General features: G+C 40.8%; 1 protein-coding gene across 1 annotated transcript; it reads left to right on the forward strand.

Annotated features, from left to right (window-relative positions):
- The first annotated feature begins 3,810 nt into the window (after nt 1-3,810).
- LOC128298018 (protein embryonic gonad) lies at nt 3,811-26,599 on the forward strand. The gene is made up of 3 exons (XM_053033745.1): nt 3,811-3,837; nt 10,262-10,339; nt 25,529-26,599. The coding sequence occupies exons 2-3, from the start codon at nt 10,262-10,264 to the stop codon at nt 26,597-26,599; spliced, it is 1,149 nt and encodes a 382-aa protein (XP_052889705.1). The 5' UTR covers nt 3,811-3,837.
- Nucleotides 26,600-72,089: the final 45,490 nt, after the last annotated feature.

The following is a 72,089-nucleotide window of genomic DNA, read 5'->3' on the forward strand; positions in this document are numbered from 1 at the left end:
AATGAAAGTCAACTAAAGTCGTACACCGTAACCTTGAGCAAGTGAATGCGTATCAATCGTCAGTCAGAGCAAAAAGCAACTTCACGCAAATCCGCGAAGGAAATATTTCCAATGATGGAAGATTTGTCTGCATGAGCATATGGACACATTGAACTGACCATGTGGTTTAAATACATTAGTCACAGGTTAACACTGTTACCATTGATCCGAACAGAGTTGCATCGGTGTTCGAAATCGGTAGAAAATATTGAATATCATAACCCGTTCCACTCATTTGCTGAGGGCAGCCTAACAGTATAGAAAACGATTTATCATCGCACGACCAGTTCGTTGCGCTTGACGCGCATCGATTTAGTTGTTTATTATTATGATATTTAATAGTACGAAAATTTGTGCGCTAAAGATGAGCCTCGCCGTGAAGTTCAGTTTTTTGGAGGTCTGTTCCTTGCTGCCCGAGGCTCTGACCGATGCAGGAAACCGGTACAATGAAAAGCCGCTCATCATCACGCCGCATTAAACCGCATCAAATCAAAAGTAGACCTGCCAGATATGTGTAAATGATTTTAAATGATCGCTACACATTCACGCAATCGTTGAGGTTTTCCTTTTGATTGTAGTTTTGAACATCATGTTTGATGCTATTTGCCTCGCATCTGTTGGTTTGCGGCAAGTTTTCAGTCGGATTTCGCTGGATGACCTCCGATGAATTTATTCTGGCACACTTACACACACACACACACACATATAAACTCTGGCACACAATCTGCTCGAAACAGAGCTTTCATTGACAGATGTATCGTACACAAAAGAAAACGTGTAAATTATTCTGCGCACGTGGACGCCACGGAGCTACGTTGACAAAGAAGCCAGATTAATCTTAAGCTGGAGCGAAAAGATAAATAACTAATTTTCCTCCCATCTGAGGCCCTTCTGCCTTTTGAAGATACCCACAAAATCAAGATAAATTACCTTCAGAGAACACCGCTATAACACCTTTGCTGCCTGTTTAGTTGTAGTGCGATTAATCTACAAAAGAATTTTACAACAAAACAATTTCATCCACTTGTTTGGTTTGTATAGTACTGGAAAATAACACGGCTGTAAGCATAAGCCGTCCCTCAATGAAGACATTTTAAAGCTGTGAAAGGCACCAAGCTCCATCATCATCCAGATGAACTCTACTTTCGGGGCATTGTCGCCCACGACGTGCTCCTACTGTAAACGCGTCCAACGCCCACAAAGGAGCAGAAGAAATGCTAGCTGAAAATAATTTGAATAATTTTATCATACTCCCATCGGTCATGTACGACCGATGTCATCCAATTGAGACCGGGATATCTGTGTCCGGTCTATGTCCACACCGCAAAAGGGTAGTTAACCTCTTCGAAACTTTGGGACACCAAGGAGACCGAAGCTTCTACACGCTGACGAAGTACTTGCACGGCTCAATCTTCGCTTGACAGGCGAGCATCTCAAGTGACTCTACTTAATTTACCTCGGGACGTTCCGGCGCAGGACGGACCTGCATTCGTGCCCGTCGCCGGTGAAACAAGTTGGCACCCGAATCCTACATGCGATGAAATTAAAGTACTCACCCGACAAGAGCAGAAGATGATCAGTGGTAGCTGCCGTCGACTGTCTCCCAAAAACGGCCAATACGGTTCGGAGAAACTTGGGATGCTCCAGTGGAAAAGAAGCACGTCCTTACATAAGTTAAGCTTAATCTAGGTCATTTCATCAGCAAACCCGAGAAAGCCAATGTGTAGTGTTGGTCAGATATGTTGAAGTTTACCTTGATTTCAGCGTGAAGTTGAGAGCACATGCGTAGCAAATTGAGTAAATGCGAATCTTACTGCTAGGTGCGTAAAGGTGGTATTATAATAAAATAGCCCAAAAAAATGTAAGCGTATACACATTCTAAAAACGCAAATTGTTTGATCACAACCACGCACAACAAACAAAACCAGATACGTATGGTACAGTAACACAATACCGCATGTCCAAAGGAGACGTTATTTTTAAAACAAAATTGAAAATAAAATGTAAACCAAGAAAAAAGTGATACGACTGAAGAGGGAGAAAAAATCTGGTTCCTGATCGCACGTTCCTCTTTTCGACGTGTTCTCCAAGCGGCAGAACTTGCTTCGAGCTTTTGCAACGGCAAATTACTCCTCGGACGTCAAAAAACCGAGGGCGTTAACCAATTAATGTTTTCAACCTACTGACTCAGTGACGAGCTTAACCAAGAAAAGGAATTCGGCTTCCATGGAGACGGGGGGATCTCCGAATGTCTTAAGGACCTAACCAAACTTCTGTGCGCGTATAAACTCGTCATCGTTGCTGGTACGTCGTGCTGATGTGGTTCCACAAAACGGGAGCCTTTTATAATATGGTTTTAATTATTTGTTATGAACCAATTCATCCCTTGTGGCCTGCACCGGTACACGAGTGTTTAAAGAAAAGACAAGGACTTATGCGGGGAAAATATGTCGGGAAGAAAGATTTCAATCAGAAAATTGGTTTTGTGTCAGTGGCAGCTGTGTGTGGCGTGAAGTATCAAGTGGCACGTGATTTAATTTTTGGCAAGTGAGTGCGAGCCGATTTCATTAAGGAGATTTGTGTATTCGAAGGACATGTTTCGTTTCTGTAAAAGATAAAAAATATTATTTTTTGAAGTTTTCAAAGAGTATGAAAATATGTGAAACATAAAACAAAATGTATGGCTTAATTTGATCGATCTGTTGAGTGTTATTTAAGTTGTTATTTTATGTTATTAGAAAGATACGATCTTCCGCGCAGTGTAAAGTTTGCAATATCATATCTATTTACAGTTCACATCATGTTCCAGATCATCATCATAATCATCAAAACCCGTAGTTTTGAATTTGACTAGTAATTTGTTTTCGAAGTGCTAATGCTATGATGGAAGGAATAAAATTGCATTTTCCAGTGTGAACATTGACGGTTGTTATGCATATATTTCCCAATAGGATAATACAAACCAATGAAGTACGCACTCGCTTTATGGCGAAAATGGGTGAACATGCTAAGCACTATTCACGCTTCGGTTTGTGATGCTGCAAGGTGTGCAATCATAACCATCATAACCACCCGAATACCTTCTTCGACAGTAGAGGTGTCTGCATATTTTCTCACAGCGTCATAGGAAAACAAACAAGCAAGGTGCAATGCAAAAGGCTACCGTGTGCCGAAGGGCTCTAATAAGAGCTGGCGTAAATCCACCGAATCAACGGGTTGCAGCATTCCTCCTTGTGATTAGCACAAAACATGGAGGGTGCTGTGTGCGGATTCGATCGGATTAGCGACTAGTTAACTGACAGCACCAATAATTGAGAATCTCAAATCGGTACTTTCGAGACTTATCATTACTATTATGTTTGTTGTTATTGATGCTGTCTGTTTGCGAATGTTACATGAATGCTTGAAGTACAAAAAGAGTTACGGAACGTCATCGAGAATGAAAGAGACAGAGTTAGTGCAAATTCAGATACACAAAGATGAAAACTGGAATTAAGGTTACACGATCAGGCAGTGACAAAATGAATTTGCGGGGTCTAATTGATTAAATGATATTAATTGTATGCTACGTTTATTACAACTGAACTATGACTTCATGCACACTGCATGAAGCACACATGTACCAATCAATGGAAACTTGGATTAGTCGGAAAGCATTCTAAAGTGAATGATTGGGGGTCCAGTGGTGTATTGGTAGCGGTTCCAGTGTTCACACGACAGGAGCGGTCCAAAATTCCCATCCGGATCAATCTCCCGTTTGCTTGACTGACTATACCGCTGCGAGTAAATAAAGTCAAAGTAATCCAGAAATGGCAGGCCTCTACGCCTCTTTAGGTTGTTGTGCCGATGAAGAAGAATTCTAAAGGCGTAAGTGACGGAACCGTAAGCTGACGTTGATGTAGTATTTTAAAAAGTAAATGAAATATGTTTTATGAATTATGAGCATTTTTGTACAACTAAATCACTAAAGAGCTTTTTGTATCCTTACCGATTAATGAAATGGATCAATATCGTTTGAGTTATTAAAAAGATTCATTTCGTTAAAAATATTCGTTAAAATATGCGTATATATACACATGAATAATTTATTTATGATTCATTTATTTATTTATTTATTTATTTGTTTATTTATTCATTTATTTATTTATTTATTGTTTTTATTTATTTATTTATTTATTTATTTATTTATTTATTTATTTATATATCTCATTAGAGAAGGAAAGATTCAAACATTGCAGGTGTTGAGAAAAAACGACTATTTTTAAATTAGGGCAAGTGTATAATGTCATCGCGCAGGTTAATGGAAAACACGAGTTTACTAATTTACGAAATAGGATAGCAAAGTGCGCAAAACCATACGTTAGCGGTTTAGTTCCAAGGGTTATTATTCGTAAAAGTTAAAAAGGATGTGAAATCACACATTTACAGCCGTGCTCACCGAGGCACTGTGAACGTTCTGCAGGAAGTAACAAAAACAGAAAACTGGAAACAAATTAACTTGGTGACATCCAATCTCTCAAAGCATCCATCGAGAATTCAGGTTCGTAAACAAACTGCGTAGAAGACACTTAAAGTTTTAGTTTGGAACTAAAATTTCTATTTCAGTAAAAAGCTTTAAAATATTTATCGAATGAAACTAGCAAATACATCAGTATCAGTTACCTGTGAATTTTCACTAATTGGTTTCAACAATGTTGTTTTTTATCTTTTTGAAAAACATGAAGCTGATAAAAGTTTTGAACACATGCGTTGACATACTTTATCTTCTGTTACCGTCACACGAAACAAGTATGATAAACTTATTTAAATCACACAATGCACACGTTTGCTGATGCAAGGACAAGTGATCCTAACAAAATGGGTAGCCCAATTCAAGCACATATTCATGGCCTTTGAAAGGAAATGTTAAAAATTTTAATAAAGCCATTTATCACGCACCGCTCGGAAGGGCATCTGAATTCGGGTCTTCCTCCGGAATGCAAGATCAGGTTGAATCGATTTCATTTCTCGCTGTCACGGGCTTTTCCGTTTCGAGTGAGTTCCGACAGCTAAAGCTCACAGTGCGTTCGAGATTTTGTCTCGCAGACTGGTGTTCAGGGTGAAGAGGTTTGCTCCACTTAAGTTTTAAATTTATGCATCATTCTTTTATTTCCTTGCCCCCACGTTCGCACCTCTCCATGGCTCAGCTGGTATGGTCATGTCGGATCAACGCCCATGTGTTCGCCCAATTCGAAATCGATAGAATTTCAATTTGTTATTGTTTGCATGAGCGTTACATCGCGAGATTTCATGGAAGCGAGAAACTCTTGCGTATTGCTTCAGTGCGGTTTTGCAGCATCGCAATTGTGCAGATTATTCGGTTGCAGAACAGTTAAGAGCCGCATCATTATTCATTTCATTTTTGTGATTGTGTCATTTTACAGTTAGTTTAGTGCACCCATAGCATGCGCGATCCATTTGGAGGTATCATATCATTGTGTTGTTGTATTACCATAGGAAGAATAACTTCATATGAAAAAGCCAGTTCGGTGTGGAAACTCCAAATTCATACAAATAGCGAGCATACGAACGGGTTGTTCTTAACTTTCACGTTGAGAGATTTCCATTGAGCAACATTTCGCCGAATGTTATTTTTAATTAAAGCTGACACTTCGCACCGATCCATTATTCATCCAGTAGGCGATGTCGATCATACTGGTTTCATCTACAGAAATCAACGGCACAATCAAAACAATCCTTGCATAATGTTTAAACCGTATTCATCTATCGTTTTAACACAGTTTACCAACTTCAGTTACTTGGAAAGCCATACATTTTCTCTTGAAAGTGATTTTCAATGAAGATTGGTGTCCATCCGCAGGTCCTTTGATATCACAGTTTCTGATGTTTTCCATTTTATGTACGATGTATTTTGTTGTGAATGAGTCGACTAATCAGTGAATGTTAGTAAAATGCTTATATCTCCACCAGGAGAGTGTTATAGCTACGTCCGCGGATGATTTGTTACTTTTGTCGTTTTCTTTACGCTTCGGTGTCATTGGTTAATTGATTTCTCACGGATCAGTGTTGACAGCTACTGTGCGCGTTCGGGTTTGGTATCGATTGGGGCATCTGCGTAGACATTCGAGTGACTGACAGCTTTAGTCGTTTATAGCTTCAGGGCTCAACAACAACCTCGCCGGATTGGGATCGTTGACGGCCTAATTAATTATAAAGACATGGTTGATGTCGAGCTGCCACTACTAGCACAAAAGATTTCCATCGGTTTGAATTAGATTTACAACTTCTTCGATCCGGATAGTCGGTGTGAATTGTACGATCGACTGCGACGGTGTTTGTTTTGTGGGAACGAGTTTTTCGTGTAGCGAGCGTCCAAGCGTTGATCATTTTCTTCGCTCGGAAAGAGTGTTAAACGCTCATAAATAGCCACCAAAATCCTTCTAAAACGCGAACAAGCTTCGAAGTAACGTTTTTGAAAGGCGTCGTTAAGTCACTGCGATCGAGAATGAATAATAATCGTATCATTAAATATCTATAACAGCAACCGACTATGGTGGTATCGGCTAAATTTGATACAATTTATTTACCACTCTGAATGTCTTCGCTGATTGGAACAAATTGGCATCATTTTCGAGAGCAGCGCTTGTCGTGGCCAATTTTTGCACTTATGTTTTGCTCAACGCGAGCGTATACGTGAGGACGCGTTCGGACGCTGTGCCTCGTACCGGTTTGACAAATTTCGAAGATGCATTCACGAACCGGGTCAGCTCATGGAGAGTACAAATTATTGAATTTTAAGCGAACGCCATATTTCTTCATTTACATCGTAATTGTATGCAAATTTGGCGTTGGCTGAAAAGCAGAAAAACACAGCATCAGCTTTTACGCTAGGTTCCTTATCGTAGTATCGGAAACGCGCAAGGTTGCGCGGGAAATTGATCGGTCATGATGGAAGCATGTTCTGCATGAAAGAACAGTGCCAAGGCGGCATGTTAATAGTGGCAAGGATGTCGCTTACAGAACATGAATAAGGTGTGACATGTGATGTTGTTGAAATTGTGACGAGATGTACTGCACACATCGATTAGTTCCAGTTCCAGTGAGCGAGGATTAAAAAACATTCAAAATTATCTCGTGATTGATTTTAGTATGGTATGCGGTCACTACTTAAGAGCCATTGGAGGAATCATTGAACCGTTTCGAGAAACTGTTGGACACTGTGGGAAATGAAACTCTTAAAACACAACCTCTCGGTGGAATGTACGAGTTTTAACGAACTTTTATTACATTCAATCACCCATTACTTAATACATCCTAGTGTACTGCAATTTTTACTTCGTATCAGACACAGCATAACAGCGGCATCGGTAGAGCTATCATAGTTGTATTATACCGACAGCAACAGCTACAACATTTAATTTGTGACACTTGACTTTATCCTATATAAAATTCAATGTTCTCTATGTTTTTTTTTCTATGTGTTGTTTCATGTAGTTTTTGGTTATCTGCTTTAAAAGGACTTACAAAAGCAAAATAGAAACCAGTTCCCGAAAGACACCGTCTTCAGGGGTCAGGTTTTCAGCTGTAATTTATTGTTCCATATTGATTCTTTGTAGGAACCTGTCTGTAGCTCTTTACTGGGTGTAGTCTATATTAGAAGCATACATTAAAATTATGTATAATAATAGTTGAAACTATTTGTTAGAAGTTCGTACCCAATTTTTGTCCTAAAATTTTGAAGTTGCTTATCTCTATTTGAGGACTAGACCTTGTTGTTTTTGCAACAAATAAAAATACAAATAAAGTAATTAGCATAATTTACGATCAATCAAATTTGTGTCAAATGGTTTTCTATGCCGTTTACTAGATGCTTGATCGTAGGTGCAATAAAAATTAAGTGGCAGACAAGTACTTGACGCCCTAAAAAAGTTTCCCACTTCGGAATGTTTCATGTAGATTGTGCGTTTTCGCAAATGTTGGGAAGAGGTTACAAAAACGATCCATGCTAGCCAAATGCCAACAGGTGACATAGTGGTTGTATACGTTTGATATCTTTGTGTATCGCTGCAGCTGGAAATTGGTTTGCAAGAAGAAGTTTAACTGCGGTAGCGCTGAGCTCTGATGCCGTTCTAGGCCATCGTCTGTCGGGTTCCATTTCCTCTGTCAGCCCTTTTATGGAGTCTTCAATACAAATTGCTTTACGATCGTGTAAGGAGAGTTTATCAAAGCGTTTGTGATCTCCTGGATGGTGTAGAGGGTTCCTATAGATGCGGCCAAGAAAACGAGACTAGACTGCAAAATGCCCGGTGCCTTAACATCCAGCTGCAGGTCGGATTTGCTCACACCAGAGTGCAGGGATAGGATTGGTCTGTAGGAGGCATCGGCATGAAAGTAGCAACTATTGTGCCGCACGCATAGACGACAGTGCAGCCCATAAATTGCATTATAAAAGTGCTAACAGATTGTCGCGAGCCCGATCGAAGAAGATCAAATTGGTAGCAGAAAAATGCGGATGTGAGTGATACAGTAAACTGAATTGGTACGGGAGCCGATTATTCTTGATTTCATGGCTACGCAGTTTGCACTGGAGAATCTATTATGTTCCGTACAAATAGCGAAGTATCAATATTGTTGCAACAAACAAGTCTTCGTTATTTATGGCATTTCGGCACAATTTTCTAGATTCAAAAGAAAAATGTAGTGGGAATAACGATTAGCGGGAACACCAAACAACATTTTATTTTGAATTTTCAGTAAAGCAAACTTGAAATTCATACGATAACTTTTAAAACGATATTAAAGCTTGGAAAACACTTAAAAACTTAAAACACTAAAAACTTTGGAAAAATTTATTTATACATGTTTATAAGAGATCCCTAGAACTTTAATTTGTTTTTAGTTATGGAAATTTAAAGACACGAGCATTTCAGAATTTGTACAAAATATATCTCATCACATGTATGACTAGCTCGCGGTGTTGCTTTCCTTTTAATAACATATATTTATTTATGCTGTAAAATTCTGCTCTGCCATATATATTATATATCACTCAAATATTAAAACTTGAAATACTTGTATATCATAACACAATGTTCGAATGTATAACACAAAATGGCGTTACTATGGTACAAGTGAATACCGTGGTTGTAGTCAATAGGTTGTTCTCTCGTGCGGTATGAGCTACCTGGAAGTGAATGTCTGAACACGGCTCATCCATAGGCAATGATGCGAAATCGTCAACATGCCATTGACAGACAGCGACCTGCTTGCGTTCCGACAATAATCTAATTTGCTACGAAGCGGAATAAAATTACATGGAAATGCTACCTCCCAGGAGGGTTCCGTCCACGCGAATGCGGTGTTACAAAAAACTGTCATAGTGTCGCATTCCAATCAATAGCTCTTCGTGCCATCAGACCGACGCATCGTTGGTTGGGCACCGACAGGCACAACGTTGCACTAGCGCGAAGGCTGACAAATGCGCATCACTGTTCACGACTGCGTGCTCTCATGAATGGTAATGAGGCTGTAATGATTCGGTCCGAGATGTAGCCAAGCGTTGACAAGCGAGCTGCGCTTGTGCTTACGCTTTCTGATAGAGTGGCGAAAGGAGTAATTATTATTCGACTGCAAAGGATAGATGAGTTGTGTTTCGAACTTGTTTATTTGTCAGCCTGCAGTGAACTGATTATTGAAGGATGCTGGAAGGATCCTTTTTTATGATCATGGTGTAAGGAATATAAATAGGACCTTTATTCCATGCTATGAAGTATATGTATTTAATGTACTAAAGTACACAGCGGACGAGTTTATGTGTATCCAAAAAGTGGTTAAACTGATTTCATTTGATCGATGTTTGCATAGCTTTCCATTAAAACACATCGTTTGCTTTAATTGCAAACTGTTTCACAAATTTAAACATGATAATGATGAGACATGAGCAGTATATTAAGTATATTAAGCTTCTTTTCAAAACTCTCATTCTGTTATTGTTTTAACATTCATCAGATCCAGCACCTATTAGGCAGGGAAAGTTAAAAAATTCTTACTTGTTGTAAAATTTATGCAACCGTTATGCCTATATATTTTAAACATATTGGAGTTACTATACAGTTGCATCAATGAGTAGAAACATCAACAATAAATTCGTATTACATATGTCGTCCCGTATATCAACAAATGAGCTCATAAAATTATTTCTTTCTGTGTTTTTTTATTATAGATGAATCAACAATGCAAAGTATGTGGTGAACCAGCAGCAGGATTTCATTTTGGAGCATTTACATGCGAAGGATGCAAGGTAAAATCAATTCACGTTAAATGATAGTTTTAGCTTGTCATCGTGATAATACCATAATAATTGTCTGTGCAAACATCTAAGATGTGTAGAACAATTCGAATCACTTACTGGATGATTAGTGCAAACAAACAAAGATATTCATTATAGCTAATTTTTTTAAAGTATAGAGAATTGGATCTGAAAAACAAACAGAATTGTTTTAGTGGAGAAACAACCATGTTGGCAATTACAATGTACTTCTGGTGACAGGATTAAATTTCTCTGCACACTATTTTGCATTGCAGTGTTCGGCCAGCTAGCAAATCAAATATGCGATCAGTCGATTCTTTTTCTCGGCTATTTGTTAGTCATTTCGAATCGCTTGCTCACGCTTCGTCATGCGTTTTTTTAACGCTTTCGGAAACATCAAACATCACGAACTGCAATGGGTGATAAAACTCGATAAGCGGCGGTATCGCTTCGGCGATGAACGTACACCATCGGGCATGATCAAGTTTTTTTTCCTTTCGCGACCAGAGGACGTATAATCAATCCCTGAAATTGGTTCAATCACGGGTAGCAATCAAAATAAAAAGACTACACGCCAAAACACAAAACACCTGCAAATAAAACGGCATACCCAAATAAGTCCCGGGCAGATCAGAATTTCGGCAAAGGCTGGTCGCAGGGTGAATTGAGCTATCGCGCGAATTGCATCGCACAAATCGCACAAAAATGGTGCCGTCGCTTCGACGCCTCGAACGAATGGGATGGCAAGAAGTAGAGAAGGAGAGACCACCGCACCAAAGAAGAACCCCGCTTTCGAAGCGCAAATCTCGTAATAAAGTTATAAATTTTTATGTTTACTCGAAAATATAACTTTATAAGGATTTATAACCTTTTTATGGCTGGAGTCCAGCGGGCACCATCGGAACCTTCGGCACTAAATGGTAGACCACTATTTAGGGTATTCAGCACTTCCACTAAAAGAACACCTTTTTCACCTTCAAGACGCCATCCGGGGTGCTCGGGCGCTTTGGGGGAAACGACTATGAACAAGATGTCCATGGTAAGAAGCAAGTCGATCATCATCATCATCATCATCGTAGACCTGCGATTGAGCGGTTCGGTCTCAGGTCAGTTGTGCTCTCGATAATCAGCATAAAGTTGATATTGGTCAGATGCACTGGTGAGAAACAAAAGACGAGTCGTTTGCAACAATATTTAGTCGCATGGGAGCAGATACCTTCTCCAGCATCTTGTTTGCAGAAAAGACGGATCAGGTCAAGTCGATGCCGAAGAGGAATCAGTGACGAGACAAACTGACAGGAAATGATAAAATGAAAATGAATCGATCACAAAAGATCACCTTAACATGCCAAGCAGGTAAAACTTTAGCAGTACAGTATTGCTGATTCACGGCAAACATAGGGGGCAAAACCAAACCAAACAGAACCAAACGATCGATATGCTCGCCAAATTACAGTGTCCAGCGATGTGACACATAAATACACGGCAGCATTGGCGGACTGTTCTCACATGCCATGCGGACGAGCGTGATGCGGAGTGCGATAATAATTTAATAAAACTCTAAAGAAAGGTTGCGAAATCAGCACCATATTGGACACACGTCAAGTGGACAGGGAGCTCATACAGGGAGCGCATTTCACGAGGGCAGTACGGGGTACTGAATACGCGAGATCAAGGGTCTCCCAGAACAGCTTCTTTGCGAAACGTGCCAGTTTAATAATAATAATGCCATCAGTTTTTATGAACAATCATTAGAGAGAGAGCGAGAGTCCTGGATCTCTTGAGGCCCTCTCGTGGTCGGTGTGAATCGATCGAAGGTGAAATAATTTTATAGTTATGGAAGACTTTCACGTGATGCTGGTTATAGGTCTAGTGGCCGCACCAGTATGGCATGGGCCGAATGTTTCAATCGGTTGGGACGCTCGTTCACGAAGCCCCATCCTCTGCAGTCTTGCGGTGGCTTGTTTCAAACTGTGATATTTTGGATTCGTTATGGTTCGATCTTCGATCTACGTGAGCTTTGGTTCGTTGTAGTCATGGTGAGCATAACTTCCGCCTCATGTATCCACCCCACGTTTGCAAGGGTTTTGGACAAATAGTGGTTTGCACGACAAGCGACACTGTGAACGGCCTGAATTCAATTCTCATGAAAAGATATGGGGTATAACACGAGGAAGAAGAAAAGGAAATTGCTTCATTTATGTGCTTTTCAAGTGCCGAATCGTGCAAGTGATTCATTTAATTTTACTACCTTTGCGATGGTTGTGAGAGATAGTGTAGGTTATTTAGGCTTAATTAAATATGCATCTGTATTGTATTTTGGAGTTGTATTTTTGGCAATGCCGAAAAGAGCGAACAGGTATGTGTATGTATGTATGCATGAAGCATTGAGTATAAATAAATCGCCCAAGATTTTTCACTAGAAACGGACAAAATTGTAGGAATTACATAGACAGCAGCGGTATGAAATATGATAGTGGAATATACATCAATTTATGCTCATTTAGCCTTATACCAAGAACTCACCAACAAATGCTTCCGGATTGACGAATGTGCTATGTGAACCGCTACAGCAACAGGTAAACATTCAACCATTCAGCAATGGATTTAATCTAATTGCTCAATTAGGCAGTCAAGGAGCGGTTTCAACAGGAAACTAGTGCGGCTCATCAGTGTTAGCGAACCTGTCAAATTTTATTGCTGTTCTAATACCGTTGTTCCGTTTGCAAAAGCATAACGAACCATTCAGTCTTACATGAAGGCAGTGAAAAAAATATATCGCGGTAATGTGGTACGGTTCCGTTTGCCATCCTCCGAGTACTTGTAACATCATCTTGACTTATTCAAGGTAAACAAATGGTCACCTTCTACTCTGCGCTGACGGACGCTAACAATAAAAAGGAAACTAGTTCGATAAACAGCAACTGTTCGCATATGAGCTGGGAGGCACGAAGGTGAAGAATTGTACACAACAGCAAGAGACCACCGAAATTGGTGGCCCTGTGTTGACCGATTTGCATAGCCTAGTGTGAGCTCATCGCCAACGTGGAAGTACGTACTGGTTCGAAACTGTTTGATTGATGATGTTTTTGATCCAATTTATGGTCGAACAAATTACACTTTGACCACGCAATTGTTGGCAGCGGGAAGAACAGTGCCGACGGACCTTTCTTCAGCATTCGCCGCACCGCGGCACGTTGCTCGCGGACATTGTGGCCCGGCAAAGGTTGCAGAGTGTTTAACCCAGGGTCGATCGGACTAAAATAGTGGTGTCTACTTAGGCTTCCGCAATGGTTGCGTGACGCAGCATACGGAATCAGCGTGAAGGTGTGCTTTTTGTAGCATTTGGTCAATTTTGTGTGAACAGTCGGGTCATTAAATCAAGCGGTGCAACCGATTGATCGACAATGGCGGTATTTCTGATACCGATGGTTTTTTTTTTCGGGAACTCGATACCTGAAGCGCAGTAGAAAGCTTGCTCGTTTGATAAGCGTGAGCATTTTTTTGGTTTATTGCTCAAGGTTTCAAGTTTTTCGTTGTAGTTTGAGTTTATATGATGCTGATTTTGAATGTTTTTTTATTTCAGAATTGCTGTAAGAAACAAGGAACCTTGTTCAAAATAATTTAATTTAACTGATACGCAGAGTGCATTAGGCAACAAATTCTACAAACTTGCATTAGTCATTTGCGCTTTTTGTTACTAGATTCGATAAATCTATTTTGCCATTTAAGTATTCAGTTCTTCTGTGTACGACACAAACCTTTCTTTTCCTAGTTTTTAGCCCACCTAGAGCGTCTAATTAGGCGTTAGACATTCCACGACTCGAAACACGATGCGATAGTACACTACAAAGCGTAGCATACGGTAGCGTTAGTATTCTGGTTTTTTTGTTTGGTTCAATGATTTATGGTCTAAACTTTCATGATCATTTGAAGCTCAGGAAGATCACGGAGCCGTGTTACGTCAAATTATCTTACGGGCTACCGTTTGAAGTGGTGTGCTTTGTAGTTCATATTCCCTTGAACGGCTTTACGAATCTGATGTTTGCTTTGGCTCATGGTGTTAATTATCGTTTTTCTTGTTGTGATTAATGACCTTTAGAAAACTCCGTTAATTTGACGGTTACATGTAGTTGCAAAAGGCTACATTTTTACCATACTTTTTAATTAAAAGAAGTGGAAGTGCGAAATAGTATTATAAATATCATTGAATAAATTACATAAAGCAATAACATTACGTATTACCGCAATACGACCTGGTCGTCTCTTCAGAATAAAAAAAAACAAACATAATACATTACATTACATTACATTAAATTACATTATATACAGTACATTACATTGCATTCACCATTACGTATATAATCTGAAACTAGAAATTTAGATTGTTTTCAGTGGTTCTCATTGCCAACCATTTATCTCAAACAGCAGTGAGTGTGACGATCTTGATGACGAGCTTGTAATTGTGAGTAACGCTACATCGCTTGAACTGAAAACTATTCCTTCGAACCGCTAGATCAATCGATCCAGTTTTGAATGGAGTAGGATGTACGATTACGGCTCCTGAACAGCGACTACTAGCGACAGAAATCTATCGATCTGCAGTGCGATTGAACGTAGTCGAGCGACCCTCGTAGAGACTTGACTCGAGCATCCAGGTCTCCACCGTGCAGGTGGAGGTGAGTTGAAGGCTCTTGAAAGGCTGAAGAGGAAATGAGAGGCTTTCATGATCTTGTTTCGTCGATCACCGTATGCTGTACGGATGCTGGTGCGATCAAATCCAAGGAGGTTAGCAGAAGTCAAATCAGAGCTTCTCCCGGTGCTGTTGCGGACCGACTGTTGTTTCGATTTAGTACTTCAGGTCGATCGCAAATTGACGTGAGAACCTTGCTCTTGAGCTGATTTACCGATCTGCCGTGTTTGTTGCGACGATGATGGTGATCTGCGCGATGGCATTGGTGGCTCAACACAAGTGTTCTGATTTCGAAAGGTTAGTGTGTTTTTATGACGTAGCCAAGTGAAGGCAGATCAGTTTGATGATTCGGAACAAGATCGTACGTTAATCGTCTTTGCCAACGTTGCCCAACATCCGTTCCCATTGTTGGTAGAGGTGTGTTTGAGGTTGGGTAATGTTAGTAACGCTTTCTTTCTTTTGCATTGCGTCGATTTGAATTGATTTCGAATGTCGATTTTTCAATGACGTATGACGCATCACAAAGTATTAGAACTTTTGAGAAGTAATGTTATATTTTTTTGACTCCAACTCTTAACGGTTGTATAACGGTAACTGCAACTCACAATTTGACGCAAGAAAAAGATAGGCTTATGGCTTATTGCTACTATAGCAATATTGTTTGCAGCAGTTTGCATTGGTCACAAGTTTCAATACTCAACGGAAATGACGAGCTAAAAATTATTTACTTATGGTAAATGTAGTAGCAAGAACGAAATCCGAAAAACTATTTATTTGAGAAAATGACCCAAAAATAGTAAATTGTTCGTGTTATTTATGGTACGGAAGTTAAACGGGAAATACATTCATTCCATATGAGCCTGTCAGACAGTTGGTTTGGTCAAATATGTGGAAAACATTCTGGATTTCTAATTTCCATCATACTGCTACGAGAGCAGACTTTGCAGTAAGACTGGTATTCCAAATTGATACAATTTGTACGCAACCGGATGCATCAATAAACCCGTTTTGCGCTCAAACAGGGCGCCAGTTTCGCTCTCGGCCCAGCTCAACCGAATCGTATCGGTAATTGTTGAATAATGGGTAAAATTAGAGTAATGATCATTATTGATGAGGTTAACGTTAATTTCACTTTTGATTGCAGCTTCCCCGGTCGCCGGCATTCATCTATTTTCTGCGGAAGATTCCACATTCCCCACATCGCCCAGATGTGGTACAAGGGCTCAGGGGTTTTTTTTGGGTAGCTTGGTCTGTAAAATTATACCCGTTTTAGTAAGTTACAACAGCAGTAGCAGCGGCCACGACAGCAGCAGTAGTAGCAACACCAATAGAAGCTGCTACTGCAAATAGCTGCGTACGGTGATTACGAACGTTTTTCTGTAGCCAAATACATTGCAGGAAAATGTCGCAACATTAGCTACCCACCATGATCCAATCGGTTGTCTCAGCGACAGATTGGCCAAAGCGCATGCCTTGGTGCTGCTTTTTTATCCACCTGCTGTCTAATGGATCCCGCCTCACTAGTGCTTCGTTACAACTAAAATGAAGCAGATCATTGAAGCGGACTCCCTCGGGGCAAGCGCATCACTTTCCAAATTCATCACAATGGTTTGTTTGAAATAAAAACACACACACTCACTCAGATTATGGCACGTCGTAGATATACTGGAGTAAAGAGTTCAGCAATACAAATTGCATTTGATTCAGTTTCATCAAAAATCAAAACAGACATAATTCATCAAAATTTGGGTTAAGACAATCTTGGATTTGCCTCCCTGGCGCATGTAAGTTGGACACTCGGGTTATAAACGGTATGTGAAACGGAATGGATATGTATGATCGGCATGAAGCTACAAATTAAATTAGATGAAAAGGCCAAACGCTCATTAATCAACGCCAGTGCATACAGTAGCAAGTAGTGCATGGAACGATGAAAAACTAAAAATCTGCTTCATATCGCTTAACCAGTCGTTTCGAATGCCCCATTCATTTGAGAGCGTCTAGTAAGCGAGAGTAAAAGTTTGGCTCTTCATGATGCCGGTAGCTTTAGTTTGCCTGAAAATGCCAGTTAACAAGTGCTTCTATAACCAAGTATGGTAAGTTTACGAGCCATTTTATGCAAGCCACTACCGTTGCAACGAACGAATTTGATTGAAAAAATATGTTCGTAGCACACCTGTATAAGTAACGTTTAGCGTACATGAGCTTAACAATTAAATACAGTTTTTGGGGCTGGATTTCGGGGCAAAATAAATTTGGGGTATTTATAATGTCTCATTTGAATTCCGCCATGAAGCTATGCATTACAATGCATGTTATCTCATTAATCGCACTTCTTTCGTGTACTTAGTAAGAATATTTTTCAAAACAGTCTGTTTCAATAGCGTATTTTGTATCGGCATAACAACTACAAGAGATCTATTCCAGCCATTGGTAACTTTCTTTGACTTTATTGTACGTACGTCACTCTTGTGCAATAGAGTCACGCGTTCCAATAGCAACAGAATTTAAAGTTCTGAATTTTTAGCAATTATTCATGAAATTTCGACTGCTTCTCAAAATGTTTTATTGTGATTACAAATTGCATGTATGATAGTTAGATTACAAAGCAGCTATTAAATTTGCTTGAATTTTTCCCATGACGAACAAAATGTTGTATACATAGTCTCGCTATAGACAAACTATACCCGTGCGATCGTCAAAGCCCAGAAGAGGAGAGGTTAATTGAATAATAAATTAATATCTCTTAACACTATCGTCCGGTTGTAATCTGTAACAGGTACATTATGTATGCTGGGAGGCGTCCTCAGTCCGCTAGATAAGTTTCAACCGCAGCACGACACCGGCACTATCCAGTGCCCAGTGCTTTGCGTGCCACGACGGTAGAAGATAGTACCAAAGTATAATCGTCGCTTTAACGCAGCGATATGGGCAGTGTAGTAGGAATGCCGAGAAATGCTAATGGAAATGCCCACGGCTCCTCTTACGAGTTGCTTGTTCATGACTCCTGGTTCCTGAATCCTGACATCAAGTCCACTGGCGGCCCACATCCACAGAGGTGTTATCTGCTGCACTTAACGAGAATAAATTGAACACAGCTGCTTCACGCTTTGCTGTGTAAATCAACTGGAGAAGAAGTTGTATGAACGCTTGTTTAAACAAATTGATAGCTGATAGCGCCAAGCGATAGCGCGAAAGTAGATCGATTCACAGCCGCGAGCTCCATTCACAGGTGTATTCCGTTACGGTGCTGTTAGTTAACAGATCAAAGATCGTGTTAAAGATTGACGCCGCTAGACAAACATTGACGTTTTGTATAAAAATAGTATTCTAATTCAGTGCCCAGTATCTTCTTTATTGTCTCATATTTTGTGTGTTCTTGCAAACGCATGTTATGTGAACCATGATGTGATACAGTGGGATCACGGTATACATAATTAAGATTCCAAAGTTTCACTATTTCATTGGCTATTTAAACTGAGGCTGAACATTAATTGAATCGAATCTCATACCTATCAGACTTGAACTCAATATTAAGTTGAAAGTTGAAAATACCTAGCATTATTTAGCAGGTGATGGCGGCACCTGCGTCAGATCAATTAACCTCTTTGCGAACTTCTTTGTCCGGGCGCAGTACGTAACGGCTTCAGTATAAGCGAGTGTGATGAAGCCATACTTACAAGGCGCAACTCCATGTTCGTGTCATGGCAGATCATAAATCACATTCGATATTCCATGGGTCAGTTAGGTTTCTAGCCAACGGATTCGGTCAGGTTTCATCCATATTCTGAGTCAGTCTTAATACAATGTGTTGTGTAGCACAAATTGGCACTATACCATTATTGCCCCCCGATCACTGGTGTACAGGGCAAGGCTGTGGGCTTCGACTCGTTGACGGTGAAGTCTAGTTTCGGATCAGAAAAGGCAGCTGCTAATCAGTGGCATGGAATAGATGTTTATAAATAATCTTTTATTGCATCGTAAAATGTGTACTTTCCAGCACATTTTATGCGTGATCTCTGGGACAAATAAAACCAATCAATGGGCACTGTTGGCTGAGCGTTTTGAGAGCAATGTCCTCCCTCCCGATAGAGACTACATACTTCACCACAACCCGAGCATCAGCAGATGGCGCTGGCTCTGCATAGGACTGTTTAAGAACTCTTTTTACGCACAGGAAAAGTAGTGAGTGCAGTTGAAAAGAACGATCGCCTGCGCTGCTTCCGTGAAGAAAATGTGACTTTTCAGGGGGTCCGACAGGTTGAAATCGCACTAAAAGTCGTTCAATGGCAACGAACGACCATTTGTTTCATCCTTAGGTCTTGATCTTCTGCGGCTCGGAAAGATTGGAACTTATGCGATGCATTGCGGTACTGTTTTAATTTTATCGATTATACCCATTTTATAGCACTTGTAACCTTCCTGTTCCGAGCGAACCGGGACTTGGTCGGAGCCGAAAGCAATAAAAGAAACTCTTAATTTAATTGATCTGCTTTGCTATACAGCACATAGATCGCCCGATCGCATCGTACAGGCCCACCGTGCGGCCAAAAGCGTCATAGCAGACACACCACTGGTAACTTACTGTTTCCTGGCAGCTTCGCAACTCGTCTGAAGCAACGGTTTTCGACATGTTGCACAAAGACCTTTCGCCAAGCCGGGTGCCAACGTGCAGAAAGCGCGAGCAGCGCGACAGGTCGATTGCTGGACTCGTCGTTGCTGTCAATGCATGTCCGTTGACAGAAAGATAATTGTTCGTGATCATCTTCACTGTGCACTCGGCGGCGAGCGCCGGAATTCCCAGGTTACTTATGCGATGACTTTTTTCTGCTTCTTAACGACGTACGACTCTGTTTTAAAATTAATAGTCTAGTTAACAAGTCGTATGTGCATTATGAACCTTTAGGTCCGGGGACATTACCGGATTTTGCGTTTGCCTTCCTGGGATGATGTTGTTTCGATAGATGGTATACTGCCAATACATCGCATTTGAGAGGCAATTTTGTAGCCGTTTGGGGAGACAGTTTATAGAGCAGATCCACATATCGGTTTAGTTTATTTTATGAACAACTTCAAGATTCTGTTACTTGTTGACTATGAGGTTATACACTAAATCCGGTTATATTATTGATAAATTTTCATTAATGATCTCATTTTGCAAATGCTGAGGAAGTCTTGAAGCTATGTCGTATTTCACAGATGTAAATTGAAATAAGGGCATTGATAACGCTTATCTTATTCCCAGAAGGTGCAGATATTTATCACACACAATGAAGTTCGCGTTACTAAGCAATCGGTTTTCTTGTGCCGGGATGTAATCGTGCTATCAACTACGCGACGCTCACTTATTGAAGCGCTCTAGCTGACCTTCGCTTATCGCCTGTGTGGTATTTTGAATTTTTACGAGCCATCATTAAGCTTAAAGATTATCGAAAATTAGTGCCCACCGCGTTATATTCTCCGGCCAAGCGAGGAAACGAACAGGAGAATGGTTTAAAATAGCAGAAAATATCGAAAGGCAAAAAAAGCCGACGATCCCTGCTTTGTGGACAAAGAAGGGTGCGTTTGCGAATGGGTTCGTGAGGAAAGTAAGTGGACGCGAAGTCACTGCTGGTGGGATTCCAAAAGACGATCCCAAAAATCGCGAAGACGACGCTCCCGAACCCCCAACAGACGGATGCTGAAATTGAAATTTTTACGATCCAATTGAGAGCACTCTTAAAAACCGATTCTCATTCACCGAAATGGGCCGCCCGGTGATCGCAATGAAACGCACGAACGTAGGCAGGTGGCAGTACCAACGCAACGTTGACGGACGCGGAGAAGCAGGAAACCACAAAATCATGCTGCTTAATTGTGCTGCCTCATGCTAATGCTTCTGTGTCGCACTTCCCTGTTTCACGATCCCGTACATACCACTAGTGATCGGATCAATCGTCAACGCTGCTGCTCTTGTGAGGTTGAAACGCACATCGACAATCTTTCGAATGGACAAGTGCGAATTTTATCTTTTGCGTGATCTGTTTTCCCACCAATTTGGCATCGGCAAACAAAAATCAACGCAAATCACCTACATCGACCCAAAACGCGTCATCAAAATGCAATCGTCATCATCGGCATATGTACGATCCAGGAAAGGCGTTCGGTCTCGAATATCCCGTAATGCACGCTTGTGCACGGTGGTTAGCAACGGAACATGAGAAATACTCAGAATGCGGTCTTTGGGTACAAATGATTCTTGGTGTGTTTTCAGCGGATACTACATTTAATATACATCTGAAAGCAAATTGCATCACTTTTGTTGATTAAATTCGTCGAATTTGTGAAAGTTTATTGGAAAACAGCAGACAACGTGTTTATGATGCTGAGGGAGTGATTAAAAAATCAATGGTCTCATAATATCGTACTGAAAAGTTTCAATTGTGGAACCTTACTAAGACGAACCATATGTTACCGAAGTGATGTTACCAATAGATCTTAGAACATTATTATCAGGCAAAGGTCAAGTTGGTTAAAATAATAATAATACGTTTCTGTTTAATAGCGTGGTAGATTATAGGGGTCAGATGAAATTGGATGATGAATTTGTGATTAAGAAGGGTTTTTATACAATAACAAATTTCTAGATAGAGCTTCAGTTAGTTGCACCCTCACTGAATGTCATGTCTTTTTCGTTTCATAGTGAGCTGGAACATGAAAAGTGTGGTAAATTTTACTGTCCAATCAAAGGTACAGCCCTGTAGCAGCGTTTGCTCGAGTTGACAACTGTGAGCGATTTCAAGCAGTTGGTGGTCGATACAACCAGATCCTGTCACCACATCCGCTGCGATTCGATTTGATTTTTTTTTTACGAAAACGTTGTCGCTAAGTTTATCTTCTCTCGGATTATCTTTGGAATCTATCACTTTCTTTGGGCACCCCTAAACTCCCTGAAAGACACAACGTGTGGTCTTGTTTCATCAGTAACCTGTTGGACGAGATCATTAGACGCGTTAGGGAGAAAGGTTTTCTAAGGTCTGCACACAGCGTGGGTATTCAGACAAGCACAGGCAAGCAAGCTTTACTTCGGATCGTTAATCTAGTGTGAAATTTGATTACATGGTATCATATGAAACGAGAAAACTTGAAGACTCATTCACAAATGAGCTTCTTAGTCAATAGGTCTACAAAATTAATTTTCTTGATACCTGCACTGTGATTTTATTCTGTTTTCATGACTTTCATGGTGATTTTGAATGAATTCTTAAATTCTGAATTCAGAAAATAATGCGACAACATGAATAGTGTTTAGCGGATTGTGATTGTATAACAACATATTATGTATCCCCGTAGCAAGAGTTGACTATCCGGCTCCGTGGTAAAAATAAGCTGATAAGGCCTTGCCGTTCTAATGAAGATTATATGAAACTACATACAATAAATATAGCCACGCATAATATTGAATATATATACACACAAAATAATGTTTTAATGTTCACTTTCATCGTGATGCAAACCCGTCAATCAACTTACTACATTCCCCAGTGAAGTTGATCGAACCGTTACCAATGCTGCCGAAAGCTGGAATGATTAAGCTTGATGAAGTTACCATCTTGGGAAAAAGGTGTAGGGCAGTGAAGAGGTCCATGAATAATATGGCTTAAAAACACTTATGAATAGCTTCTTAGAGTACGGCAAGGAAACCATTTCGGAACAGTATGTACGCAGGTGCAAAATTTCAAATAAACGCCGTCTTTCATGAATACTCTGACTGACCGTTTACAAACCGAAACCTCGAGTGGTTGCAAGCAATTGGAAATCGTGTTGATGTCGAAGATGTCTAGCTGTCACCCGTGCGCTGACGAGTTCCTTTTTGCCTCTCTACCTAAAAACGCAAACCACGCATCCCAATGACCGGTGGCTGACACTGATGATAATAAGCTGATGTTTCAATCAGTTCGCAGCTTCAACGATGATGTCTGGAACAACGAAGAAGCTTTAGATATTTTGGGGATTTTTTCTGCTCTGGCCTACTTCACTAGCTCGGGAAGATGCTTTTCTACGCCCCGGGCGATCAAGTGGTTGGCGTGTTTTCGAAAATTTCTCACGCTTCGAAAACACCCCGGCAGCGCTTGGGCAATCAAATCGGAGTGTCCACACTTTTTCTGGTACTGTTCTCTCCTTGCCCTAAGATTGTGGTGTGATGTTATGGAGTCCCTGTCCAAAATGGCAGTGTTCCGCCAATTTCGTTGTGATGAAGGCGAAAAGTAGGAACCGGTGGTAAAACCCCTCCGAGGGCCTTTGCCTTCCTTGTGTTTTATGGCCAATTTGCTAGATTTATGATTCGTGATGGAATGCCACGAATAGTGTAGCAGTCACTCGTAAAAGGAGACCAGTGCACACATCATCTGAAAAAGTGAGGTGGCGAAACATGATGAATATCCCATGTGTCCTGCCCGGTTTAGGTACTGGCAGCACGCGACATCGATGCCTAACGCGAAAAGGAACGAAAAAGTCGATACGAAAGCGAGAAGCGGCTCTTACGTCAATGTTTCAGGTGGTTTGTATGATTCGACCAACAGCGCTAGAGATAACCGCATATAAATTCAATTTCGTAGCCACCATTAGCAATTTGATGTATGACAATTGTATAAACTGTAGTAGCTGATAGGGAGACACGTTCCGCTTGCTTGATCGTTGCTGAAGCACAGTGCATCTTTATAAACGATTGCACTTCACCTTCTCGAGCATCCGGATTGCGATCATGATCTTCGGCATTTTAGTGAGAACGACTAAGCGCTAATACGAAAACAGATGACACCATCCTCAAACCGGACAATCACAATCGAATATTGCCGTGTGTTTCAGTATCCATTTTGCCCATTCTGAAGGTTGTAGTCTCAACGAGTGCACATCTTCGCAACTGAAGGTACCTAAAAGAGCACGGGTATAAATACCGTTCACCTGGCTCGTAACTAGTAGAATAATGGTCGCCAATGCCAATCAGGCCGTGAGTTCTGGGTGAATAAAAGTGTATGTAGTACCACGCGTCCTTGATATTGCCATCTTTGCCAGCAGTGGGAGAAGATCAACCAGTCGTTACAAAAGCGACAAGCATCGTCATACCGTACCTGATCGTAACTGATTAACAAGTAGGTTTTGCGGATCTCTTTGGTCGAGAACAGGAAACGCTGCATGGAATGTGCATGGTAAAACGACGGCGGCAATGTACACAATAACCTTCGTCATTATCATCATCATCGTCACCTGATGAATATGGGGATGATCTAGGTGCTGAACGCTTTATGTACCAGCTATACCATTGTTGTTACACTTTCATTCATATGAGATTCCGTCGGCGTAACTCGTGGGGGAAACGAGTTCGTCAAGCGTTTCTAAGCTGAAAGATATGTACAGCAAACGTTACGTCATTAGACGATATTTACGATCGTGTCACCAATGATAGATATGAATGAAATGTGAGGGTAAACTTATTATTAGCAGTTGGTCAATGATTGTAATAAAAGACTCTACTTTAAAATTATTTCAAACAAATAACTATGAACTGTTGGAATCACCTTATTTAAATATATATGTTGGTACGAAAAAATGGTTTTTGTTGAAATACTCAAGAATAATGTAAAGACAATGATGATTCATTTTCCTCGGAGTGGGTTTAATTGAAACATCAACTAATACTTCATTGATTATGATGACGACCTCCGGCTCCCCAGCGTGTCGAAGGTAATGAAGATGCACCGCGTTATGTAGCATACTGCTATGCATTAGGATCAATAGAAAAGGTTACAAACAACATCTGCATCTGCATATCAGTATTTAAAACTAGTTCAATGTACCAGACATGCAGAGTGAATAAAATCTCCAGCTCCTCTATCTATTCGTTGATAAAACATTGATGAAGTGTTCAATAATAGCTGGAGAATGAACTCGCGGCTGTCGCTAGTATGAAGACCGCAATTTGGACAAGATCGGAATGAAACGATGATATTGCATAAATGCAGGGAACCTTTTGACACGGGTGAGAATGCACCTGGAGCTACCAGATGGATGCAGTTGAAAGATTTATCATTTCGCCGACGTGTAGCGCAAGGACGTATCCTTGGGAACCATCAGTAGAAACCAATGGAACCCGCATGATAGCTGTCGATCTTGCTGATCGCGGCTGTAGTGTGTTGTGGCCTTCGAGATCGGGAGAATGTTACAAAGCAGCAGGATAGATAAAATAGCGCAGATAAGATTAATGTTTTGCTCAAACCACTTAATGATTTCGTCAGATCTTGACGTTTGCAGCGATACAAAGTTGATAGCGCAGGCTGTCATAGAAATGCGTTGCAAATGTTCATTTTGTACTGCAGTTCATTTTCTACTGTTTCCATCCTATGCACTAAAATAAATGTGCATGTTAACGATCATATTGCTAATGCTGTTGTAATCAATAATCGATTATCTAAAAATGATAACGTTTTCTTTAAAATCTTTTTTTCCAGTCCTTCTTCGGTCGAACGTACAACAATTTGTCATCGATATCGGAATGCAAAAACAACGGAGAATGTGTCATCAACAAGAAAAACCGAACTGCATGTAAGGCGTGCCGGTTGCGAAAGTGCCTAGTGGTCGGAATGTCGAAAAGTGGCTCTCGTTACGGCCGGCGTTCGAACTGGTTCAAAATCCATTGTTTGCTACAAGAACAACAGCAACAACAACAAAAGACTTGCCACAACAATAACAACAGTAACAACAACAATAATAATAATAATGCTACCATCAACAACACCAGCAACGAAAACAGTAGCAATAGTACCAGTTCTCCGGGGTTGTCAATCTCAAATGGATTTCTTCCGAGTAGTTTTTTTTCGAATCTTTGCAACAACAACAACAACAACAATAGCAGTGTGAACAATAACAATAATAACAACAGTACACACAAAAACAATAATACGATTAAAAAGGGCTTGAAGCGTGCAAGCACCCCTAGCGATTCGGGTGCATCATCTGCCGACCTGGATGAGGGTGGAGGAGGTGGTGGATGTGGCGATGGGAGCAGTTCGTATAAGGAGCAACTTGTTGGCGGTGGAATTGTGGAAAACGGATTTAAATCGCCGGACCATGTGGAGGTTAACTTGTCTAAGCTACCGTCGAAAATCTCCCGTACTCCACCTTCATCATCCCTCCAGTCACTTGCCGAGACGTATCGTCCTGCTCTGCTGGATCGCATGTCACCATATCTACCTGCCGTATCGTTTCGAACCGATGGATCTCCTTTCTTTCCAGTGGCTTTTTCGATCCCACCCGTATCGTTGGCCATGCTTTCCTCCGGGCATGCCGGGGTTCAGCTATGTAAGCGGGACGAGCAGAGCGAACCTATTGACCTGTCCATGAAGTCTTCTAAGTCATCATCTAGATCCTCGTCTGAATCTCCCCGACGAATACGCGATAGTTCACCACTACTGCCTGATCCCAGCGAACCGGACGACCAATCCACATCGACGGCAATCGCTATCAAGACAGTTCCTCTCGATCTTTCAACGTTTGTGCGTAGCAATAGTCTACCAGGGTGAACTGTTGTGCCGTACATGGGTGCGATGCACGTAATACTATGCAACAAAGCTGTGTTAACAATTGCGAAGATACATTTCGTAACTGTTTGAAATCCTCGCAAACAGTAAGAGAACAATATACGATGGATGTCTGCAACGTAATGTAATGTAACGCAGCACAGAAACCAATCCTAGCAACCACGTGAGAATGATTATAAGCAGTCAGTAAGGGACAATTTTGCCAGTTATGTTAACTTCTCTCTCCTAAAGGTCACTACCAACCATGTCAAATTGAAACATTCGGAAATAATATATTGGGCAAGTAAGAGAATGTTCGATATTCCGTATTATTATTTAAAGTATTAGAGCAAGTGTACATACAATTCGTATTAGGTAACAGTTAAGTCGAATTAGTTCACATGTGGTGCCAGATATCAGTGTACAAATTATTTTCATTAGATGGTATGCCCAAACCAGTTGCAAAACTGGTTCAAGCTTCGTAATTTATTGCCAAAACCCTATTGTTTTGTTGCTGACTTTTGAACAAATTCAAATAGTATTATTCACTATCAACCTTGAACGCATTGGACACAATGCATGGCACAAGAAAAGGAATTGTCGTAATAAAGGGGAGTATTACGATTCCTGTTAATCGAACTAGGGTGCTAGGTTAGCAAGAATTAATTTATGAATCTCGTGCTGTAGATAGAATCACGTTGTATAGTGAATTTTTGTTTTTTTTTATTTTAAAAGTAAGCACTATTTATAAACTGAATGCATTTGTAGTGAATAAAACGTTTGTTTGTTTGATTGTGTATGCGATGCATTGGTGTTTAATTTATATTTCTGGTTTTGTTTTGAATAGATTAAACTGAGTGCGAAAGAAAATCGGTGCGATTGTACTTGATATGTAGGTCATTTCTTTATTACTTATTTGATGATTGTTCTCTTTTTAAAATTTTCTTGTACAACGCTATCCACCTGAATGTGGTCATTCATTTGCATTTGCATCGTTTGTTGATTTGCTTAAGTCACGCCTTGTGTGTCGTTGATGTGCAGACTCATCCGCGGGTGGCCAGTGCAAAGAATCGTTACGATCGTCAGGCACATGTTAATTGATTGCGTAAAGTAAAGCCTTCGTAAAGCTTCAATCGATCTTGTGCGTGCGACGCTCTTCCAGGGTTGGAATGACTCCATACCAAATATGTCTACACTGAAGATGTCTCCTCATCAATTTCCTACAGGTGTTCTACTTATATCGAGTTTCCTTATACAGACTCCACGCTGGAGCGCCATAACCCTGCGGTCCTCGGTGGATTTGGGACCGGAATGAATCGCGTCAAAATGACAATTTATTGTGTTCGTCGACCAGTGCGATCGAAGGTGGCTTTCACGAATCGCTGTATGAAGCAAGAAAAGGAGAAAAAATAATACAATTTCTCTGAATTCGGTTTGCAGTAGTGGAATGAGAGGTTGAGCTGTATCTGTATGGAGTGATTTTCAGCTCCAATCTACCATCATCAGCCTCCCACTGTGCGGATGCTGCGGATGACTCTCGAATATGTTGTTGACTGTTCTGAATGTACAGTAAGCTTCGTTTGTTTTGCTCAATGGTTTGTAAACAAAATTTGTGATTAATTTTAGTTTTGATTGTTACAAACATCTAGAATTACAAATATTGATTGAAAAATCACAGCATTGAAATTTCCAACAACATTTGCAGTCAATGGCGCATTGGCGTTTTCACATCCAATGGCGATGATTTGATGTTGTTAAAATAATGTCTTGTTGATTTTGATGCAAATATTATACATCGGTTTTATTTTTTACGCATATAACATTAAGTGTTTTCAACCATTAAGTGAAGCCGCAGTTTCGCGTGTTTAGTACTGTTATTTTAATAACCGATTATGTAAAAAAGATTGGATTGAACTATACAAGCAGGATTCGTTTTATCTATGACAACTTTGGGAACAGGTTTCAATTGGTTTAAACTTAAACAGAGCACTAACAGATTTATGGTTTTATATAAGAGTATTACTATATTCACGGATATTACCTGCCATTTAATTTTGAAACAATAAGTATAATACAGCCACTTGGAACTCAATTCCTTTATGATGCATGTATACTTATTTGAGCAGGTGCATTCCGCAGAAAACAGAAGTAAACTGTTAATATGGGTTTGTTATAATATACATATCGGTATTTCTTTGTTGGATAAAATATTGTAGGGTTGAGAAATGCTCACAAAACGAGAAGCGGAATGTTAGCGGTATTTAAACAACCTTGTTATATCCGGTAATTTTGACCCCATTACTGGACAATATTCCAGTGAAATGTAAACAAACTGTTTAAAACATTTATTCAATGCTTTCAACTAATTTAAATAAGTCATTTTACTGAACAGCATTATTTTCCTTTGAGTCAACTATGAACTATGACATGAACTATAAATCTAGTCCTTTCTTGCCATCACATTCCCTTAAAACGCTTGGTAATTGTTGCGATAACCGCTAACTGATAGTATTATTTCCCCTTTCGTGCATCTTCCATGCTTAAAATAAATTCAAAATAGCGTTTTAGATGTTTCAATGTTCAGTCTATTGAAGGTGCTACTGTTAAAACGCGAAGAAGATGAACAGCAGTGGGCGAATTTTGAAAATAAATTTAGACCATAGTACCAAAATGTTCACAGTTTTATTTAAATTATAGGGTGGTTGCATTGATGGATCTGCATTATGAATTGAACATCTGATCGGATGCAACCTATCAATTGTGTACACCTGGGTAGTAAGACACAACGGTAACGATGGTGGACGATGGACTCCGCGGCTACTGGATTGTTCGTTGGGCAGGGTGCATTCCCATGAAGTCATTAATCGCTAGGTGACCATTTTCCATTTAACATTAAAATGGAGTACATTTCAATGCAAATTCTTTACCAGCAGATTTATCTTATGGTCAGTTTTTATAGATCCATTTTCCGATACGCTCGATTGATGGCTACTCGAGACGTAACGACATGCACATGATAGGCAACTTGAACATCCAAGTGTGCGAAACAAAACCGGTATCTTAGCTGGAGCCGTATGCCAATGTACATTCTTATTGCTTTCTAGATAATTCACAGCTACACTGCTGCGCGTGAACACACCTTATGCTGGACAAATATTTTGCCTTAAAAATGCGATATGCTATATAACTTTTTGTTAAATAATTATCTTAACACTTTCATTTCACCAAGCTGCGCATTTCTTTAAATTTACGTGTTTCAATACATGTTTCACATATTAAGGGTAAGTATTGAGCAATACTTACCTATCGCTCTATATGAATATAAAAAGAATGTGCCGTAAGCTTTTCCTTACATTTAAATATACAACAGATTATCTTTGGAGGCGGTTTCGAGTAATGTTCTTGCTAGCGTCCCGAAACCTTGCTGTCTGCAATGTGTGTTCGATGATGTTCGTCCCTGAGTGTAGCATATGGAGGGTAATTTTATTGTCGGTTTCATTGTTTAGCTTTGCATAAATTTACGTTGATCTATGGGTCTATCGACGCCACGATGTCTTTTAAACTAAGTTGAGCAATGGTATATCCAAAAGTAGCCAGGTCTCAAAGTCAATATTCCTAGCCATCTTAACTGACATCATGTTGATGGTCATTTGAATAGCCTGCATCGGAATGGAATTTATCTGATTTATCACCTGCACAAGATAGCACCTTTCTTGCATACCCATACGGAAATTGGCGATAAATATCACTGTTTGGCATACCAGTCGCCCTGAGCGAAATATGCGTTGCACCGTGCAACTGTATCTATCTGTACCATATTGACCATCACCACAAATGGAGAGAGCAGCATCCTTTGTGTTTCACTTGCCCATTTTCGAGCCCATGCTACTTTCCATTCATCTCAAGCCTTTGTTTTTGCATAATGTGAACGTTTTTGATGTTTCAACTTGAAAATGTGTTACAATATGGCACGTAAAGTTTCATGGACGAAGAAGTGTTAAATAGCGTTGGTTGTAAAGTTATTTAACCATGTCACCATGATTTGATATTGTAACCATGATTTGATATTCTAACAAATTTCCTCATTGTTATGTAACAATAATGTGTGTTTCCCAGCTAAAGAAACAGAAACATTCATACTTTGTACTGTTCAAACGACCGAAAAACGACTACAAAAACATGGCTTCAGCCAAAATAAAACATGACATCAGTATGCGCGAAGTGTCGTTGGAACGCGACAATTCCTCAAGGTGCGATCGTTAGATGATATTGTTCGAAATATGTTTCATACACTCACCGATACAACCTATCGAATCTTGAACATTGCAAGTGTTTCGGGTGACGAATGTAAGAAAAAAAACGGAATGTTCCATGGCGCGGAATGTTTGGAACAATTATTTTGTTTATTTACCGTCCAAATCACCAGTCGGGTCGCGACAGCTAGAGCGTCGGAGCACATTCCAGTCATGCCCGCTACCCGTTAGGAGGAGCGCTGGAGCAAAATCTTCTTCGACAGCTTGGCACCACAATGTCAACCTGATTTGTCCCCTTTTAGGAATGGGCGCAAAGTATTTTAATTTATGAGACATTTGTGGTTCATATTTCAAACACCATTCGGCAAGAATCGAAGTCACGGTCGGTAACAGCAGCAACGTAAGAATGCAGAATGGACGAAGGTGTTCGCAGACCGATGGGACACGGTCGTGGCAAATGCCGATCAACATTGGAACCCTGAGCACCGAACGGAATTTCGCTCTGCTCTATGACACTAACGTGACACCGTCAAGGGCGGCGAAAGAAGAAAAGAAAGAAAAATATGGCTTAGGAAACGGCAGTTCTGGAGATTCCGATGAATAATTAATGAGCAGCGAGGCTATAAGAAATGGAACATTACCTTCCTCCGACCAGCATGCGAGAGTAGACGGAGCATCCATGAAATGCGCAAGTGCAGGGAAATGCTGACCGGCTCACTGTCGCGAGATCGCAATGAAAAACGGCAGAATCTCCAGCCAGAGCGTGATCAGCTACGGTGGCCCCTCACATTCGATCAAATGCTTTCTGGTTAGCCTCTTCGTGTACGTTACCGGTGTCATGAATACTAATTCCAAAATGCTCTTAACGGACTACGCCTTATGCCTAGTTTTCTTTTGGCTCTTTTTCGGGTATCTGCGATTTCTGGATTCCGATCGAGTTTTGGAAAATGATTCGGCTTGACAAAGGCTTGAGCAGGTTAGGGTTGGATCGATACATAACGATGCTCGATTCAATTTGCTTAAAGTGGAGCAAAATCAGAAAACCTGCTGCCACCGTCAACCGAAACCGACTGAAACAACCACAACTATGATGCAGTGTTTATCAATATTTCTACTGCAAGATCATCAAAAGCGGAATAAATTTGCAATAAATTGTTCGTAATAGTCAACAGTTTTTTCTCAGCTCTACTTTGGTACAAAAACTACCCCATTGAATTTCTGATCGGAGAATTTGTTTGATTGTCAATGTATTCAGTGGACGCGACATAATAGGGAGCAATTTACAATAGTTCTTAGATTTCATATTGTAGAATTTAGACATTGGATGTGTCAGTCGGAGACTTCAGATATATCAACCGGAGCTGTTTTTCAGCGCAGGTGTTTCCATCGGTATTTCGAAAACTAAAAATCGATCTGCTCCAAACTCCTTCAAGCATTTTAAGCTCGCGTGCGTAATGTAAATCGATGCAGCACAACGAATGGCGAGAAAACGATGTGCCCAAATAGCCACCTTTGGGTGTAAAAGAGCGGCACTATTTCTTGCGCCCCGAAATGGAACCGTTTTTGTATCGAATGAAATCTCTTTTCCTTGCAGCGTGCACCGTGCGCTGTACCCAGACTTGGTTGGGCTGACAAGTCGATTTTGCCGCATAATAAGGTGGTTATTAATTTGGAGCAATTTGTCTCCATCAGTCGAAAGTGTGTACGATGCCAAGTTGTTGTCTGACCGTTTGGTATCCTGAATTGGTTCGTATCCACTGTAGCGGCACAGTCGTACTTCGTCATCGCAATTGATCCGCTTTCCTTTAGCGGAGCTGGGCTTCATTGCAGGAAGACGAACGGCCTGCCTTTATGCACATGGAACGAGTGAACAACTGTTGTTGGATAGTTTTTGCCCTACCCATCGTCCGCCACGTCGTTCGACAGGAAATCGAGCAAATGATCCGATCGATGGGACGATCGATCGAAACGATCTTCAGCCGCACCAATCAATCGTCAAGTTGTGCCGCTAAGCAAGCAGAGACAGAGACACACATTACGAAATTGCAGCAACGCGACCAACATGAAACGCGACCATTCCAGTTGTGGGACTGCCGCAGGTGCCAGTTGTATAAGTGGAAAATCATTTTTTATCAATTTAATCATGTAATTGAAATCATCTTGATGAGGGTTGTTGCGTTTGTTTCGCACCCTCGATTTTTTTGCGATTGCGAGTTTAACAGTGGCCAGTAATCAGCGAACCAACGGAGGTTTCGGGATGCACTTTTGCTTTTCCGCTGGTTTCATTTTGCCATCACCGTTTGCCGAAGATGCTCCAGAAAGCCTGGAGAACCCTGTGGCACAGTGCTTGCGTGATCCTGCCCTTTATCGTGCGTCGATATGGTCAAAACCGACTCAGTTGCTGCGCATCGGCAACGATGATAAATCGATGCACTCGTTGGGCTGCATTCCAAGACCGTGTCGAAACTGTCGAAATGCAGAGTACTGGATTCCGTTTTATGCTGGCTTCAGGTCGGCTTCCATTTTTCAGGCATCCGATTTCTCTTGCTCTTCTTCCATGTCCATCATATTCCTTCTCGTGCGTATTCGCTACATTTTTTGTGTGCGCAAAAAAAAAACTTGTACAGTGTTGTTTAATCAAACAAATGATCAACAGGCTGAAATAATTTAGTTTCGTCGTGTCCTGCGATGGGCGCAGTGTATTCGGATGCTGAAAATTAATTATATCTTTGGTGTTGAGCAGTACGGCTCGATTTTCCCATGTGTAGCCTTGTGGTTTCCCGCCCGACAGTGACAAGCTTTTCATGTTGTCGTGTAAATTTCGTGGCAGATCGAAGCAAACTGGTTTCTGGAGCTGTGAAAAGAAGTACCAAAGACAAGCCTTAAAAATGTGTGCCAAACTGGCTTGCTAAGTTGTTACAAATATGTAATTGTTAGATTTTTTGTCTGTAGTAAAAGTAGATTAATTGAAGCATAATATACAACTTATGTTGAACTATTATGCATTTTGGTACTAACCAACCAGTTCACTGCTTTTTTACGTGGGTTCATGTAACAAAAGCTTTCCAGGGAACTCGGTGCTCGTAGAAACTGACATATCTTCGAGCGGTCAGATCAGAAGCAAACGCTCAGTTTTCCGATCTGTTGAAGTAACGATAAGTGCCGCCACCATTGTTTGCACAGTAAACATACAAATTGATTTTTTATGCAAATAAAAACTGGTCCACCGGTGGTGTAAGCTTGCGTGCATCGAACGTACTAGTCGCGTTCGTGTGGCTGCAGACTCTGATTACAAGCTGGGGGACCAATTTCAGCGAGAATGCCACGGGCTATCGGCTTGAGATGGAAAATAAGACCTTCCAGTTAGTGAAATAACATGCGTATGGACGGAGATATTATTTCTCGTATAATTAATTTCTTCGCCTTTACCCAGATCGCCTTTACCGGTTCGAAATGTGACGAGTGAATACAACCTGCGATAATGATAATGAAGGGGTTATGGATGCACAGCACCCACTGTCTTAAAACAGTCGACAAGGAAATGTATTTTCTTTTGTAACAACAAATGATGGAAATAAACTGTAGCTTAAATTATTTCACGCTAAATGACAATGTTATTAGCTGTGAGTTTTCTCATCTCCTCCTCCAGTAGCCTAGTGTCAATTCGTAAAAATCCAACAGGGATAATATCTCCAGTGCGATCGCTAAATTGTTGGTTTAGTGTTATAAGGCACCCACTGTACGATATTTTACAGGATATCGTGGCTACTGAAGTGAAACCAGTGATACGCCTTTATTTCGTCCTTTGGCAATTCAGGTGCATAGCGGCAAAGAAATATATTTACATAATCGGCTTTTACAACCCGACTGCATTGTGTTTAATTTCACCACACGGCAATGAAACAGCCATGAACTCCTTAATTGAATGCATCCTGACAAAAATATATTTCCAGTTTAATCGATTTGTTACAGTTTCCAATTCCACCGGTAAGAAAACAAGCACAAATCGATCGATGCATAACCTCTGCCACAGATTTCGTGAAGCATCCCCGTTTGGGTAGTGTGGTAGCTGTTGTTGCGTGTGGGATTGGATGCACCGTTCTTTTCACGAAATTCCTCCTCAATCAAATTTATATGTTTCATTAGCGAGCACACTTTAAGCCCACAAGTAGTGTACTCCCTGCGAGGTGGGATAAATTTTTCAAATTTATTACCCAATTTAAGGCAACCACACCTTTCCGTTGCACGACGATAAACAAACCACGGGCAGCAAAAAAAAAGAAACATTTTTGAGTTTACCAAGGGGCGCTTTCATTTTGCATCGGTTTTTAGTAACGTCGAAGTGATTCAATCTTAGCAATGCTAAAATTTCGGAAAGCCGTGTAAACATTAACAACAACCATCAATTTTGGGCCCTTGGCTTTGAAGAAGCCAAGAAATTGGTTCAAAGTTTCATTGGTAGTAAGTAGAGAGCGCTGCCTGATTAAACAATACTAAAACTGCGAATTGTTTCGTGCGTTTTTTTTGTTGGTTAAATCATAGCCAATTTCGTAGAGCTTTATGATTTAAAGACGCGTACAGCTTCATGATCTAACGAAAGATCTAAAGAGCATCTAGAGACGATTCGATTAGCACGAAAAACAATACTGTGGTTGGAGGAAGCAAGATCAGTCGGAGTGACTTTATGCTAACTTATGTTTCGGAAGATCTTCTTTTCTATAGTACTTATGTAAACTTCTGCTTAGGAAAAGATATTAGAAGCTCAAAATTACCTTCAACTTAAAGAAAAACAAGTTATTTCCAATAAACAGCAAACCCGTAACTACGTTACGTTAATCTAAATTCCCAATTTTTACATTAATACCAAATGTAATTGCTCTGATTATTATTCTATTCTTCTCTTTCTCACAGCCACGAATTACGGATTTGGATAACAGGATGCAATCCGAATCAATCATTTGACATTATTTCAGTATTTCCTAAACAATCCCTTAAATATGTACTATTGAACTTACTTAGGAAATGACTTGTAAAAAAATACTCCGAAATCTAGCGTTAAAACAAATGGAACAAGGAAAAAGTAGCCTAAATAGCAGCTTACTATTGCGTGCTGATGGCAAACGTCACGTTATCGCTTCCACTCGTCGGAACGATGCACCAGAATAATCCTTACTGTTTACCAGAATACAAATGACGTATGCACCACCTTGTTTTGTGGAACGCTCGCCATTATACTGCTTTGCTGGCGTACCATCGGCATACTACAAAAGGATTCGACGCGGCGAGAAACAACCTGGGTGTCGTTCATAATTCAATCTAAACTTTCGTTCTGCGAATGAAGTAATGCGCGGTAGTTACACTGTCCCCAGGCTGCCCTTTACACGAGAGGATTCGTGCGATTGCGTTGCACGAAGCAAGTGAATAAATCAGATCCTACAGCGAGCGATCTGTCGGTGGTCACCGTGTTGCCGCTGCTGCCACTGCTACTCGTATTTTGCTGCCTGCATCGGCACAAATACGTCTTTTCGATGTCGTACGCAACACGCACACGCTGCTCCTTCATTTTCTGTATGAATTTCGAATTAGTTTGAATAATCGGAAGTAATACTGTTATTGATAGTTCTCAACACCGTCAGTACATGGTTGCAATGAGGTATGGATGAAATTACTACAGGCATTATTTTAATTTCAAAATGATTTATTTATGCGTTAAAATTATCTTCTATTATTGAATTATATTTAAGGTACTTTCTTGTACTTATGATCATGTATATTTTTATATTCCGGTTTGTTTCGAAACTAGTTGAAACTTTATATTTGATTAGAACTATTTCAAATTTTATATTTGCTTTTTCTGTTGCAAAAATCAACTTTAGTAGAGAATTATAATCCAGTCTCTCAATTGCTTATTCCTCAATAACTTAAAAGCAAAGTGAACGTAAAAGCAAGGTGCAGTCAACCGTGCTAGAATCAAACGGTTGTCCGATTGTCTGATAACGATAACATGCAACGCCCGCATCACTGGTGCAAAATCCATCCCGAAAGGGCATTAAACCATTTGCCAAGTGCATCCAGCATCAAAGTGCGGCATTAGCTAGAAAACATAGAGGCACTGTCTTCGTTCCGACCGCTGCCCATTCCGCTTACGGTTTACCGACTTGTTCGAATGTTCGAAGCAATTTGTTGCATTTTCCATAAATAGATCGACAAAAGCGCATTGCCGCAAAGATCATCCTATGGGAATTATCCGTCCATTCGGCACGCAGCAAGACCCAGGAGCAGCGCATCGTTTTCTTTAGCCCAGCATATTTGTCTTGTCGGGTGAAATTAGAACAGATGCGGTAAAGAGCTTCGCTATGCCCTGCCATGCGTACTAAAAGCAATATAGAGAGGCGTTAAAATGAGTTTCTAGCGTTTAATGGGTCTGGAATTAGACACATATCAACAGTATTTGTTGAATGAGTCGTTCGCGTTACCCTCGTTCTTGTGATCGATATTACGGCATTGCTAAATGCTTTACAATGACACATCTTATGTTACAAAGTGTGCAAAAAAAAACATACTAAACAAAATTTCCATTCGAAACTAATTTGAACTGATTTAGCATTTAGCATGAGCTTCTATGTAAAATTATGTCGTAATAAATTAGCTGCCGGCTAATGTTTCCGAAAAAGAGCACGCACTTTTCACAAATTTAGTTTGTTTCACATATCAACTATAAAGTGAGCTGAGAAGATCAAATTACATACCGGCTTTGTGCCCAGCACAATCGATTCAATCATGATGACTGAGGCGTTCGAAGGAGTGCCGTTTCAACCGATTGCGACCGATGACATCTTCAGTCGGCGGCCTTGTTCAGGCCAAACACCATCCAAAAATCCTGATCCTGAGCTTGGGTGATATAAATACCTCGCTTTAAGGTGCTATTCGTGATACACGTGATGCCTTGAAACACTGGCAATAATAAATGAAATTTTAGATTGAAGTCATTAATTAGGATAAATTAGTTTTGGATTTCCTTGCTTGCGGATCTGTTGCTGCGTCTTCTTCCAAGTGGTTTGACGATTCTTTCGTTTCCTCTTTGCTCGAAACGTTGTCCAAATTTATTTCGGACGATTTATTTTCGAGCCCATGTGCCGTGATGTGTCTGCATGAGCATACAAATCTGTTCGATACATTTTGTAATGAAAAGATCCAGTGTTATTGTTGTATGTGCTGTTCCGTATCGAAGGTTGGTGCTGCACGTTTTTCTTCATTCGTTGTGTCCTCGCGTCATTTCGCTGTACGTTGCCTTAAAACGCAATTTAATGAAAACGAAACAAAAACAAAACACTTATTGAATGCACTTCCATTCCACTGCCAACGTTTGGCGTAAGACATATTTTTACATCGCCACCAAATTGTACTTGCATTGCTTTTGGCTCAAATAAAATGCTAAAAAAAGTTCGGAGAAAATTTCGAACCTCATTTAAAAAAATGACATTAAATTGTACTGTAGAACTACGGGATCAAAATCGTAAACAGAAATTGAACATCGTTACAAATACACAATTTGGTATTCTGTTTTGGTAGACAAACTGTAAATAGTTTGCTAACAATAGTTGGAAACTGTGAATTCAATTTAATTACTATTGTTCATTGTTTATACTCATGAAAATCATGCGGCTAGTTTATGTTTTGAAATGTTACTCATTTAGTGTATGTGAGGTAATAAATTTACAATCATTACACATTCATACAATTATAGCTTCTTGCCTTTTTTTACTGTTTACTTTTTCATTCTCTATCCCATCGTAGCAATGGACCCAAACGTACCAGTCTGACCATCCGCGATGGTGGTCTGGCGCAATAAAATGTTAAACATAATATTTAAATACTTAAAAATTACATTGATGACGAAACGTTGCTACGAAACCAACTGGCCCTGCAGGCAATGGCCCGGACCTGCAGGACCTTTATTGTCCTATGCACACCACTGCGGTTGGCGTAGAAATTCACTTAACCGTTTCCTCGAAGTAAACAAGTCGAAGAAGATCAATGCGAAAAGTCGAGCAAAATTTTCATTTAAGTAAATTACACGCTTGGATGATCACGTTTAAGTGTCCGAAAGAAACCATGCTACGAACTGTGCATCTCATCGCATCTTTGTGGTGAACAGCGGGTTTTTTATGTTTTGTTTCGGGGGTTGAAGTGTTGATAAACCAGATCAGTTGGGCTGCAGCTGTTGATCGAAGCTGATCTGGACAGCGGACAAAGCTTACGCATTGCAAGCTATGCTAGCAACATCCATCCCACTGAAGGTGGTTGTGCAATAAAAGCAGTCGTGTGAAATAAAACCACGACTTTTAATTTGATAGTGATGTTCCTGCGCTCCAGCGTACGGTGATGTGAAGCGGCACGCATTGATACTATTGTGGCTTGCGGTTTACATTTTACGGTGCAACGCGATGGTGGTGCGTTCGAAGCTGGAAGTTCTTGCATGCTGCTACACGCAAATTAGGATATGAGAGGCCTGTCATCCGATGACGCATAATTGATTGTCGCTTTGGTCGGGTGTGACGATTTAATTTAAGGTTTTACTTAAAATATAAGCCTCATCAAACCCTATCCATCATTTTTTAATTCAATTTCATTCCGAAGACACGCACATTTAATGTTTACCTGTACGACGCAAATAACGTTTATTCGTGAATAAGGTCATTTAGGGAAACCTTCTTCACGCCTCCATTGCGAGTAGCTCAAAAGTGGTGATTTTATTCTTCTCATTTCTTTCGTGAAATTTTCACTTTGATTTTTGTTATGTTTATGATGGTTGACTGATCATTAGTAATCATTGAGGCAGTTCGGTGATAAATTTGGTAGCTGCACCGGTTTCGCGCGACAGAACCGGTCTAAAATCCCAACCGGATCAATCCTCCGTACGTAGGCTGACTGTTCAGCCACGAGTAAATAAAGTAAAATTGGGTAAATAAAAATATCAGAAATAGCAGACCTCAGCATGTTGTTGTGCCGATAAAACAAAATCATTAGTTAATTACAAGTGCTCAGTTATTGAAAAATTTCAACAAGATTAATGCAGAGTTCTTATTGATAAAAAAATGGTTAAAACATGAAATACTGAATCTCGACATGTCGATAACAAAAATGATGATTATGACCCAAAACCAACTAAATACTCAACTCTCATTCTCAACAATATTAGAATTTGAGGTTAACACATTGCTTTAATCTCAGAAATAAAATATCTTATATATAGTGGCTGTGGAATATAGTTGATGAAAAAATACGCTTTATTACTCTCATCTGAAATGAGATGAGTAAATGTGATGTTCTGATAAGACTGTGTTTGATCCCATTCTATATTTCCAACCTTGGAGATTAAACTATCTCTGATTAGGTAGTAAATGTTGTTAAAAATGTAGTAGTAAATAATTATAAAATGCTAAAGATAAATTAGTTCCTCTCATCCCATTTTCGAGGTGAGAGATTGTTCTCATTGTAATCATCATCATACTTAGGCTATAATGAGATATTTAAAATAAAAAAATCAATTTATGAATTTCTTCATTACCTTTTATCTTCTTTGGCAATGCTTGAGTAAATGAAAAATGAATATAGACATTTCAGCAGAAATGAAGAAATACCCTTTGCAAGATAACCAAATCAAACGCGGTTGACAACATGTTTCCTATAGCGAAGGTAACAAGCCATTGCGCATAAATTTCGCGCAATAAACATTCGCCACCAGCAAAAGTCGAAGAATTACAGTCTGTTGCTAGTTTTGCAATTCCTATGTTTCTCTGCACAGCACACATGTCGCTTGAGCTTCGTATTATCATTGCGTGAAATCCATCTCTGTTCAGTAAATGTCTAGCTAACATCAGCATTCGGTTTGATTTGTTAATGTATTCGGTTGAGGAAAATTAATTTACATTAAACACATCGACCTTAACATGCAATTTGGAAGATAAGAGCCGGTTGGCCGTTCTCAGTCGTAGTTTTCTTGCCTATGCTCTCTAAGTTTACTCCTAGCTGTGTGGGGTTCGTCTTCTGCTTACTGCAAATACCGGTCAAACTTAACCAAAGCCAATGTATTTTCCTCTTGCGCTTGTGTTACACCATTGAACGTAGCGTTTGCTAGGTCATGTATCAATTCATACCTGCTGAATGGAATCACCTTGTTATCAGATTTATTTAATTTCAATTCAAATGTCTATAATTCATGTAATGCGACTATAAATATCAATTCTTGCCGCCGCAATTCGCCACCGTATTCCACAATTGCTCTGGCATTCGTGTGCCTTCAGTTCCCGTGAATTGCCGTTGCAAATTTGCGCATCCGTAGTCCAGTGTATTCACTGCAACGGATTGCAGCAAAATATGTGCATTTCTGAGGCATACTGATCTAAACCTGTATTCCAACATCTGCTCCGAGTCCAAGATGAAGCATGACAGTGTTTTACTTCAACCAACAATCTGCCACCGGGTCGTGTTGGCTTCAAGAGCTTCGCTCGCCCAATCATTCCCATCGCGCGTATCATTGAATTCGGAAGCTTCCTAGACTGATTGTCTGCCCGGCCGCACAGAACAAGCGAGATAGCCGAGCGCCATCGAGTGATCTGAACGGAGGTCCAATTCTGGACTATTAATTTATTTTTTTGTCCATTCAACTGACAATATGTTTCAGCATTAACATTGTTGATATGGAAAAATTTATGGGATAAAAGCCGAGTCTAATTTGAGATATGAATAGATTATAATTTGATCGGCTGTTTATGTCGCAAAGACGTAGAAAGGCCCCTGGGCATATTGGAACGGTGGGTTTTTGCAAGAATTTTTCCCATAACTGCTCTGAGCGCTATCCCAGAAAGCACATGCTTCTACCGTTCCGTACCGGAATCCTTACTTGGTCTTCGCTTATCTTGTGGGCACTGTAATGCCGACAGTGGCTTTAAATTGAACAGTGTATCAATAAATATATGCCATAACATTGAACCATATATTGATAGCATGGGAAAAATCATCTGCAACGGGTTAGCATAACATTTTGATACGTTGTGGTGCTTGTGTCTATTCGTTAGAACGACAATATTTAGATTTTTCATTCGAAGTTTGTCAAAATCAAAGTATTTTATTATTTACTATAAAAAAGCATAATTCTTCTTTCTTTTGGTTAAAATTTGATTTGATGATAACATTTCTTAAAACATTTGATTTGTTATACTACATTAAGCATAACAAAGTGGCTTTCGTCTGTCACATATGAGGAGTAGATGTAAAATTAGTAGCAACAACCAGCACAATAAACGCATTTTAGTTTTAGATTTTACTTCAGCCATCGTTATGCTAGACAACTAAACGGTTCAGTCAAATAAACCAATTATTGAAATTCATTTTAAACTTTAAAGGTGCAAAAAATAATAAAATCACAGCACTCAGTTGACAAAGTAACACTTTCGCTATCATAATTGAAGCCACAGCGCTAGTGAACAATGTAATTAATAGTGCGAAACTCATATCAGATTGAATTGAAATTGAATTTAAACCTATCACTTTTTGTTTTATCGTATAACCTCTGCGTATAATTTGCCACCCAGTTGATGTACTGGAATAAATGGAATAGTTTTTGCATCCCACAAACCGGTTCATTTTCTTCTAGATTCACACAAATGTTGCAAATTATTTTCTCTGTTCGTTCATCATGGTAATTGAGCAGATAACTATTTTCATAACTCAATCCACCGTACACCATATAATAGCGAAAGCAGTGATAAAGAAAATGAAACGAATGTACAGAAGAACGCAATAAACAGCGATGCACAGGTATGTGTTTGCCAACAAATCGATTTGCTATCATGTTCAGAACAAACTCACAGCGAGTTGGTAATTTCGAACCACTTACTGTTGTGCGGTGTGGAATGGAAGAACGAACTAGACAATTAAATTGACATTCCTGTCAGGCCACCGCTTTTCGAACGGTAGGAAACTTCAAAGGAAGTGTAACATTCCGTTGCAATGAGGTAACGTTGCTTAATCTAATTACGCTATAATAATCACACTGTTATTGCTTCAATTAATGACGATTAGTGCCGGCCATCAGGAACATCCGTGAAGGATGTACGTTTAATTTTTTCGCAGAATAAGAAATTGTTTCACACTTGCGAAGGACACAATAGTTCTAAGCGTACTTCATTTTTTCCTGTTTCATTCCCACCTACCCGTGATTTTGTTGTAGAAATTGTGCCAAGCGAAATTCGTTCAGTACGATCGCTCATGCCCGATCACGTAGACGACCAAGCCGTGCTAATAGACCCTTTCCCGTAGAGTAAGCACGTGCTTAGGAAAAGCCGCAAAATGGCTGAGCAACCTCCACCTCCAAGGCGTCTTTGCGGCACACGACATTTCAACTGTGCTCCATAGTTAAGCGTGTGCGCGCTCACATTTCCTCAGCTGGAAACAGTTGGCTGCACGCATTAATTTTGCTACAGAATAATGCAACAATTGCTAGGGAATCGTAAAGTTGTAGCGTTCGATTTTTTCCCGCTGGGAAAAATAATTTGCTTAAATTAAGATATAATCCGAGCATCAGTCGGCGAAACCGTAATCTCGCTTCTTTGGACTGTGCCACAATGTTTGTTTTGTTCTTTGAATCGCAGTTTCGATTGATGGATTATGTTTTTATGTTTCAATGTAAAGGGCAAAGAGAATTTATATCACGGTAGAGTAATGGTCTTTTCATCGTACTATGCAGTTGCGAACAAGGAATTCGGATCGGATTCAGGTAACCATGGAAATATTGATTGACTTTATGGTTGTCGAATTTGAGATCATGACAGCGAAATTGTTTTAACTGATGACAAAATCGTAAACAACTTTTGAATTCGAAAATATTTGCTGTATACCTTCATTATTGTTGTACAAAAATATTTCAAAATGATAAAGTTTCTTCGGAAAACCTATTCAATATTGATTTGTTTAGAATGTTGGCCTTTTATCGTATTTTCTATACATCTATTTACAATGCACTTGAATTTAGATTGTGTTTCAAAACATCTATTGTATGAGTAATAATTTGTTTTTGTTGCGTAAACTCATTTTAGTTTCATTTATAGAACTCTGGTACAAAAAAGAACAGAAGAAATGCAACTCGCGATTACCCAGTCAGACCCCAGAGGAAATGCAATTTCTTTCCGCTTCAAATTAAATATTAGACCACACAATGCCATAAAATTACCGCTGATGATTGATAAGCCCCGATTATGATATTGATTCTGGTAATGTTTTCATCATTTGAATACCATATTAGACCGCCAACATGACCAGACATACATTTCAATCCAATTAACTGTTGCAGTGTGTTACTAGTATGACGATAGAAGTAAAGTATGAAGCAAAATAATCATTAAACTAGTCATACATTGCGGCATCATTTCATAACACAATTAAACCTCTGTGTGGTCGTCAAACTGGGTGGTCAAAGGATGATCTTTTTTTCTACCGTACTTGCTATTTCGTTGTGTAGGTCCCAATTGCCCCAACCAATCTCACTTGTAGGCACGTTTAGCGTCTTGCTGTAGCGCAATGATCGTGTCGATCCAAATGATGTTACTAATTGAGGGATTTATAAAACCAAGCTGAGATCGTGAGAATAAAGACCACCTGATAGAATGGATAAGTTTTTTGTCACTTCCTGTAACGGTTGCAAAGATTCCCAGCGTTACAGTGTTTCAGCATATGTGAAGCTTGTGTTTTGAAAACCTTTCCAGGCTGTACAAATTCTGTTGCAAATTGTGACACGACTGTTTGTCGATAATAAAACCTACTCCCAGTGTATGTAGTGTATACTGCTTGTAAAAGCACTATAAAAAGCAACGAATCATTCCAAAATTGAATAATTAAAATGTATGCTGCGGAACCTGATAGCCTGACGCTACACGATAGACTTGTGCTAACCGCTCAAACATCTGGAAGACCACGATCGAGCGTGATCTGTTCAGTGCGAAGTGTGCAAGTTTTTGCTACTACAAGAAAATAAAATTCTCTCTTGCTGTGGGATAACATTGACACAACCTTCGTGACGATTTTGTTTTAGGATATGTCCCTGGTGCATCATTTGAGGATCTGGAGGCATAAATGTAGACGTTGCAGATAAATGGGTACCACACTTCAACACGTAAAAGATACACTAAGGGCTGTGGCTCGGCATCTCTCCTATTGCAAGGCGAACTTAGCTAGAGCGTGAGCGGTTCTTTAAATGGGCATGCAAACAAATTCCCATGGCTGCACTGACATAGCTTTCTTCAAGTCGTTTTATGAACGTTTGGTAAAATAAAATCACTTAACGTTACTTTGCAGTAAGATGGCATACATTTGACCTAATTGCAGTCAAATTATAACTTTTTCACTAACTGTGGGAGTTTGATTGGACGTTGATTACAAATTTTGGAAAAAGAGTTGATAAAACTATCCACATTCATCATATCTGAACTATTAACCATTGTTCAGCTGGGTTAGATTTCATAAGTTTATTATAACAATTATAATTTACCATAAATAAAAGAAAATAATTTTATCTATTTTTTTTGTATTTGAGAATTTATTTAGGTAGTATGTCTACAATTGTTATGTTTACGTGCTTACTGGACAGAACGCAAAATTGTTGGAAAAATCCAATGACAGATAAGTGTCGCACTTCGGTTGCCCTACACAGTACCCCAGCTAGTATGATCAGCGGCAGAGATATATCAAACAGTTCCATTTCTTCCCTTTCTTCTAGTATGCCGCTCCACTTTGTCTCATTCTTCACATCCATCTGAGGAAGTGCGGTTTTGTAGTGATGAGTTAAAAGCATCCTGCCGCCATTGGTGACTGCGGCAAAGGTTGAATCTCTCCCGCTGCCTCAATGTGTCGTCGGAAAGGCGAACAGCATAGACGATTGTTCGATGTTTTCGACCTGAAAATACGGTGGCATCGCGACAACAGTGGCGGCGGCCGTTTACATTATTCGCATCCGCAGAGTTCCACAAACTACCGCGCAGCCTGCGGCTCAAACCCTCGCGCGTGGACGCATTGCTCGGCAACGATGGTGCAAGCTTCGGTACGGTTCCATGTTTTCGTATCATCACATTTCGTTCGACTTCTGTCCTTCCACTGTTCCTGGGTGACCGCACCCTGGCTGAATACGTCTGTTTTCTTTTTTCATTGCATCCCCCAGCTCGTAGCGCTGTACCGAGCGTAACGGTCGATCCGGATGGCGGCACGATCTTTTAAATAGCTTTGATTTTATTGCAAATATCCATTAATGTTTGAGAAAATTATTTACAGTACCAATTAACATCAAGATTAAAGATGATACTGGTGTTTAGACCATTCTTTAAAAAATATCGGTAAGCGAAGAATGCGTCCAGCATAGGCTCGGAAAGGGCAAACAATTTCTCATTTTATGAATGTGTATCGCACATCCACCGTTGCACCACAGGAGAAGATGACTTCTTTTAAGATTTGAGTTTCCGCGATCACTATCATGCGTCTTTTTTCTACCCGTTTGTTCCTATACGTTCTTGCTGTGCTGATCGCTTATGCCGATTCCTTCACATCACTTTACGTTCATGCATTTCGATTCAACTATTCCATTTATTTATCCAAAGTAGATTGTGCTGCTATTAAGAAGCAAGCTCTCTGTGCTTCATTAGTACGGCTTGGGGTTGGTATCATGGACCGTCTCAATGGTCATTTCGACTCGAAATACCTGTGCCGGGTGGAAGCCAGAACTCTTTTGTACTCAATGTATGAAGCCAGGACACTTTTATACTCAATATATTATAAACATAATTGAAAATACGGCATTGCCGTCATAATAGAATTTAAATAAAAAAAATAAAAAATATTATAAACATAACACTAGATGTTATGCTACAATGTTAGTAACGAAGAGTTTCTCCTGCCATTATTAACGCTATTTGGGATATTTGAATAACTACCGCTTGCAGGCACCAAAATCCATGCGATTAAAAATGATTAATAATATTGTTAAGAGCCACATGGCTCATAACATACCACACACCGGCCTGGTGGTGCTGTACCATTATGCAGAATGAAACACATGCATCGCAAAGTGTAAGTTGCTAGACTTGGTGTAGTATCAACAAAAGCAGCTCAGGCACTGATAGACGATCCTGCAAGAAATAGTAATGCAACACTCAACATAGAAGGTTAATTTATTAAGGTCATCCGAAGGCATCATGAAGCGCTTATACGTAGCCTTACATTCGATCGGCACTTGATGTGACCGCCCTCGAAGAAAATAACTAAAAAAAGAGAAACTGATGCATTGGCTGAACCTGTGCAGTGAGGCGGTTTTGACGAAGCTGAAGCTGCCAGTCGCGCAATGACGTCGGTTCAAAAGATCATCGAAAACCTCGTAAAATGGATGATTTTATCAGCACACTAAAACGTTTCCCTCCGGCAACTAATGCTTTGGAGCCAAAGTCCCATCGGCAAAGGCTACATTCGCATCAATGCTCACCCTGTCCCCCCAGTGTGCCGAAAGCTGGCGAAGTTGCATCCGTTCGTTCCGTTTGCTCCGAGATCACCCGCAGGATAAAACACACCAATGGACGGGGACAAATATGTACATGCATGGCTGCGCTAACCATACGCCACACCGATGTGGTTCGCTGTTCCGATTCTCTCGACCAGTGTGCGGGCCATGGTGAGGTTGTGTTCATTTTCGCTTGCTGTTCAAAAAAAATTGCACCGCTCCCCCTAAGGTAATGCTTTCGGCCCACGCGCCGATTCGTTCAGGATTTTCCGTCACGTTCACAGGTTCACAGATTTGAGTTCCGGTGGATGATGTTCCTTTCATCGGGCAGGGAGATCCCGTCCCGTGCCGAAGGGAAAATCAATTATCTCATTCTTGCCTCGTGGCCACAAAGTATTGCGAAACGGTCGAGGTCAGACCCATAATGATGCAACCCGATTCTTCCAGTACCGCTTGAAGATATCTTCGGCAGCGGTTCGATGGGATTCTTTGAGTATTCGTTCGTGCACATATAACCCACGATACGGGTGTTGAAGAGTGGTGCCGTTTTAGATACACACAGGGCAGGAGCCTTGTAATCGCCGAATCAGGTACTACGTGCTGTTTTGACGGTCCCTTTCGCGGGTGGTAATGTTAAAGATGAACATGATCCAAAGATGTCGAATTGGTTTAATTAGATTAGAAAACGGATCATTACTGGTTCGGTGCTGTTCGAAATAGTGGGAATAAGGTTAATGAGGAAAAAGCACACAGCTTGCCGTGGCGAAATGTAGTTCTGCTGTTTTTGCTGTCAGCGGTATTGTTGTTTTTTTCTTAACAGCAATTCTATTCCACTGTTGGTAGAGTAGATTCCTGCAGGTAAGCATAACAGGTACTTATTGAATTTTTCAAAACAAAAAGGTATTCACTAATTGGCGCATCTGCTTAGTATGCTAAGTACCAGATTAGTATGCTAACAGCATTATACTATTTTTAATATAAGATTACTTAATAAGCTTGGAAAATTGCGAGTCACACAAAACTTTTAAAATAAACTATTACAAACCAGGTACGGAATTCAATTGTTCGAAGACTTAAAATTTCATAAAAACATATCGTCTGATTTTATCCAGTCAATATCAATTGAGGTTTATCAACATTTTTTTAAAGGTAAATGGTATGCAGAAAAACTTTCAAAATTAGGAAGTACATTAATAAGATTCTAGGTCAAGTATAAGCATCAATGTTGTGATAGTGTTTTCTTTATCACAATGAATTGCCACAGCTGAATTGCCTCAAAACTTATCGCTGTTTGCAAATACAATATAAAACCAGACCAAACAAATGGCAAGGAAGATGTCCCACTGGCTGTTGCATTATCGTTAAAGATAGGGACAGAACTTTTGCGATATGGTTATGGAACGAATTTACTAACATGATCTTGACCGTTATCAGTAGCGATAGCTCGCGTACCTTTCATACACGTGGTCCATCTGCATTCGTTGATTTACATGAAAGATTAAAAATCAATTAACCGAGTCCGAACACAAGAGAGACACAAAGAGAGAAAGAGAAAAAGAGAGAGAGAGAGAGAGAGAGAGAGAGAGAGAGAGAGAGAATGAGAGAGCCAGTGAGAGGATGAACGGATTCCATTGCAGGTTTGAAGTCCAGTATGCCACTGGGGGTACATTTTTCATGTCAAATTCAATTAGCAGAAGCCAACGAAGTCGCTACAAAACGGTACGACTGTGCGAACGCGATCGTAGCATATATCGCGTGCGGTACGTAAGGTGTGAAGTGAAACCAACTTTTATCGGCTCCCTTTCACATGATCTGTCCCATAAGTTGTACAAATTTGGAATGTTTTACAAACGGCGCTCGGTCAGACCTCTCTCGAGTAGGTGCTGCTTTTCGTGAAACAGCGGCGTATTTGGACCGTCGATGACGAAGAAGATAGGGGAAAGGATTCACTCAATCCCGCACCCATCGCAGGCTCATCGGTAACCGTATCCAAGGTTGGCTGTATCGAATGCCCCCGGTTTGCTCTGTCCGTTTTGTATTGCACATGTACTAAACAAAACACAACCAAAAATGGTGCAGAGTAGGAGAAGCTGCCAAAGTGCGAAAAGTCTGTTGCTCTTGCCCGAAATGCGGGCTGGTACATGGTGGGGCCATATGCCGGTGTCACTGTTAAGCATAAATTTCCAATTTTCACGAAAAGAATAAAACCGAACAATATATAGTAGTGCCACGCCAGGGGTCAGGACTTAAGTAATTTATATTTACTTTTCCGCGCATTGCTGCAGTCTGCGCAGGTTTTTTTTATATCTCGTCTTGCGCATATCACCCTTTTTGCTGCGATTGAACGTGCCCAAAACACATCCAAAACGTGTTGTACGTTACGGATCATCTGCCTTTTATTTGTGATGCTAGTGGCATCAGGGTTCGTCGCTTACCGCCGCGTCGGGTGTTTTCGTACTGCTTGCTGCTTGGCGTGCAACGCGCGAATGGAGGCGAACGTCGCGCGTGCGCATTCAGTTCGGTTCGGTGCGTTACAAATTTTGATTTTTTCGGTACATTACTGTTTATTGAAATGTTTATTGATAAGATACAGCCGGCGCGACGGCCGGTGATTCGAGCCGTGTTCGTCGGTGAGAGTGGTGGACCTTTTCGGTGAGTTATTCCCAGCCAACGACCTCGTTCGGCTCGATGCGCAGGCCGAACGTTCGCGTTGGGGATTTAGTGGTTGATTTCTTATTTTTCGATTGGCTTTCAATTAGCCAATGCAGACACTGGCTTATCTGAAAGGTGTTATTTTTCATTCGATTCTCTTGGAAACGGGTCAGGATGGTGAGCAGTGAACGCATGATCATTACAGCATGTTGAGCTCATCGGTCGTGTTAATTGACAAATAGGATCGACCGTGCCATAGTCCAAAAAGAAAACTTACTTCCACTCGGGTTTGTTTGTTTATTTTTGCAATTGCACGAAATATGCACCAATGCGTAGGTATGACAGAACTGACAAAAAAGTAATAATATGGAATAAATGAACTAATCTAAACGCCGTTTAATAGAACACTAGAATTCTTCAGTGTTATTGATTACAAACTTAACCAAACTTCGTAAACTAATAATAACCAATTGATCAATCTCCACCATCCAACGCACACCTCCATCGCTTGCAAATGTAGACAATCAAGTGTATCGGTACAATCAGCTGACCTTTTGCAGTCTCGAAAGTGCTCATAACCAGCATCATAATAGCAATCAAAACCACCTTTTTAAGTATTTAACGTTTCAGGTGCGCAATATATCATCATTCCATTGATTCGTTGCCAAACCCTTTCGCAATGTTACGGAACGAGTGTGACTAGGGCTTACCGTGCGTGCACATCTTTAACAGAGTTGCTGATATTGGTATCGTCGCAAAAGATGAAACACAACACGCTTGACGCTTTGTACTCCTTACTGTTCTTACACAGCTCTTAGCGCGATCCCATTTTGAGCAGAAATGAACTTTGCATTTTGATCGCGCTTTGCCTTGGTTGATCGCGGAGCTATCACGATATTCATCCTCCAGTTGTGGGCCATACGACAAAAAGGAAGCGCTACATTCGCAAATTAAATTACATAAATCATAAAAATTTATGTTCACCCGAAGAATCATCTGCACCGCGAGAGTGACCGAAATTTGTGAAGCACTTTTTTATTTTCTGTTTGGCCCGGTGAATCTTCCAGAGTGCACAATCAACCACGAAATCAACTGCCGGCAAGGGTCCTGCAGGCTTTATTTTGCTCTCGATGCAATTTTACATCCAATCATACGCATAATACCAACGACATACGCGTCGCAGACCAGCTCGGGCGAACGAAGAAATGAGCCATGCACTCGTTTTCGCTCGGTGCAAGCGAAATCGAATGCAAGCGCTCGGGCAATTAAATTTACGATTTGGTGAATCATTTTGATGATGATAATTTCCGATACATCAAGCCAAATGCGTGAATGAGCTAACCGATACCTTCGCAAGGCGTGCCGAACAGGACATGCAGCGGTTGGTGCATTTCGTCTTTATTCTGGCTGCCTGAATTGTGAGACCGTGCTTTGGCCACGAATTAACACTTTAAGCTACGTAAATGATCATATCGAGAACGCCTTTAGTGAGCTGTTTCGGCTACCCATTTGATCCGCCGACCGAACGGGCTCGATAGCGAAATCGAGCACCGTGAACCGATAAATTTCACTCCAAATCAAGCCCAGGAACTGGACAATAATTCAAGCATGTGACATGATAAAGGTATAATTTTCCCTTGCTTTAGCTGACCTGCATGTATTATCGCCGAGACCGAGCACTGTCAGGTCAGGAGGTTTCCAGCTGAAGTAAGACAATTTAATGGATCGAACCTCTCTGGATGCCCCGGAGCAGTCAAGCAAACAGGGAGAGAAAGTTTATTTTATGACTCTTTCTGCAGCTTCAAAATAGGTGTCTGTTTATGAGAAAATATGTTTTAATTATGCATATCGCGTAGTACTGACTTCTGTCGCTATGTTTGATGGTGCTACTGCTGGTGCTACTGATGCAGGATAAGGTAACCACACATCTTTGTTTGTTTGGTATCGATGACTACCGTTCAGCATTACAATCATTCTTATGAACATTTACCGATGCGATAAGAGGCTCTGTTGAGGTGATCGATGTTTGAACGGAAAGTATTAATTACTAGTACCAAAACCAAATTTTCACATCTACCGTTAATATAAACAAACGGATCCAAATGTTTAATAAGTTATTATAAATGTCAGCGAATAAAAGTGATATAGGATGGTGTTTTGAGAGCTTGAGCTTATAATGCGAGATTTATAATGTATAGATAATAATATGTTTAACAAATCTGTCGTGAATCGGCTTGACAACGGCAAGAAACAAAGGAACATACCCCCGATCCATTAATGAAGAAATCGTAGTCTTTGCCTGTATGGCACTAAATTTTCGTCCGAAAATTCGAAAATCGAAGTGCTCAAACATGTTGTTTGACATAGCACATAATGTGTGGTTACATTCAGTGTATATTAACTGTCCGTACCTGGATAACGGTCGGTTTACATTTCCGTCTATACGTTCGAGTATGCCCGATGGAACGATAGTTCCACAGAGTACGCCTGCAACAAATGCAGTTCGCCAAAACTTGACCCTATTGTTGAATTGCTTCTATCATCATCTGTTTCTATCATTCTGATTATGTACATAATACAATTGCATTTAATTTTCCCTACTATCTGACTAGCACACAGTAAAACGATTGCTACCATAGAGAATCGTCAAAGCCTCTTGTTATTTTCAAGTCTCTTTTCGCACGTTCAACGATATCCTCGTGATGTTGCGTAAAACTCAATTTTAAAGAAGCAGAATGAAAATGAGTCAACATATTTAAACCACATTTTAGCATTGTTTAATAAATAGAAATATTAAATGATACTAATTGGGTCTATTTGGTAGTTTCCACACGACAGGACTAGTCCAAAATCTCATACAGACCAATCCTCCGTAGCATGAACTGACTATCAGTCGACATGATAAAATAAATCTAGCAAGCTAGAATGCCAGGCATAGTCATGACCTAGTAGCTCGTTACGTCAAAATGGTAATGTAATGTTAATGATTATATTCGTAAACGATTGACAATCATAATAATTAATCATTTTTCTACATACTGAGTTTTAAACATATTCTTCGAGTTTTGTGAGTAGTTGAGTAGGTTGTTTCGATGTTGTCTAACGAGGCGTGATGCACAATAATGGACGCGTACATTGACGTTAACCAAAAGCGGGCTAAGACATACCAAATTCGTACGTGTTTTAATCTTGGTGAAAACCACATTAAACACGCAGATTCGCCGATTTTGTAATTGCATTACCAAATGCGTTGCCAGTGAAATAAAAATTTAAAAGTTATATAGTAGTAGAACATTCTCAGCATTAAAATGACTACGTAGTTTTTATTTAGTTCGATCACGTGTTACAAAATCGTTTTGACACTTCGGAAGCATTATTACAAAAAATGGCGAAGTAAAACAGCTCAGCAAAATGCTTGAAATACCGTTCACCAAACCGCATTATTTCTCGTATTTGACCTAATGACATTGTCTAAAAGTCCTGTGTGTTGTTATAAAATAGTAGAATTTACGAGTCATTTTAATCTGCCACCCGCTTGTGCGGTCCATTAAACGCGAAGCTAGCACCCGTGACATCGATGACCCAGCTCAACAAGTTTGCCTGTTTCTGGTCTGTTGTCATACGATTCCTAGCCAGTTGGATCATTCCATACAACCAGTGTAGTCCACCTGTTGCGAAGCTTACTGTTGTGGGATTATAATGTATAGCCATACCGCACCCATAACATAAATGTGGCGTTACACATTTATGTGTTTCCAAAGCCAATCTACTGCTACCACTTGTGATGCAAACTTACTCTCGCACGATAAAAAAAATCTCTATGTTAAATTTAGTTCAAATGCTATTCCTCTTCGTTAAAATATGTAAGCACACAATCACTAAATTTTTATGTATTCGGTTTCTTTTTCATTTTTCTATTATATTTCTTCCCATTCCTGATGTTTCTTTATAGTCTGATATAAATAATCGGGAATTATTCAAATCTAGTTTCAAGTTTTATGTTAGAAATAGAAACAACGTCACATTTACCGAAACCCGAGTCAGTATTGTTCCACAATCCAAATTAGAACTTGAAACAAACATCTTTAATTGCCATGTATTACTTTCTAGCAAAAGTTATCGATTGTGCAATAGGTATTGCTGTGTAACAATGCATGTATTGGCAACAGATTTGAAATCACAAACTGGGTTGGATGTTCTTTTGCTATTCTTATGCTTCCTTCAAAGTAATTCATTAATTTCAAAAGTGCTACATTGTATCCAGTATTATATCGTCTCGAAAAGTACGAAACGAATGAATCAAAATTTAAAATAATTCTCCCATCCCATGTTTGACACCCTTGATTTTGCCGTACCGCTAGCGTTACATTGCATACCTCAAGGCGCTTAACTACGAAAGAAACTGAAACAAGCGTGTTGAACCGTTCTACTGCATTGGTTTTACCATCTTGTGTGGGTAATGGTTAATTATTAACAAAATAAAAAGGTCGAAACATTTCAAACGAAACCCACAAAGGTGTTTTAACATAATTGTAGGTTCGAACTTTTTTGTAGAAAAGAAAATGGGAAATGTTAATATATAACATAATCAGACAGATGTTAAGTTTTTCGTGCAAATATTCTGAATACAGTTTTAATAAACACAGAAATTTCGAATATTTTTATTATCTTATTCTAGCTGCAGTAGTGCATTGCTGAAACTGAAAGCGACCACACGCTCTGGGAGAAAAATTAGCAAACAAAATTTCTTAATTTCCTTAATTTTAATTTCCATTACAGCAACATCCGATACGAATTCATGTTCTATGGAGAGATCTATACCCTACAAGCATCGTAATTGAACTACAATGTTCACTAATCGGCACAACAACCAACTAAATTAAATTAAGCTCCCCTGCTAACTGGAAACGGCCGTGCGATGGATAGTGATTCAATCTGCCGGCTAAACGAGAGCAGTAATTTCCGACTGCACAGCCGGTACAGCCGTGGAAGCCTCTGGTGAACCGTTTTAGCGGGAAGGACATAGTAGCACAGCTGGAATATTGTAGTAGCGGTTGTTGGTAGGTGCTCGTTAACCTGCGCGGGACAGTGCCCACGAAAGGCGGAGGAAAGGTCTTCTTTGCAAGTGCACCATAAGAGCAAGATCATTTCGTCGAACAAGCATTATACACAGGGTCGAGCATGGTGATCCGCAGCCGCAGCTATATCGAGCGCTACCATCGACAGTGAAAGCGAGCCACCATTTCGGCCGGGCGCGAGGAGAGTCGCGAAGGTGAGATAATGTACCGATATGAGAAGTAGAAAAATTTATAATGCACCGGTGTGCGCAGACGACGATACGACCGGCGGTGGCGGTGGCCACCGATTGAAGATGTTGTTGGTGAGTGGCAAGAAAAATTACCTCCAATTCCTTGCATCGACGAATTCACCCGTGCACTCACGGCCGCCCGCAACAGCGCGGCGTTGCGCCTCGTAGATTCGGGCTCGAGGTCTGGTTTATTTACTTTCTGAACGGATGCTCTCGTTGAGTTTACACTCATTGAACACAGTGCCGTACCGCTCGATGGTGCTGATAGCTAGGTGCAAATGGAGCGCTCGTCTAGCCGCTGCGCCCAATGGGCCAAACCGATCGGGCGTGAGTCGATCCAACGACCGATGATGCATGGGCGGGGGATCGGGTCGGATGGCCAACATGAGGCACAACATGAGATTCGAAGACAAAGTAATAATAAAACATGAAATACGAAGGCGTCAAATAGCTTTATTTCTCACGGTTCGTTAGACGAACGGTGCTCATTTGTGGCGGCTTTCGCCACAGGTGGAATGATTGCTGAAGTACGGTGAATGTAGCATTGTACGGTAAGGTGAACGAAGGCTCGTTACATGGCTGCCGGTCGGCTGGAAATGAATCTCACCCCGTGTTAGATGGATTTGTGTGCGTGTGCGCGATTTTATTGGGTGGAATTTGTTGGCAAAATTCGATTTTGCACCCTCCCTTTTCCGGAGGGAGCTAACAGGGAAGAGTTATGGGATTCCTTGCTGTTTGCTATTGCTATCAAACGAGTAGTGATTATAATTACTGCACTTGTTCGAAACATTGCACCTATCATTATCTGATGAGAATGTCGAGTATTTGGGATTGGTTTAAAACCATCGAACTAACCACATATCATCAATTACACTGAACGGATTCTGCTCGGATGTACGTTAAACAGAAGTTGTGTTGCTGAACCTAATGTGTTCTCACCAAACTGAATCCATTTGGATTGAATTGAATTTGAATTGAAATACGTAAGAAAGAGATATAACGGATATTTCTGTAACATGATCATTTTGAACGTATATGAAACGAAAAACATTCCTACGAAACAAATGGTTTCTTGGGATAGCTTGTAACCTTTTTTGCCGTCTCTTAGTGCTCTTCCACACAGAATCAAACACAGCACGTTTGAGGCGTATTTTTTATTGATGGTTGTTTTAGCAACAGTTTTGAAGAGCTGGATTATTGGTTGTACAAGTCATGCATCAATTGGAATATGTATGACTATACTGACCTAAAAAATATGTAATTTTAAGGAAGTGTACCAGTCACAATGACGGGTATCACCATTGTTAAATTCTAGACCTTTAATAAAATTCATAAATATCTTTAAGATTGTAATCCAGCATACCAAAAGTGTTTCTACTGCGTAACAATTCAACATCCGCGACGAAGATGTGAAGCTGAGCAGATTTGTTTTTCGCAAATACTCAATAACCAAGGTGTAACGATGAACCAAACAGGGTACGATGAATACGGCTAGCATCTTGATCGTAATAGCACGACCAACAGCTGTTTGTTTACCAGTTTCAACCAACAGCAAATACAACATTCTACACACAACTGGGGAAACAGGTTTTGTGACGTCATCTGTTTATTTTTGGGCAACCATCTCTTAAGGCAACAGCATTTTGCGAGCTTCGCGTTTCAGAATCAATACGGAAACGAGCAAGACGTGAGGCGTATATGAAGCGTAAGTGTATGTAAGTGTCTGATAATTCACGACGATTTTTGAGGACGATCAACCTGCGAACGATCGTTAACAAATGTTCGCAAATCAAAACGGCAGTGTTTTGCTTTTGCAGCAGTTATTCCTTTTTAACGACAGCATAGCGGAGTACCCGAACGAAGTATTACAAGCTTGTGTCCGACAGTTATCCATAGTGCAAGCGTTTCTCGCAGTGAAGCGTGTGGAAAAAGTAGGCGGAGCGTACGTTTGTCAAAAAATCAATTTTAAGAGGGGAGGGAAATGCGTTAGGGGAAAATCCAAGGCGACGAAACGATGGAAATTCGGAGAGATTCAGGAGCAATTTAGAACGAGCCCTTTTTGGTCTTGATTTGTATGATTATTCGAAGCTTTTTTCAGATCTGTTCATTCAATAGAAGTTACATTTGTGGTAGCGTACTAAAAATTTGAAACACAAAAAAGTGTCACCTCTGCTCTTGATTGTTCGATAATCAACGATTCGCTCAACTTTGACTACTGTTTTAACCTAACCTTAAAACCTTTGGCCCCAATCAACCAACCTTCAGGGAATCTCACTCTCTCTTCTTCTTGGCGTAACGAACTATTAGGTTTCTAGCTTACTTATTTTACCACGTAGCCGGATAGTCAAGCTGCTACTAAACGAGATTGATCCAGATGTGATTTTAGCCCGGTCCTTTCGTGTGAAGACCGGCGTCGCTACTATCATGCCACAGGACCGACCCAAGAAGGTACATGCCTTCATGAAATCCAAGATTTAAATAAGTCCATTGAAATTTGCTTAGAGCTTTGTGCCGTTTCAACTTTCCCAACGCAATGCAAATGTTTGTTATTGCACCGTACAAAAATCATTGCTAACAATAAAAATTCCCCTCTTCAACCGCATTCAAATCGTTTATAGAGCATGTTGTTCCAATTGTTAGTTAAGTAAAAATATCGTTCTTCAGACACGTTAAATTATGATAAATTTTTTTTTATATTCTGATAAAAATTTAACAATCTTTAAATTGAACTCCAATAACAGGAGTGGAGAAATTGAAAGCAATTACAGGCAAATACAAATTTATTAGTTATATAATGCTATAAGTACTACACGTCCATGTAAGCACTTGTTTTGCATGAGAGTATTATTTTTAAAAGTGCAATACATACTTAAAACACAGTGGATTAGTAAAGCCTCCGATTGAAAGATTTGCTTGCACCCAAAATAGAAGCATCATTTTCGTTACATTGACATTAAAGTGCTATTTAAAACACTCAGGGCACTCAGGGCAACCCACCGCCATTAGCCGGTTTCGTGGAGTTCAAATAAACTTGCTTGTAAAACTCATTAAGATTGTGAAGGAATGGGGCTGCTTCATTACTGCTGCCGGTGTAGAACCGTGTCCTCTGAAGCTGTTGACATCCGCATGCGACAAACCGAGTGACGACATTATTTATACACTAATGTCGTCCAGCACAGGCCTTCTAATCGCACCTGTGGTGGCCTACAGCTTCCGCCGAAGTGTGAATCGGCCATCCGCCGTTCGAGGCAGTATTTTCGCACTGCCCTCGGGACCAATCGACACCGCGCGCAGTGTTAATTTGCGTTTCAGAAAAATGATCCCCACCAGAGCTGGTGCGACATGCATGGCCATTTATTGAAGCAAAAACACTTAATTATAGCGAAACTATCTAATTTCAAAATAAATAATCGTTCACGGTGGCCGACTGCTCGTTGGCAAGCGCACCGAATGTGCTTGCGCTCGGTAAAATAATGTACGAACGTGCGTCTCCCTGCACGGAACCTGCTAGATGTGGAGAATGAAAAGAGAAAGAGAGAGAGAGAGAGAAAGAGAGAGAGAGAGAGAGAGTGAGAGAGAGAGGGCACTTCGAGTACGATAAAAGATAAACATTTAACGTGTTTCTTGGGTGGGAGAGCATTGGGATGCGACAGACGATAGAGCAATAGAGAAGCTGTATCATCACAACACCATGACAAAAAACACCTTGTGCAAAGTGGTTTGACGGCTGTTTGTACCGATGCGGTTGCATGGAAAGTGCTAAAAAAATTGCTCCCAGATAGGGTGGTCTAATGACAGCGTTCATCTTCTGCCAGTGTTGACGATTTACTAATGGGGCTGTTTTACCGAGCACAATCCGGTCGCTACGTAGCAACGTATCCACCAGTTGCCGACATAATGCTCTGCAACACTAGCACCTTCTGCATCTGCCTGCATCTTGATTGGACGTCAGTCCGGTACCGGAGGCGAGTGGGGCCGTAGCCAAATTGCATCCCAGTGTTAGATCCGATGCAATGATGTATAATTTCTGGTTTCTTGGGGCCCTCTTCAGCCGGAAACGTACCGCATCGTACACTGGAATCGTGCCGACATCGAATAGAGTCGAATCATTACCGATCGGGGGTTGCTAGCGCGGCTAGCAATATCCCAAGACGATGTCAACCGTACCCAGCGAGCTTTATGGAGGTCGTCTAGCTGAGGGCGAGAGAAAAATCGTCACATGATAAATCAAAATAATTGTTAATGAGATCTTCGCTTTTGCTCCACTGAACGATTCCTTGGGAGGTTCAGGACGAAGGCCCCGTTGGTCGCAGTCTCCGATAGTGCACCGATCAGCAGTGTAATGGTGAGAGTTGGTTAGCTTTTCCAGCAATGCCGAAGACTGAACGACACAGCGGCTTTCGGTTCCAATTCCCAACCAACGTTTTACCAATCGACCGATCTCGGTGGGGCAGATGCGCCCTCATTGCGGGACCAAAGCGGTTTGGTTGGGAAATGGCAACATTTTACCGATGCATCCTTTCCTTTGCCGCCCCTTCCTTTTCTGCACCTCACCCTTCCTCCCCTCACCCTTCCTCCCACCCGGTACCTACCCACCGTCCCCGGAGGCATACGTCGCCACTCACACGAGATCTTTATGCTAGCACGTAATTAAAGCGACACCGTGTCGTGGGCGTGCTGGGACAACTGAGATACAAGCGAGCCGTGTACGGTGTGCCGTGGTGGAATGAGATCTATCGATACATCTACCACACGGCCGGAAGGGAATCAGTTAAAATAAATACAACCCAGCTCGCCCGACAGTGCACGCCGGACCCAGCTACACGTGAGAATATATGCTCATGTTTTTGTTTTCGCTATAAGGAAGTGTGTGGCGACAAGACAGGAAACATTGGTTTTTGATTTAGATAAATTTAATTAACACGTAAAGGGAGTGTGGAATGGCTGGAATTCGGTTGGATTGCTGATGGGACGGCATACTGTTCGGTAATCAGGTTTATCGTTTCGCCAAGATTTTCTGCCCGATTGAAGCACTGATTCGCAGAAGCTTGTTCGTGTACCAAAACCTGTACCATGTGCTGAACTAATTCTAGCATACCGAGCATAGAAAGAGATCAAAATAGCACTCCGAGCTCCTTTTGAAGTACGAATATTATGCTGTTTCGTGTAACATTTCGCTTTGGACAATGTTTCATATGTTCAGCAGTGTAAGACTTCAATATCGCAATGTGTGATGCACACCGGTAGATGTCCAAATCGTTCTGCTCACTTCCATAATGTATAGTTAATAGAACTCTCCAAACAATCGCAAGTGTACCTCCGAAACCATAATTAGTCTTTCTTCATCATATCCCTGTCATTTGTGGTGCTTGTTCTATTGTGAGTTGATCGGCGGCTGCAAGATTTGATATCTCATTTCGGGTGTGCAGTGAAGACCCAAGTGCACGAATAATGCAACACTTCGCAGCACATCGGCTAGCTCACCAGTAAGTGCACTTGCGAAAATGCTCGAAACGATACCCGTGCATCAATACGTACGTACCGCTGCGCAAAGCGCTGTTGCAACGCGGGTGGAAACGCGGTAAGTCAACCTGCAAGAGGAAACAACATTGCATTCAATGTAATAGGTGTAATCGGTTCCGTTGAATGTCAGCTTCGGGTACTGGCCGATCGGCACAACACAATCCCGCGTTTTGCAATTTTGTCGACATCCGCATAGTAAACGAATCGGAACCGTTATACCATTGTGCTGACGTGCACAGGAAGGTTTGAGATGATGATACCTGCTGTTGAAAGCATGGCATGGAAGATGCGATCTGAGGGCATCAAGAATTAGAATGACACAACACGTGTGCGATACAAGCGGTATGCAAATTGGACCAAGATACAATTTTGACTGTTTACAACATCGTTAAAGTTGGATTTTATCCTTGATTTTATTCTTGGTATGATTAATATTTATCACGTTTGTTTAAATACACCGAAACAACGCTTTAATACCAATAGCACAAAGTTGTTAGAGTTATGTAAAAAAGCGAGTTCGGGGAATCACTATAGCATTGCATGCGGCCAGCAAATTAAGGTGACCGTTTGATGCACCGAACGCCATAACCCCGAGGTCAGAACATATGACGTTAATCGTGATCATTAGGAGGTGCACTAATAGATATTTCTTGCGCGGTAGTTGTCCACGATTTTTCTAGCGTGATTCATGCCGATCGTATGCTTCTAAAACACAAATTGTAGCACGAGAAACACGATTGCATGCAATGCAGCTAGGGGAAGTTTTATTTTATTTCTTTTCAAACGCCCGAACCACTGGTATCGCGAACCACGAGATGAGTTGGCCAAAAAATTGATCTTATCCATTTATCGTATCTTTTCTCGCGTAACCACGCACGTGAGCTGCCCATTGAGCGAGGCCAACAACGGACTCGCTGTGTAGTGCAAATCGTGAGGCGGATGCCCAGAAGTCGGTAGGAAGTTCTGGAATTTTAGGAAAACTCCCGATTTTCTAATCTGACCCGCTGGCTGCTCTGGCAGAATGATGATGGCACAGGTAAGCCGTGAGGGGTAAAAATCGTGGCGAGATTGGAAGCTTTTCCTGAGCAGTCTGGCATGAATTGGCCGTATGGGAAAGCTTGCTAGTGGGAGGACGATGGTTTTGCGCATAGACAACTCAACGGTAGCTACTGTGAAGCCAAGAGATCGCGACTGTCGTGATTTATTAAGAAAAATCGATGCTTAGTTTTGGTATTGTTTCCATCGACAGGTATATTGCTATTTCATTACCCCAGATAAATACGGTTTGCGTAGATTTGGTCGTGATCATACGTTAAATTGGAAACAAAATCTTCCGAAGGACTTGTATCATGCACGGTTATTAGCAACATCGTGACAATAAATCTATTGAAGGCGTAGGAAATGTTGTTTGTGGATGTATGTATGAAAATTTGTTTTAAAGTTTTATAACGCATTCCATAAATCGTTGAGCGAAGCCTTATTGATTGTGGATAATCAAACGGCTACGACCATCTATCGTGGTTGACAAAATATGCTGTAAATGGCGCTATTTCCATAATCCGCACAGCTGCTTTTCAATATCGTGTATCCTGTGCATGCCTACGTGTTTATACACTCCATCGCTTCAATTTATCATGCTGCTCCGTTGTGCTTAAGCTACATTTGATTTTAGAACATGATGATATCACTCGTCGTCGAACTGGAATATTCAAATAATTATTTGAGGTGACATACGCGTCTGGCAAACAAGTACAATAGCCGCACGATGTGCACAAAGATGATTGTGCAATGATATCATAATAATTGAATTATACCATCAAATTTGATTTGTAATGAATCGATCCCCTGCAAGAACTTGTCTTATCTTTCCGCATCGGCCAGTATGACTATACAATGACATATTTAAGTGACATCATCGGATCAGCATTGCTACCGATTTCAAGGGAACAGAGAACACGATGGATGCAGTGTTGGTACATCACGAATGGAATTACATTACCAATATCTTCCACTGGTATTATAAAAAATAGCATCGTCGAGGCATGTGCCATGAATGTGCTTCATAGTTCCGTATCCTTGATTTGCTGATATGAAGTTTTGCTAACTTACGATTAACCGTGTCAATGTAATTTGGTTAAAAAGCACAACATATCTTCTACAACTGCATACCCTCTTATTATTCCTTCTATCAAAATGTAAACTCCAATTAAAAATCCGTAAGAGAAATAAATAATATGGTCATAAAGCTGATCTGTTCCATAGAGTTCAGCGTTTTAGATGAATTGCTTTGGACGAACCAGTTGTACGCAAGTACCGTTTACGAAGGAAAAATGATTAAAACTTGATATCCACCGATGAGACAGCTAACTGTCACCGATCTGAACTGAACAGTGTCTCGGAGTGGGGTTGTGGGTGGAGGTACTCTACCGCACGGCAATATGAACTGCTCGGGGCAGCAAAGATTGGTTGATGAAGGTAAAACTTGAACTTGCACCAGAAGTACACGAACAAGACCTATAAATGAAGAGATGACCCGTTCAAAGTCCTCGCCTCACGCAGTCGGTCATCGCAGAGCTGAAAGGTGACTGCTGGGATGCGACGACCATGGCCGGAGCGCATATATCACAGATAGTATCATGCAGAGATAAATTGAGGATTAATTCAGATGTTTTCCGCGTTATCAGATAGGAATCACCGTGTCCCGTAGTTAAAGTTCTCCAGTGCGTCTCCAGTGCAATCGACCACCGGTTGGGTGCAGCTAGATCACCGCATCTGGAACTGCCTCAGCAGCATCCGGCAGTGGTAATCCTTGGGAATCAAAACAAGTTCACCCGGTTCAGCTCGTGGTCGGTTCGGTTGATGAGCTTTTGCAACCGGTGTGTGCAAGACGAGCGCAAATTCAACGGTAATGCGCATGCAAAATACTTGTCACTGCTGCTAAGAGCTTGGACGCGCCTGCGATAGTTGATTTGGAAAAATGCTGCTGCTTAATTGGATTTCGATAAAGCTCCATGCCTTGGAAGAGATGATAATTATAGCACTGATTGCCCACTGTCACATTGACGATGCGATGGCAAATGAATAAAAATATGGAATACAGATTCTTGCTGGCATAAATTCAAATGATATGTTATGCTCCCGTAACGAAGTAACCACTGTCAACTAAACTATACCACAATATGTTTAGGTGTTATAGTTTCCTCTAGAAAACGGTTTCTTTATAACAGTTATGCTATTAGATTTCGAAAATCAAGACCAAACTCTTTTTTTTCATCTACTCAGCTCATTTAACCATAACGATCGCAACTTCTTGCGTTATTGTTGTGTTGACTTTATGCTACGGAAGGTTGTAACACTTCTTTTGTGATGTAAACAAAAAACGCCATATTGACCATGTACGCGTTTCAAGTGCGACAGTCAAGATTTCCTGAGTAGACATGGAAACAATATGGTCTGCTTTGCAATCGTGAAGAATCTAGTAATTGAACTAGAACAACGGAAAGGCAAGCAGATGCGGGATTGATGAACGATCTCAAGATCACCTTCAAAGATCAATGATTTCCACTCAGACCATTTGAGGTACGTCCGCTTGCAGTGCGTTCAACTTCTGCCGAACTTTGAGTAAAGAACGATACTGACTTTTAACGCTCCTTACGCATCTGACTCTACTCTGCAATAATCGGTCCGCTTTTCATCGCTACACCGGCACACTGACGACTGAAAGACTTCAAGTCAAGATATTTGAACCATGAATTTCAATGAGCCACCTATCGGTAGGGCGAGTTCCTCGGAAAAAAGCGAGTGTTCCTGCATTCCAGATTTTATTCGTTCATTATCAATCGATTTTTAATGGGAGCCATAAAACACTTCCATTCCCATTCCGGTGGCTAGCGGTGGCTTACTTCGGTAGCAGCTGAGTGTGTCGTTAAAGAAGATGAATATTTGTCGTAAAATTCAGCAGTTCAACTACGCTTGGTTAGGCGTGTTTGAGCTACTCCCGGCCTGTCATCTGATTACGGATAGAAAGCTTTTGCCTTTTTGTTGTCATAAAACTTCTAATTATCATGATGCGATTGGAGGTGTGCGGCTTGTTCAAAGGATGGTTACCAATGTTGCAATGTAGCGTTCATTATACAACGTATATGAAATATTTGAACAAATCAATTCTCGATTATATTAAAACTTAGTTGTTTGAGTTTGTAATATGTTGTTAAAAACGATGTTTTATACAAACTAAATAATAAAAAATAAGATTTTAAAAATAAACTAACGCTCAAGTACAAAAAATGGCGCTAAAAGAGCGCACGTAAATGCTTTGATGAGCTTCTAATCTAATCTTAAAGCAGCTTCATTTCTAGAAGCGGTTAGTTACGACACATACAAGTTGAACCGAAAGTAACACATACCATTCCATTCACAATAATATCACATTTCAATAATACGATTGATTTTTCTGCCTTCCCACCCTTATATCCTGGCATCATCTAGCAGCTTCGTCCAATGGCTACTACATAGTACAGCTAGAGAAAGTTTCGCTTCATTTTTTGTGTGTTGTCCACGTTTTCCAAGAACCAATGTTCCTTATGCGTGTGGATCACCAACGCCGAATACCAAATGGTAAAGTAGCAGTTTTATGCCTTTCGTCGATGGATAATTCCCTAGCCTAATCAGAACTCTACATCATTATCGTCCGACACATGGGCAACCAGCTTCAACAGTTGCTTCGTTCCGAGATGAGCCAGTGTTGATGGCACGGTGACGTGAGTCAGGAATAATAATAAAATCGAATCCACAGTCCCCGAAAGGATATGGTAACTGTTTTGCGTGAAAGATTATGCTGCCTGCTTTGGGAGGGAATAAACACAAAACACATACTGATCAAATACATCGTTAACGTGATCAACTCGTCGCCTGCGGTCGTCCCTCTCCTTAAAAATTAAACAAAAAAAGGAAACCCACTCACTGAAAAACCCCTCTGCAAATCACACTCAAACGAACGGCACTGGCAGGATCACCCCCAGCATCGGGGTGAGCTGATAAACCAGACGCCCAACCCGGTTGATGTGACATCGAGACGGAATAAACACCGAAAATCGGTTAACATCAATTCAGGCGACATGCTAAATGCAAGACAAATTAGGTTTGATTTGAAATTCAAATCCATACCGAGCCGAAAGGGAGGAGAGTGAATCGCAGCCAAATTTATCATCTTTGAGATCGCCATTTTTCCGTCACTCCATCCGCGACGCTGTCACCATTTGTGCTCATGGTTGTGTCATGAGACGGCTGAAGATGAACGAAAGAGCTAAATAAATAAATTTGATAAAGAAAAACGATACCGTGCAGGCGCAATAGGCGATTTTCGGAGCACTGAGCACGACTACGGTCGGGGCCCAGGATGGATGGAAGTCGGATAGTTTAAACAGCGCACGAATAAAACAAACCGGCCAAACGATTCATGCCCCACGGTTGGCGCTCGCAGATGATCGGTAGTATCACGTTTGTAATGCGTGTGTGTGTGTGTATGTGTGTGTGAGTGTGTGTGTGTGTGTGTGTGTGTGCTGCCTTTCTGGCTCGCTTGCCAGGGCGTTGTTGTTATTTTTAGTTCACACCTCTGTTGCGATCACGGTTCGATGGTTAACGCGACTTGAACGCTGAATGACGCGATGAACCACACCGCGGCAGAATCATGGACGGGACGGATCGGTTGATAGCGGAATAGTTGACAAATGATACAAAACGCTGCCATCAATCAATCCGGATCTACCGAAATGGCCTCCGGATTGGTGCGAAAAGCTTCGGCCAGTTTGTTTATGTGCTCATCTTGCGCCCAGTGTGTTCTGGTCGGGCACATGCACATTCGGTTCGGCAGGTTGCTCGAGACGCGCCATCCCACCTCTGTTGCGATATGTTTCCGACGTTTATTGATTCGTTATGGTTTTCATTCGACATTGGTGTGTGTGTGTGTGTGTATTTTTTTATTCGTCGTTGTTTGCCACTTAGCACTCGGAACAGGACGGGATTTCAATTTTAATACGATCCTGAATGTGAACCCGGTTTGGAAAATGATAGACATTTATCATGCCTAACAAGTCTTCTTGGGGCTGATAAAAAGCTTGATTGTGAGACTTAGATAAGTAGATATTATTCCAATAATCATGATACTTTGCGAGTTCCAGCTTTGACACTGGAACACAAGATTCCTGCCACTTTAGCAGCTTACCTACGACTCGGTATCGAGCAGCATCAAGACACGAACGACTATCCACTGCATTATGATAGAAGGTAATTATAATTGAAATGTGAGCCACTTTATATGGCCGACAAACCTGAGCTTCCAAAACAAAGAGTCGTATAATTATCCATGCATACATGGTACGGAAAAGCAGCCATGTGGCGAGAGAGCTTCGCTATGCCAACAAAGCCAATGACGATGCGGTCAATGCATGGCAGAGGGAGCTCATAAAAACAAGTGTATAAATCATTTATCATTAAACACACTGCTAAAAATCCGCTAAACAATGTGCACCCACCGTTTCTCATTGCACTGTGCGCTGTACACTGGACAGCAAGTGCAATGCAGTTCAACGCTCCGAAGTATCAAGAACATTCTCAAGCATGTCGTGACTTCCAAATCCCTTCATCTGCCACCGGATGCAGTGCATAAAGTGAAACCCGCTAAGAAAGTCTCACGGAAGACCTTAAACTTTGTGCGAATTTAGTGACCCATGCGGTTCCTACGAACACTGGCTGTTGTTGTCATCGCGTTTTGCGAAAAAGCTTCCGTGCAACCGGTGACCCGGGTTGAGGAATTTGAATGATGAAGCTTTGACGGACCGTAGGAATATGGGATGGAAAGAACTTCGGGTGGCCCGTATTGGCAAGGTGAATGGTTGCAGGTTGTTGCACTGTGAGACGAAAATGCAACAATCTAGCCATTGTACAGTCGATGCGCATGAGCTGGGCATTGTTACTCGCAAAGCCGCGACTTGCTGTACACCTGGTACAATGCTCCTGCGTCGTACCTAATGGAACTGCACCATTGTTTCTTGGTACTGGTAAAAAAGCTAATTAAACGATATTCTTTAGCAGTTTTGATAAAGAAAAGATACGTTCTAGCCAATTACGCAGGTGTTCGTTCTAGAGATTAAGGTCGTTAATAATCTAATGTAAAAAACGCATTGATGTGTGCCAACGCACTCGATAAGGAAAGAAACTACTACGTAGTGGAAAGAATTTTCCATCTCCTATTTTGCACACAAATAATATCTCGAACCAGTACTCAGCAAATGTGTAGCTCAATTGGAAAAAGTGGAATCCTTTGAAATTTTCGGGTGAATGTTGTTACCAACCGTCTCAGTATAAGAAACCCTGTTGGTTAAAGCTAGGTCAAGAATGACAAGCATATTGTGATGGAACGATGTGTATACAAAGACATAGCCACAATAACAATACTTCTGATCATTTTGAGCATGCCGCACAAAGCATGATTCGGTAAAATTGGAGGTGCTTTATGGATCGAAATATTCAACACCCGGAACAAATTGATCGAAACGCGGCACCGACCAGAGCAAGCATGTTTCATTTGATGCGATACAAACTGCGTGATCTCGGTGTTACAATTAAGCTGCTAATTACTACGAATATTACAAACGTTAAGCATAAAACCACGATGGGGGCAATCACCATTGGACAAGTGATATCATGAAACCCATCTTCATGGGACGTTTTTTGAAGAAGCTAGCGAACGATGAAACATCGCATCAACGTCGGTGCCGAAAGAAGATGCAGCCCAAGGCAGAAAAACGATATCCTCTCATACCCAGGGCCCAACCTCGCTCCCCCAGGTCAACACGCCGTGGCTCGGTTTCGAAGGAATTCAATAACGATTGCATCGTATCAAATCGCTCCGGGCTCATCTCGAAGAAAGATGAACGATCAAACGGACCCCGGAAGGTGTGGGAATGTATGTTAGTATGGTCGGCTGGACGGAGCGCAGCTGGAGAAAGGGAGTCATTGGGGCCACGAACACACAACCCGTCGAACCCGTGTCGGGCGAAGAAAATGCAGACTCAGCAACACGAAAACCCTCGGTGAATTGTCATATTTCAATTAAATGATGCCCCATTAAGCACCGTCATAAAGAAAACAGTATAAACGTTTTAACAGAACCGCAGTATCGGTTCAACAGTGATAAAAAACATTAATATTTTTGCCCTTCTTGTGTGGTCGATGGCTCTCCGGTCACTCTGTAGCATATTAGCGAGTGAACTGATCGGACTCGGTTTTGTCACCGTGATCGATCGATCGTTTGTGGTTGGCGTGAAAGGCATTCACTAAATCTATCGCCCGTGAACCTACACCTTCGGTATGCGGGGGAAAATGTACAAAGCCGTGAAAAGCATTTTTCACCGGTCTTTCGGCCTCTCATTGGAAAGGCGCGCGGTTCACATAAGGGACGGATGCACACGGAATGGATAGGCATGCATAAGAGAAAGATTCTTGTCAGCTGTATGCTTTCTTTCTGCAATTTTATGCTAGAAATGATGCGGATAATGTATTTGAAAGTTAATTGTCGAAATTCGAAAGCATTCTATTCACAGTTCAAAGATTGGATCAAGCATAGGTGCAATTTCGAGCCACACGGTGCTCAATAAACTACCTACCACGATGAGTAGATCAAAACGAGCAGAAATGAAAGTTTGGTTTAAGAATGCGTTGTCGACTGATCTGGCATGTCATGTAATATTCATTGCTTCCGAAGACTACTGGTTTGTATACGACCACCATGAAAATGTGTGCAGAGCATCCTAGAATTATGTGCGTTTCCTTTCCATACCTATTGAATATCAAATCAAGCGCACCCATGTTGAGATGTTTATCAAATCAGCTTCCTGCAGCAGTCACCTTACAGTGAATCTCGTAACTAGCACCTGGAAGTCATATTCACCAGGTCTCAATCGAACATTTATATCCTGCATCAAATGAACACAAATCAACTCCAGGATCCGAGGGATGGTGACACAAACATGGAAACGTGTTGAAAAGGACATAAATTTGGGATAACAATCTACTTTTCGGATGCCAAGCAGCAGTGAAAATTTACGACCAGCAGAGGCACTGGGATATAAGGTAAGCTAGGACTAAAACCACAATTCCGAGAGGTAATATTTTTTCTGGCACAAACAATACAAAGCATACCATCATTCTGGCATGATGCAGGTTTCGCTTGTTATCAATCCGAATTTACACATTAAAGAGCGCATGAGACCAAGCGTAACGAATCAACCAGCAGCGCACATGTCATGTAGAGCTACAGGGGCAAACGCAGCAGAAGGATGCTGCTCTAGCCTTGTTCGGATGGGGGTTAGCCAACGTTACGCTAGATGTGATCGTCTCCCAGCTTGTTGGTTGATTAATTTTTTGGTGATTTCAAAAGGGCAAACATCGAACGAGATTGCATCTCGATCACGGCGGTTCCGATCGCGCGTCCCATCGATTATGATGTGGGTCTGCCAGGGATGAAGTGAATGTATGGTTCTGGGTACAATGTGTTAGCTCTTCCGTCTGTGCTGCTGAGCGGACGTTCACTTTCGATTAATTAAAACAATATTGAAGCAGGCCGCACACGATTATCTCAAGGTTTCTCCATCCTGCAAACCATATATCACACTCGAAACCCTCGAAGTTCTTCCCTTTTCCTGTAACCGGAACGGATAGCGATGAGCAACGAACTGCGCGTGCAAAAGCAGTTTACCGATTTGGATCGATCGCCGCGTACGCTTGTTCGATTGCTGTTGTTGTTGGTTAGCTGCAAAACATGAGAAAGGTCGGCACATGGAGCAAAACGAAATCGCGCAGCAAAACCAAACATTGCATATCTTCCCAAGATTGAATTAGCCTGTAAGATATAATTATTCCCGCCTTCTGGAACGGCCCATTTCGCCGTGGGCGGTTGGTAAGTTTAATGTGTAGGACGGATTATAAGATTCCCGTCGATGGTTTCAGTGAAATGGATCAATTTCAGAAATGTATGGAATTGTGTTCGTAAGAAGTAATGCGAGAGTTTATGCGATGAATTGGTGCAAAAAAGATCGTACCAAGTAATACGATGAAATGGTTAACAATATTTAAACGGTTAACTTAATAACAACGAACGATTATACACATTATTTAATTTTCTGAATATTACAGCTTAAACAAGCATAAAATAAGCGTTACAATTTTTCGCTTCATCCTCTTAGGGTGATAGAAGTGTAGTGTGTGCTGTGCTTCATTCCACTCAATTTAGACCCAAATTTTTCTTCTGTCTAGCGAAAGGCAAACTTTCCATCCGCCCAAAAATGTAAATACGAAATCAAAAACTTTATTAGTATTTCATCCGGCCCATACTCAGTGGAAATGTTGCAAAATTTAATAGATTTTGTCAATTCAAACCAAATTGGTAGAAACAAAAACAGCAATGTCTTAACAGGAGAAATACAAAATTATTAAAACATTCGTTGGCGTTTTGAAAATTAGCTTTACGACGATACATACAGCAAAACAATGTTTAAATCTTGTAAAACACTACATTTATTGATACTGTTTGACAAGATATTTTAATTTTATAAACTAAAAACTGCAAGCAACGGTTGAAGAGACAGATTTATTTTTATTATTTTTTGAATGGTTTCTCAAGATCATTCAACATATTAGACTCCACAAAGCAACAAGTGCAGTTTTGAAAACGCTCCGAAATGCACAAAATGTATAGCAAATTAAAATGCATCAGTCATTCCCACTTGAAGAAACCATCACCATGGTTGTACTTGAATTATTGCCTTTCAGAAGCTGAGCACCTTTTTGCTGGCCACAATCTAAATAAACAAAATCATCTTTTTGGTCAGACCTCCCAAAAGCTCTGCCTCATTTGCGCAAAGTTCTTTGATCTCCACATCTCGTCACCTGGGTGGCAGTCGAACTTCATGTTGCAGGCGTCGTTTGATCAATATTTGTCTTCAAATTCCTTCGCAAGCCTGATTGGGTGCAACGCTAACAAAACAAACAACGACCCAAATACTCACAGCACTAGATGACGACCGGCATCGGTCTGTTTCGTTCGGAAGCATTCGGAGCAGGTAGCAAATAAATCATAATCATCATTAGGCTAGGTCAAATTAGAGTTGGTGGTTGATTTTTCCCGTCCTCAACGGCCATTATTCTTACAGGACCGAA

Source organism: Anopheles moucheti, chromosome 2 (genome assembly GCF_943734755.1).
Source record: "Anopheles moucheti chromosome 2, idAnoMoucSN_F20_07, whole genome shotgun sequence".
In the NCBI taxonomy this organism is placed as follows: domain Eukaryota; kingdom Metazoa; phylum Arthropoda; class Insecta; order Diptera; family Culicidae; genus Anopheles; species Anopheles moucheti.

What these genes read in the sequence shown, in the direction of transcription:
- LOC128298018 (XM_053033745.1), top strand. Translation starts at nt 10,262, where the DNA reads ATGAATCAACAATGCAAAGTATGTGGTGAACCAGCAGCAGGATTTCAT. An exon ending in TTACATGCGAAGGATGCAAG is followed by an intron (nt 10,340 to 25,528) that starts GTAAAATCAATT and finishes CTTTTTTTCCAG; the next exon opens with TCCTTCTTCGGTCGAACGTA.